At 48.6% G+C, this 69105-nt stretch overlaps 4 protein-coding genes, 1 long non-coding RNA gene and 1 pseudogene across 12 annotated transcripts in view; 2 read left to right on the top strand and 4 right to left on the bottom strand.

The window, feature by feature from the left end:
• Positions 1-240: 240 nt before the first annotated feature.
• On the bottom strand, positions 241-5065 carry LOC308253836. Its single transcript, XR_013961166.1, has 5 exons — positions 4766-5065; positions 4236-4410; positions 2312-2376; positions 961-1068; positions 241-717 (listed from the first exon to the last, which is right to left on the bottom strand). It is a non-coding gene; the product is annotated as an uncharacterized lncRNA (long non-coding RNA).
• A 13617-nt stretch (positions 5066-18682) lies between these two features.
• On the top strand, positions 18683-19732 carry LOC308252680 (actin, cytoplasmic 2-like; annotated as a pseudogene). Its single transcript has 2 exons — positions 18683-19000; positions 19206-19732. The product of its transcript is annotated as an actin, cytoplasmic 2-like (transcript).
• A 5784-nt stretch (positions 19733-25516) lies between these two features.
• SRRM2 (serine/arginine repetitive matrix 2) lies at positions 25517-44007 on the top strand. Of its 5 annotated transcripts, none has more exons than XM_080681831.1 (15): positions 25517-25990; positions 29174-29451; positions 30332-30439; positions 30608-30772; positions 30949-31026; positions 31501-31563; positions 31656-31688; positions 31885-31935; positions 32096-32188; positions 32864-33059; positions 34243-40892; positions 41645-41926; positions 42990-43091; positions 43222-43338; positions 43430-44007. In XM_080681831.1, exons 2-15 carry the CDS (start codon positions 29210-29212, stop codon positions 43437-43439), a joined length of 8190 nt encoding a protein of 2729 aa, XP_080537957.1. In that variant the 5' UTR covers positions 25517-25990; positions 29174-29209; the 3' UTR covers positions 43440-44007. The 5 variants fall into 5 exon arrangements, 3 of the variants coding, with proteins under 3 accessions (XP_080537957.1, XP_080537959.1, XP_080537958.1); XM_080681832.1 differs by having other exon boundaries at positions 25779-25939; XM_080681833.1 differs by lacking the exons at positions 32864-33059; positions 34243-40892; positions 41645-41926; ... (1 more) ...; positions 43222-43338; positions 43430-44007 and adding an exon at positions 32274-32378.
• A 494-nt stretch (positions 44008-44501) lies between these two features.
• Positions 44502-53071, bottom strand: ELOB (elongin B). The gene is made up of 4 exons (XM_080681830.1): positions 53002-53071; positions 52743-52877; positions 51518-51623; positions 44502-44683 (listed from the first exon to the last, which is right to left on the bottom strand). Exons 1-4 carry the CDS (start codon positions 53002-53004, stop codon positions 44571-44573), a joined length of 357 nt encoding a protein of 118 aa, XP_080537956.1. The 5' UTR covers positions 53005-53071; the 3' UTR covers positions 44502-44570.
• A 5502-nt stretch (positions 53072-58573) lies between these two features.
• Positions 58574-60549, bottom strand: PRSS33 (serine protease 33; the record flags this gene model as incomplete). Its single annotated transcript, XM_080677432.1, has 5 exons — positions 58574-58732; positions 58936-59105; positions 59341-59612; positions 59801-59966; positions 60480-60549. 5 exons carry the CDS (start codon positions 60547-60549, stop codon positions 58574-58576), a joined length of 837 nt encoding a protein of 278 aa, XP_080533558.1.
• Positions 60550-62368: 1819 nt separating this feature from the next.
• Positions 62369-69105, bottom strand: part of LOC308253661 (serine protease 41-like) — a 7014-nt gene continuing 277 nt past the window's right edge. Inside the window, exons 2-7 of one of the 3 annotated variants that reach the window (XM_080679310.1) lie at positions 69014-69043; positions 68898-68924; positions 68558-68726; positions 67084-67367; positions 63130-63284; positions 62369-62754 (exon numbers count right to left, since the gene is read on the bottom strand). In XM_080679310.1, the coding sequence (XP_080535436.1) occupies positions 62509-62754; positions 63130-63284; positions 67084-67367; positions 68558-68726; positions 68898-68924; positions 69014-69043 (911 nt within the window). In that variant the 3' untranslated portion in view covers positions 62369-62508. Of the gene's footprint in view, positions 62755-63129; positions 63285-67083; positions 67368-68557; positions 68727-68897; positions 69044-69105 lie in introns of all 3 variants that reach the window. The other 2 variants (XM_080679311.1, XM_080679312.1) reach the window with 2 other exon arrangements.

Genomic DNA, 69105 nt, shown 5'->3' with positions numbered 1-69105 from the left:
ACGCTGGCCGCGGTTTACTGGCAGACGCCGGAAAAATGACCGCCAGGAATTAGCACGGGCTGGGACTTAACCGCTGACGCTGCCGAGCCGGGGAGAGGAGCCTGACGGTCCCAAGCCACAAGGAGAGAACAGGGAGGCACCCCGGACTGTGAATGGTCAAATGGGATGCTCTCACCCTCCCCAGGTCTTTGGCACCAAATGTAAGATTCGAGGCGCAGGAAACCAGAGTCAGAGACCAAGGCATGTTAAAAGAGGAAGTTTATTCCGCACTAATGAGAGAGATAGAAAAAAAACCAGGATTAGAGAAGGAGGAGGAGAAGGGCCGCCGGGCAATTTCGCAGACTGGGGAGACAGCAACACGTGCAGAGGTGAACACGCCTTTTGAGGGGAGGAATAGGAAGGGGTGGGGCCCAGGGCACTCGGCGCATGCTGATTGGTAGTTGAATGTCTCGGGGATGTCCTGGCGCAGACACAGGTTACGTCATACTCCGCCCACCAGTTGGGGGAAGGGAGGATATATCACAGTATACACTCAATAAATGTGTATTTAATTAATTTTTATTTTGCTCAAAAGTTGACTTTGTTCATACTCAAAATATAAACTGTGTATAGCATGTTGCTTCATACATTTCCCACGAAGGTGGAGCTTTCTCCTTCTGGCCAGGAGATTGGAAAGGATTCCTGTCAATGCATTTTCTGGGTCTTGTTTTCGCTGGCCTGCAAAAGAAGGTGGGCATGTCAGACAGGGCCCAGAGCTGACAATGGGAGGAGGGTATGGGCAGTCAGTTTGGAGTGGCTGCCAGACCTCCAGACCAATGGAGGGCCCCATTACCTTCTCAGATCTTAACTGTGCCTCCCTCAAACCATCCCCAGCCCTCCCTCTTACTCATGTGCAGCCCCCACCCCCATCCCCAGCCAGCCCCAGACCTCCCCATATGCTAATCCCAGGCTTGCTCTGACCTTATTTCAGCGTAATAGGCCGATTCTGAATAATAGTATCATGCCCACGGCTATCACAAAGGCAACAGGCCCCTTTGCCAGGAAATTCAGAGTTACAGAACCTGTTTTCTATATGGAGGAAGAAAGGGGCAGGTCATCCACAGAAATCTGCTCTGCACCCCACCATAAGCCAGCTGCTTATATTGGGTAGAAGGGCAAAGATTACATGGGGAAGTAGGCAAAGGTATGCCAAATGGGCAGTTTACAGGTCATACAGGATGGCTGTATGCAAAGGCTGGGGGTCTTCAAAGGGCTGTGATATGCAAAGGGCAGGAGGCTCTGGTTTCTGCAACTAGGTTGTTAATCTTTCCATGATAATAGGCAGCTCCCTGCAGTGAGCAACTGGTGGCCTCAGGGTGGCCCTTGGCCCTCTGGGTCCTGCTACCTCATAGGTCATGGGGGGACGGGCTGCATTTCCAGGTGAACTCCCAGCCAGGCTAGAAGATGCCTTCTTTAATCAGAACAAAACAATCACGGTTAACAGAGCATGATTAATATTTTTTACAGCCCTAGCTCGTTTGGCTCAGTGGATAGATTGTCGGACTGCAGACTGAAGGGTCCCAGGTTCAATTCTGGTCAAGGGCACATGCCTGGGTTGTGGGCTTGATCCTCAGTGTGGGGCATGCAGGAGGCAGCCGATCAATGATTCTCTCTCATCATTGATGTTTCTCTCTCTCTCTCTCTCTCAATTACTCTCTGAAATCAATAAAAATATTTTTAAAAAAAGAAAAGAAAAAGAAATAGGGCTCTAACTTAGCAGAAACTAAGTTTGTTCTGCAAGCCTAAGCTTTGCAAAAACATATTCCCCTTGAGAATATCTTACAGGAACTTCTGAGACTACAACTCTTGCACAGCCCTGATACATGGGTCAACAGAAGCCCCCTGCAGCCCAGCTCAGATACAAGTGTCATCCGAAGCCACCTGCAGCTCTCCCTGAGCACATAAAAAGCCTGCTCCCTCCCCCATTCGCTGCTGACTTCTTTCTCTGCACCCAGATGCCTTGAATAAATATAATTTTGACTACACTGAGCCTTGAGTCAGTTCTGTGTGACCCTGGCCCAACTCGGAACCTTTCAACTCCCAATATTCTATTTTTGCCCCTATCACCTGGGTCCTCTGAAAATTCCTAGCCTGTGGCTTGAGATGCCCCACCCCATGTGTCCTGGGGTCTTAGCCCAGGGGGAAGCAGTGGGCCCTCTTATAGACCCTTAGTTGTCCCTGGGTGCACCCTGTCAATGGGGGAAATGACCAGAGTCCTGTTTTTGTCCCAGTAACTGGTGGATGGGCATGGCCAGGCCTGGCTGAATCTCACCAAATTGAGGACGAGTGTGGAACTTCCTTTTTCCGTCATCTTCTCAAAAAAATCAGAGCTCACACCTGTGGGGAGAACACCCCAAGTCACCTTCCCACACACTCCGATTCCCCTAGGGCCTCTGGGATCTGCTCCTCCAAGGCAGAAGCCAGGTCCCAACCTCACAGGGATCCTGCCTAGAAGGGACCACCTGGACAAGAGACCTGAGGGTTAATTGCCCTGGAGCCAGGCCCATTCTCTGGGGGGTGGAGGGATAGGGGGTTGTCTGTGGAGTCCCAGGGCCTGGCTTTGCCTTGGGCTCAAGAGTCTCCTCTGCAGGCCTGGGGGAAGAGCTCACCTATACCATCCCCCATTGCCTCTAGGCTCCCCAGCCAGGGTGGGGCTTCCCATTGTAGGAGATGCCTCTAGGATACATCTTCATAGAAAAGAAGCAGCATATGGCCAGAGCAAACAGGATGTGGGAGGGGAGGTGGGGAGAGGATATGAGAGCTGTGCTCCTGGCTTGGTAGCACATTTTCCAGGAAGATTCCCTAGACAAAGGGAGGTGGAGACAACTAGAAAAGGCCTCAGCCCTTTAAAAAAAAAAAAAAAAAAAAAACCCAATAGGAGACAATAAGACCTAGGGACCTATGGGATAGAATGTAAACTCCATATACTCAGCCAAATGAAAGATGAGACAGAGGGCTGAAAACCAGGACTACAGGCTTTATCAGAGAAGGACCCCTGCCGGGCTGTCTCGCAAGGGGAGAATAGCAGCACGTACAGAGGTGCACATGCCTTTTGAGGGTAGGAATGGGAAGGGATGGGGCTTAGGGTACTCGGCACGCGCTGATTGGTGGTTTCATATAAGGCACATGATTAGGCACTTAGGTACTTAGGAATCGAGGGCTTAGGGTATTTGGCAGGCGCTGATTGGTGGTTCAATGTATAGTCCATATAAGGTGCCTGGTTAGGTGCTCAGGAATGTCTAGGCCGCAGGTGCAGGTTATGTCATACTCCGTCCATCAGTTGGGGGAAGGGAGAATCTATCACCAAAGACCTGGAGGAGGGACTTTCACACAATAGGATAATATTGCCTGTGCCAGCTAATTCAGGTGTGCATGCACCAACGGACACCCGCTCTCGAGAAAGTTTTAAAGTCTCGTTTTCGCCAGACTTCTGTCTCTGAGTCCGTTATTTGAATTCAGACAGCTGAGCCTTTCTCACACTGTCTCCTTACCCACCTTGGGAAACTGTTTTATGAGGGAGCTCCTGTGGCCACCAGCCCAGGCTCTGCCCACCTCCTGCCCATCCTATTCAGCACCCTTCAGCTGTACCCCCCATACCTTGAAAACCCAGACTTGGCTCCTGGGTCCCTGGGTCCCTGGGCCCCTGGGCCCATCTCCTCTGCTCCATGCGTAGTATGGGGATACTCACCAGCAGCCCCCTCCCCGCTTTCCTGTCCACCAGGTATTTCATTTGGCTGCTCAGAATTCCTGACACCCCTCCTCGCCCAGCTCACTGCTCCCAGCAGGACCCATGGATAAGAACCTGCCATGGGACAAATCTGGGGAGATCCTGAGGGGGATGGTCATCTGACAGGTGGTAGTGGGGTGAGGGGTGGCCCCACTGGGTACAGAGAAAGGAACAGCTGGGGTCCTTGATCCACTGACACTCCCTGCCCAACTCCCCCAACACATTCAAAGACACACATTCCAAGGCCAGCTCTCACCCTTTGTCCTCAGCTGCCCCTTCTAGAAGGAAGATCTGATTCCTGCATGCAAATCATTTTCCTGGTATATCTAGGCCTCCCTTGGCTGAGGACCCCATTCCCTGAGGCTAAGCCTGCCGCCCTGTTCCGGATAACGAACCCCCTGTTGGACTCCCACATCTTGGTGAGGCAGCTCTCCTACCCTGGTGCCCCTGCCCATCACCCTGCTCTTACCTTCAGAAAGAGACCAACCTCTCTGCTCCTGCTCTGGCTGGTCTGACCCAGAAACAGACTTGGGAGTTTGCTTCCTGCTCTTCCCCTCTGTGTATCCAGTGGTTTCACTGAAATCATGTGACATTTTTCCTGAGGTTGTTATGCGTCGTTTTATTTTATTTCACTTTCACTTGCTCTGAAGAAAAAGCAGTTAAAGCATAGCTTTTTGTGAGACAACTAAGGACAACTGAGGGCGAGGGACAGAGGGAGAAAATTAATGCCTTGGCAGGCTTTCAGCATGGCTGCTAGAGGAGAAATAAATTGAAGCCCCAGACAGCAGGGGCAGTGCCAGGTGGTGGTGGAGAGTGAGGCCAAAGATTCCATAACTCTGAGGCATTTGAAGAGGACCTTGAGCTTGTTATGTAATCAGAGCTTCAGGTCCAGTCCCTGCCCAAGTCTGCAGCTCCCTGCACAAGTGTGCAGCCCCCATCTCCTACTCAGAATCCCCAGAGCCAACATTTTTGGCAAAAGCCCTTCCCCTGGAAACTCACAGTATTAGAAATTCTCTCAACGATGTCGCAGGAATGAGGCAAACACTCAAAACTGGATCGGCAAGGCCAATTTACCCCTGCGCAGAAGGGTGCTCTGGCCAGCTGGAAATCAAGGGCAAAGCACACCCAAAGGGCAGACCAATGGAGTTTTATTTCCTGAAGCGATACTGCCCTGCCATCACTCTGAACTCTGACTTGATTGGTCAGGGCTCAGAGCTCCGCTTCCCATTATTGCACGATTGGCTAATTCAGAGGAAGGGGAAGGGGAAGACTAAGCCCAAGATGGTGGCCCCGAGGGGAGCTGCAAGTCATGAGGACCAAAATACTGGTGCCAAGTCACTGGAGCCAAAATGGCGGCTGCCTAAACTGTTCTTTGACAGAAAAGATTACTTGTTTATTCTCATAACAGCCAGAAGCCTTCAGTCCTGGGAGACTTTCTGGAGGAGGTAACACTTGGGCCTGGGAGGGCAACGACCAAGGGGTATCTGGGGAAGGCCAGCAGGAGGGGGCCTGAGGCCTCCTGGGGAAAAGTCCGCAGGGGAGGACCCTCAGGGAGGGCCCCCGACACAGACAAAATAACAATCAAGCTCACCGCCCGCCACCTACCCACCCACCACCCACCGCTCAGCATCCACCATCCCTGTGTCTCTGCATCTGCCTACCTAGGTAACCTTGCTGAGCAAGCAGCCTGCCTGACATGTGTGCCTTGAGAACCACGAGGATACAGAGTTCCTGTTTTGTTTTGTTTTTTGTTTTTTTTAAAAATATATTTTATTGATTTTTTACAGAGAGGAAGGGAGAGGGAGAGAGAGTTAGAAACATCGATGAGAGATAAACATCCATGAGAGAGAAACATCAATCAGCTGCCTCCTGCACACCCCCTACTGGGGATGTGCCCGCAACCAAGGTACATGCCCTTGACCGGGATTGAACCCGGGACCCTTGAGTCTGCAGGCCGACGCTCTATCCACTGAGCCAAACCAGTCAGGGCCAGAGTTCCTGTTTTAATGCCTGATTATTTCAGTTCATTGAACTAATAGCCTATACATGGGCATTTAGTTTTTTTCTACTTTTTTTATATTTTGAAGTTGTGCCAATAGTATATGTACATGAATGTGTTACCATAAAAACATTCAAACCTGTAAAGAATTTTTGTGAGTTTATTTGAGCCAAACTGTTGACAATTGCTGGGAAGCAGAACCTCAAGGGATTGAGATAATGCTCCGGAGAATGGCAGGTTATATCTATATTTATACATTGCAATCAAAGGAAGAGACATAGGTGAGTTACATGAAATCCATTGGTGATAGACTAGAGAGGTGGGAGAAAGCAAAGCAAGGCGGTGGGGGGGGGTGGGTTTAAGGGGGAACCCCTGGGATTTGATAAAAAGTAAAATGATAGACAGGTACTTAGGTGGGTGCAGGAACAATTAACATGGTAACAATGAAGGAGTTTGTGGTGTCTGTCCTGGCACATTAGGTTGTACCCCAAGGGGTCCAGAAAAAGGGAAGTTAACAAGTCACCAGACATTTCAAGGGTATGTTATTATAGACACAAAAAATGGATAGGCTCAGTTAAGGTAAAGGTTGACCTTGTCAGCGAAGATACTGGCCTAGGATGTAACTGCCCACCATAACTGCGTTTAGTTAAAGTTTAATTTCAGACCATCTTTTGTGGTTACTTTAGGTCTCTGAGTTTGCAAGACCGCCATGCAGGCTTTCCCTGAGCTTGTCAGATTAGCATGTGGCCCCTTTCATCCACAAATGTTTCTGTTGGACCTTTGAAACTCGAAAATCAAACTGGGCAGGATGCAGAGGTGGCTTCCTGGGTTCTTGTCCATGTAGATTCGAAGAATGAAGCCACGGACAAAAGGTGGTATAGGAAAAGGTGGAAATTTGTTGAGAAACAAGCACAGACTCCCATGTGGGGCGGGGGAGAGAGTCCCACTAAGTCCCTTTTTCTAAGGTTTATAAAGGCTGCAGTTCTTTGTGTCCTGATATCCCCTCTGATTGGTCACTATAGCGGCTTCAGAGCTCAAACCTCACGTGAGGTTCCCCTCTTCTTCTCCCTTTTGTTTTTCTATTCCCTTTGGCCTTCCTCTTCCTTCTCTGAATGAGTGGCTTCCTTCCCTTTAATCTGTAAATGTACACCTCCTGGCAGCTCCCTTATTCTGTAAATGTATATCTTTGGGCAGCTCCCAGCTTTGCAGCCTTGTGGTTCTCCCCATGGAACCTCTAATTCCTAAAACTTCCTACACCTGCTATTTTACCCCTAAAAACTCCTTTCACCTTTATTTAGCCTGCATGGTGCTCTGTGGCCCCTCCAGTGAGCAGCTCCCACTGTGCCTCAGGGGGCCTCTGCAGTGCAGGGCTGAAGGGTCTGGCTAGTTGAGGGGAATGCCACTTCATATTTTATAATTTTTAAGTGATGGGATTTTGACTGATTGGTCTTTTACTTTTCAGCAGGCCCCCTACCCCTGAGTATTTTACAATAAAAAATATCAAGCCTGGCAGTTATAATTCATCTGAAATAAAACTTCAAGCCCAGCTGGCATGTCTCAGCAGTTGAGCATCAACCTATGAACCAGGAGGTCACAGTTCATAGGTTAGGGTTGGGACACATGACCGGGTTGTGGGCTCAATCTCCAGTGTGGGGCATGCAGGAGGCAGCCTATCAATGATTCTCTCTCATCATTGAATGTTTCTATTTCTCTCTCCCTCCCCTTTCCTCTCTGAAATCAATAAAAAAAATATTTAAAAAACAACTTCAACTACTAACCTCTCTGAAGAGATTAAGTAAATAATTCTAATGTGGTAGGCAGTTAGGCATGAGCAGAGCAAGGACGATGGGCAGGTACAGAAAGCCACCAGGGTGGAAAGCCCCAGGTGCCTAGCAACGGGAAAAACTGGTAAAACAAGAACCTTGTCCCCAGGGTGACCTTTGCTTCCCTAGCATATCATTGGTCATTCGGTTTAGATCCCCTGACCTCTCATATGGCTGGTCATATGGTTTGGACACTCCCCTGACCTCTCCTCCCCTGGCATGTTGCTAGCCATACAGGTTAGACCTCCTTAGAGAGGAATAAGCAAGAGGGCCAGAGAATAGCCCTTAAGCATTAAGCCCCCAGGACAGTGAGGCTCTGACCCACATCAAACACATCTAGGCCTCAGTTGTGTTTCAGCTCCAGGCCCAGACAAGCAGCAAAACCAGACAAGCAACACTATGGCTGACCTCAGGACCAGCTGCGTTGACTAATGACACCCTGCCCTGGCGCCAACCCTGAAAGGACACACTGGGAAAGCTGATAAATATTCCATTGGGATCCTCCCCTGAGACCTCAGCTGGAGTGTGGCTCTCTCCATGGAGCACACCTATCCCTCCCCCACTCCCTTCCCCCAGGCATGTTTTTCTTGCCTCTCTTTCTCCTAAGCTCCAAGGGCCCTTCTTTTGCCTCTGTAACTTGTTTCCTGAGCCCATTTCTTCTACAGCTCACTTCTTCTACCTCTGTAACTTCATAAATAAACTTTCTTTAAAAAAATAAAAATAAAAAAATAAAAAATAAATAAACTTTCTTTTATAGTTTGAGTCTTGAGTCTTAGCTAGAATTCAAGTACCAAGGTTTGCTCTGACTACACTGGTCTAATATCTGGAGCTGTCTTCACTGCCAACACTAAGAAAATAAAAGTTAATGCTTTAAGAGCTCTAGAACCCACCCTGGCTGGTGTGGATCAGTGGTTGGAGTGTCGGCCTGTGCACAGAATGGTAGCAGGTTTGATTTCCAGTCCAAGGCATGTACTTCGGTTGTGGGTTCCCTCCCCACCCACCCAATATGTCTCTTTTGTAACGGAGCGCGTCCCCCGGAGATAGACCACCGAGACCAATTGGATCAAACAGGGAAAAGTTTATTGCAGATTCGAATCTGGGCCCCGCCGTAGCTGACGCAGCAGCAGGCAAGTGCCGTGGCGAGAGCGCCGTTGAAAGGGGCAGTCCCTTCCTTTATACCCCTTCCCTCTATAACCGTTGGCCTGGCATTCCCTGATTGGCCCCTTTGAATGACCCGAGAATGTGGGACCCCTTTGTCCTGGACTTTTCCTAATATGGTTCGCTTGCGCAGTGAAGAAGTTCTACACCGGACCTTTCCCTATATGGGTTGTTTGTTACAGAGACAGCTCTATAATGCCTTTGGCAGGTAGGGGAGTGGTGGTCAGGCAGAAACTATTTCTTTTATTTATGGAACGGGGAGTTCTATAGTGCCTGCGGGGGGTGACCTTTCCAAGTGGTTGTTTTAAATTTTTCTACTCTGACTCTAGACCCCGAGGTCTAGTCCCTTCCTGCCCTCCACATCTTTCACGTTGATGTTTCTCTCTCCCTCTCCCCCCCACCCCTTCCTCCCTTCCACTCTTTCTCTCTCTGAAAAGCAATTGGAAAAATATCCTCAGGTGAGGATTAACAAAAACACACACACAAAAAACCAACCTCTAGAAACCCCCAAATTACAGAGAGCATCCACCCTGAGAAGAAAGGAGTGGGGAGAACAGTGCCAACCTGAGCGAGGGCTGCACAAAGGCCACGGTGTGTGGTGAAGGGGGCCATGCCTGAAAAGGCTCAGACTAGGGACCATCCCTGTTGCCCAGGGGAAGGCCTTCTTTTATAAGGGTCTTTTTTGGCCACAGGAACAGGGGTATCTTTCAGGAGCTGAATCCAAGACTTCTTTGAGGGCAAATGCTCTGCTTGCCAGGTGCCCTGCTTCACCTATGCTGAGGCTGCATGGTCCTGGCCAAGCCATTGTGTTACAGAAAACTGGAGAAGAACCAAGCAATGCTTAGAGAGATGGAGTTACATATATTACCCGTGGGCCCAGAGGGAAATGTCTCTCAAATTCTGGGCCCCAACATGGAGGAACTTTCCCTATTTCTATGTTTTTACCTTCTTTGTCTCCCAAATATGGGGTGTTTTCGGTCCCCTTTGCAAGTTCTTTTTTTTTTTTTTTTTTTTTTAAATATATTTTATTGATTTTTCACAGAGAGGAAGGGAGAGGGATAGAGAGTTAGAAACATCAATCGATCAGCTGCCTCCTGCACACACCCCACTGGGGATGTGCCTGCAACCAAGGTACATGCCCTTGACCGGAATTGAACCCCGGACTGCTCAGTCCCCAGGCTGACGCTCTAGCCACTGAGCCAAACCGGTTAGGGCCCCTTTGCAAGTTCTTAAAGAGCCCTATGTGCTGGGGCTTTGAGACCTCAACGAAAGGCTTGGCCTGGCACCAGCACTGATAACTTCGTCCGGGGAAAGTTTAATGGCCTCTCTGAAGTGAGAGTAGTCTTATTTTTCCTTATTATTTAAGCAAGCAAGCATTTACAGAAGCCAAAATAGCAGGTTAAAATTTCAAATAGTTTTAATATAAGATGGATGCTTCAATTGAAACCACACAGGGCCTGGAAGCTGCCAGGCCTGGCCAGGACCATGGTTGGGAGGGGGCAGGCTGGAGCTGGGACATCAGATAAAAAGGTGACATAGGAACCCTCACAGGCAGCAGAGGGTGCTATAGCACCAACTCTGGGAGCTGCTCTTCCACCTCTATTTGGCCTCCCTCTGGGGAGAGGGAGGAAATAGGATGCTTTCCAGACACAAACCCTGCCTTTACACGCCCCTAGCTGCTCCCAGAACTGGTAATTCGTTATCTGTTTGTTTGTTTGTTTGTTTGTTTGTTTGTTTATGTTCTGTCTTGCCTCAGAGGAATGTCAACTCCAGGATTCCTGGATCCAGGAATCAGACGTGGGAATGGGAGAGGCTGCACTCACCCTTGCCCCAGGAGTCACTGAGGCAGGATAGTAAGAAGCTGGGCAGATTCCTTGACAAGTGGAATAGAGAAGCTGAGACAATACAATGAAACAGGCCAAACAATCTGAGCAATTTACAGCGAGCGAGTGAGTCACAAGGTTTTACCTTCCTTAACCAAGGACACTAAGGAGCAAACGGTTTAAATATTTCAGATCGTCTCAGGACAGAATGGACTTGGTCCCGGTCCTTTTTCAATAACATTCTTAATGACGTTCTTTTAAAAGAAACTAACCAGAAAATAACCCCTCTATACACACATTTGGATGAATGAACACATTGAAGAAGACACCTGAAAAGCTAATGAGCCCTGGAAGGTGTGGCTCAGTTGGTTGAGCATTGTCCCATGTTCCAAAAGATCGCTGGTTCAATTCCCAGTCAGGGCACCAGCCTTAGTTGCAGGCTCAGTCCCCAATAGGGGACGGGTAGGAGGCAGCCGATTGAAATTTCTCCTTCACATTGATGTTTCTCTTTCTCTCTCTTTTTCTCCCTCTCCCTCTCTCTCTCTCTCACTCTCTCTCTCTCTTTCTCCCCTGCCCTCTCTTTCTAAAGTCAATAGAAAATTTTTTTTTACAGAAAAAAAGCTAATTAATATTCTGTTAAGACCCTCCCCTGAGACCTCCCCTAGGATTCTGGCAGGTCAAAGAGAGATAAAAAGCCTCAAGACAAAACAGCCACAGTGCGCCCTCAAAAGAGGATGTCTATGCCTGTGTCTTTGCTGGTTTTCTCCCTAAACTCTAGGGGAGCCCATGAGACTTGTAACCAGGAGAGCAGTGGGCAACCCCCCAGACCTATCTCCATGGTCCCCTTTCCTCTGACTTTTCCTCTCTTGTTGCTTCTCCTACCTTAAGCCCTCCCATTGTTTCACTGTCCCCAGCTGTAATAAACATACTCTCAAAAGCTACCTGGACTCTTGTTGTGAAATCTTTCCTACACAAAGTCAAGAACCCACACACTACTGGTGACAAACAGGCTGTGTTCTAGGAGGCCCAATTAAGGAGTTTTAGATTTTTTAAAAAATATATTTTATTGATGTTTTACAGAGAGAAAGAGAGAGGGATAGAGAGTTAGAAACATTGATGAGAGAGAGACATCGATCAGCTGCCTCCTGCACGCCCCCTACTGGGGATGTGCCCGCAACCCAGGTACATGCCCTTGGCCGGAATCGAACCTGGACCCTTCAGTCCACAGGCCGACGCTCTATCCACTGAGCCAAACCAGTTAGGGAAGGAGTTTTAGATTTTATTCCAAAGGCATTTAGGAGAGATTTGAGCATTTTATAAGTTTGCATTTTAGAAATATTACTCTAACAATATAGATGCTAAAATGTTAAAGGTGATTGTTTCTGGAATTGCTTGTGTACATTTTTTCTTTACTTTTTTTCTTTTCTGTTCATTTATCTGTATTTTATCATGTTTTCCACAATGAACATGGCTTACCTGTATGTATTGGTATTCAGGGACTGCCATCAATAAAGGACCACCAACTGGGTCACTTAAAACAACAGGAATTTATTATCTCCCAGATTGGGAGACCCTGGGAAGTCCAAAATCAAGGTGTCACAGGGCCACGCTCCCTCCCAAGGCTCCAGGAGAGGATCCTTTCTCTTTTTTTCTTTTTCTTTTTCTTTTCTTTCTTTTTTTTTTTTTTTTTTTTTACATGGGAAGGATTCTGTCTCTCTTTTTCTTTTTTTACTTGGGTTCTGGCTAGGAAATAATTCAGAGCCAAAACCCAAATTGTAAGAGAACATTTATTTGGTAAATCATAGAGGTAGAAAAAGTAATTCCTAAAAGAAATGGGCTTAGGAAACAAGTTATAGAGGTAAAGGAAGGGCCCTTGGAGCTTGGGAGTGAGAAACCTAACTGTAATGTGCCTGGGACCACCACGGAGGGGTGGGAGGGGGAGGGCAAGTGGGAAGGGGAAGGGGAAGGGAAAGGCAGGGGCGTGCTTCCAGGAGAGGAGCACCCAGGGAAGGATCTTTACTGACTCTTCGGTTTCTGGTGGCTCCTGGTGCTCCTTGGCTGGTGGCTGCATCACTCCGGTCTCCACCCCCACCTTCACATGGCCTCTCCCCTGTGTGCCTCTGTGTCTCCTCTTCTTATAAGGACACCAGTCACTGGGTTTAGGGCCCCCCTTAAATTCATAATGATCTCATTCAGAGATCCTTAGCTAATTGCATCTGCAAATCCCTTTCTTTGTTCCAAATAAGGTCATATTCTGAGGTTCCGAGTGAACATCAAGTTTTGAAGGGCTACTATTCAACCCACCACACTGTAGGATACAAATAAAGCATCAAAGGAAAATTTAAACATCATTCTGGAGGCCCCATGAAGACTGGAAGCAAAGCCTAGAGGCTAGGAGCCCGGACAGAAGGCTGATGCTAGAGTCCAGGCCCGGGTATGGACAGCAGCAGCTGGGAATACAGAGGGCAGGCTGAGGGAGAGGCTGTGGAGGCCATGTCACAGGGTTAACTGGAGATGGAAATCAAGTAGGGCCAACTGCTGGCTTTCTGGCTTGGATAACAATGCTACTTATCCAGATGGGAATGAGGAGGAGGAGCACGTTCGTGAGAAAGGCATCTGCCAGAGCCCTGACTGGTTTGGCTCAGTGGATAGAGCGTCGGCTTGCGGACTGAAAGGTCCCAGGTTCGATTCTGGTCAAGGGCATGTACCTTGGTTGCGGGCACATCCCCAGTGGGGAGTGTGCAGGAGGCAGCTGATCGATGTTTCTCTCTCATCGATATTTCTGACTCTCTATCCCTCTCCCTTCCTCTCTGTAAAAAATCAATAAAGTATATTTTAAAAAAATAATAAAATAAAAAAAATAAAAAGTTTGAGGACCCCTGGCACTCTAACTGCTCCATTTTACAGGTGGGGAAACTGAAAACTAGAGTATACCATTCAGAATATATGGCTTTATCTGTTTTACCTAGTTTAATCAGACTGTAAACTTCTTTTTTTTTTTAATAAATCTTTATTTTTCAGATTATTACAGGTGTTCCTCTTTTTTTTCCCCCATAGCTCCCCTCCACCTGATTCCCCACCCCACCCCATGCCCTTACCCCCCGCCATTGTCTTCATCCATAGGTGTAAGATTTTTGTCCAATCTCTTCCCGCACCCCTCACACCCCTTTCCCCCTGAGAATTGTCAGTCCACTCCCTTTCTATGTCCCTGATTCTATTATATTCACCAGTCCATTCTGTTCATCAGATTTTTTATTCACTTGATTTTTAGATTCACTTGTTGGTAGGTATGTATTTGATGTCATTTTGTTGTTCATAATTTTTTTTAATATATTTTATTGATTTTTTACAGAGAGGAAGGAAGAGGGGATAGAGAGTTAGAAACATCGATGAGAGAGAAACATCGATCAGCTGCCTCCTGCACGCCCCCTACTGGGGATGTGCCCGCAACCACGGTACATGCCCTTGACCGGAATCGAACCTGGGACCCTTGAGTCCGCAGGCTGACGCTCTATCCACTAAGCCAAACTGGTTTTGGCTGTTGTTCATAATTTTTATCTTTACCTTTTTCTTCTTCTTCCTCTTCTTAAAGAATACCCTTCAGCATTTCATGTAATCCTGGTTTGGTGGTGATGAACTCCTTTAGCTTTTTCTTGTCTGTGAAGCTCTTTATCTGACCTTCAACTCTGAATGATAGCTTTGCTGGGTAGAGTAATCTTGGTTGCAGGTTCTTGCTGTTCATCACTTTGACTATTTCTTGCCACTCCCTTCTGGCCTGCATAGTTTCTGCCGAGAAATCAGCTAACAGTCATATGGGTACTCCCTTGTAGGTAACTAACCGTTTTTCTCTTGCTGCTTTCAAGGTTCTCTGTTTGTCTTTTGCCCTTGGCATTTTAATTATGATGTGTCTTGGTGTGGTCCTCTTTGGATTCCTCTTGTATGGGGTTCTGTGCCCTTCCTGAACTTGTAAGTCTATTTCTTTCACCAGGTAGGGAAAGTTTTCTGTCATTATTTCTTCTAATAGGTTTTCAATATTTTGCTCTCTCTCTTCTTCTGGCACCCCAAAAATTTGGATGTTGGTACACTTAAAGTTGTCCCAGAGGCTCCTTATACCATCTTCATATTTTTGGATTCTTTTTTCTTTCTGTTTTTCTGGTTGGGTGTTTTTTGTTTCCTCATATTTCAGATCTTTGGTTTGATTCTTGGGGTACGTTGATCTACAGTTGAGTTTCTGTATATTCTTTATTTTAGACAGTGTATGCTTAATTTCTGACTGGTCCTTTTCCATTTTTTTGGCATTCTCATTAAGATCCTTAAAGGTCTCACTAAGTTCCTCAGAGGTTTTTAGAAGATTCTTGAGTAACCTTATAAATGTGGTTCTGAACTCTATGTCCAGTAGTTTGCTTTCCTCCATTCTTTCATTCGTGACATGTTTCTTTGTCTCCGCATTTGGGTTGCTTCCCTTGTTGATGGGGTGGCTTTGTGTGGTAGGTGACCTATAGGGGCCAGTAGCTCAGCCTCCCCAATCACCTGAGGTGGACGCTCTTGGTACACCCCTTTGTGGGCTGAGTGCAAAGTCTTGGTGTAGTTAAGCCTTGATTGCTGTTGGTACACTGGGAGGAACTGACCTCCAGGACAATTGGCTGTGAGGACCCACTGTGTCTATAATGGAAGAACTGCTGCCCTGGAGACACGCTTATGGTGCAGGACTTGTTTCAGTGGGGCTTTGGTGCTCACTGAGTCTGCCTCTTGAATGTGTCACTTATGGATGTGAGGAATTGAAATCTGGTGTCTCACACAGACCACTAGGTACACTGGCTTCTGGATCTCCAATGGGGTGCAGGTCAGCTACTGTCTGAGGCCACCCAGCAGGAGCTACAGTGAGAACTAGTTTTCTCCTCTTTGCTTGGGTTTGGAGGTTTTGGAGCTGTCTCACCCAGGCTGCAAGTTTGCTAGGTTAAGCTGCGATAGGGCAGACCATCCATATGCTAAAGCCGCTGCTTGGAGCTTGGGTGGGTTCGTAGATTGTGCGGGGCGGGGTCTCAGTGCGTGACCAGGCTAGGGCGTGGCAAACAGTGATGGCTGCCAGTAAGCCGGCTCTGCATCTCCGACCGTGTCCCGTGTCCCCGCATCCCTGTGCCCCAGAGCAGTGAACAATTATTCCTGCGCACAGCTCTGCAAGCAAGCCACCCTCACTTTCCGACCAGATGGCGGACAGTCCAGCTTCTCCCCGTAGGAGTTTGGGTCCCCCATGTCTCCCCATAAACTGGATTTCAGAGTAATCGGGGGCTTGTCTCCCTTCGGGTTGAAAAAAGCAACGCCTGCTGCCAGCCTGGATTGCACGCCTCCGTACCTCAGCTTTTCAGCGCTTGTGCACGTCTCAATGCTCTTTTCTCTTTCCTTCTAGTTGTAGAACTTTCACTCAGCCAGCTTTCCCGTGGTTCTGGGTGATAGACGTTTTGTCTTTTAGTTGTAGTTTTGAAATTGTTGTGCGAGGCAGCAGTTTAGGTGTTTACCTACGCCGCCATCTTGGATCCTCCCTATCCAGACTGTAAACTTCTATAAGGGAAAAATATATCTCATGTTCAACCTCACTTGTGATTATTGAAATGCAAATTCAAATTACACTGAGATAAACTGGATCTCATTAAAATTAAATACTTTTGTGCATAAAAAGATACTATAAAAAAGTGATAGTTTTGCTCAATGGATAGAGCATCGGCCTGAGGACCAAAGGGTCCCAGGTTCAATTCCAGTCAAAGGCACATACGGTTGCAGGCTCCTCCCTGGCCCGGGCCCTGGTCGGGGCTCCCACAGGAGGCAACCAATCAATGTGTTTCTCTCACATCAATGTTTCTCTCTGTCTCTCCCTCTCTCTTCCACTCTCCCTAAAAATCAATGGAAAAATATCCTTGGGCAAGGATTAACAAACAACAACAAAAATTGAAAAAGAACTCACAGAATGGGAGAGAACAGTCACAAATCTGATAAGGAATTTATCTCCAGAATATATAAAGAACTCTTACAACTCAACAACAAAAACACACACACCCCAGTTAAAAAATGGGCAAAGGACTTAAATAGACATTTCTCCAAAGAAGATATACAAATTAACAATAAACATGAAAAGAGGCTCAAAATCACTAATCATTAGAGAAATACAAATCAAAACCACAATGAGATACCACTTCATACCCACTAGGATGGCTAGAATAAAAAAGACATAATAACAAATGATGCTAGGGATGTGAAGATTGGAACCCTGTGCATTGCTGGTAGAAATATAAAATGATGAAACCCTTGTGGAAAAGAGTCTGGCAGTTTTTCAAAAAAGTTAAACATGAAATTATCATATGAGCCAGCAAATTATCATATGAGCTAGGTATATATACAAGAGAAATGAAAATATACCCACACAAAAACTTGTATACCAATGTTCATATATAGCAGCATTATTCACAATAGCCAAAAAATGAGAACAACTCAAATGTCTGTTAATGAATGAATGGATAAACAAAACACAGTCTGTATAGTCCATGGAATATTAGTCAGCCATAAAAAGAATGAAATTCTGATACATGCTACAACATGGATAAACCTTGAAAATATTATGCTAAGTACAATAAGCCAGAGACAAAAGGACAACTATTATATGATTTCCACTCATATGAGATACCTAGAGTAGTCAAATTCTTAGGTACAGAAAAAAATGGAATAGAGGTTACTGGGGTCTGGGGAGAGGGTGGAATGAGGAGTTATTGTTTAATGGCTATAGTTTCAGTTTGGGGGATAAAAAATGTTCTGGAAATGGATAGTGGTGATTGTTGCACAACATTGTGAGTATACTTAATGCCACTGAATTGTACATTTGCAAATAGTTGAATTGGTAAGTTTTATGTTATAGAAATTATACCACAAAAACCAACACTGAAATACCATTTCTCACCTATCAGGTTAGAAAAATTGAAAAGTATAGCAATCCACCCTGTTGGCAAGGCTGTGGGAAAGCAGGCCCTCTTATATTTTGCTAGTAGGAATGCAATCCTTACTGAGAGGAATCTGTCATTAGTAACAAAATTTCATGTCTTTACCTTTTGCCCCAGAAACCCCACTTCTAGAACTTTACCTTGGAGATATACTCCCAACAATATGAAAAATACATATGTACTTGGTTGCTCATTGAAGCAGGGGAACTATTTAGATGCTCATACATAAAAAAGTGGTTGAATAAAAGTTCTTCCACACACCTCTGTGAATTGAGGGAATGTGATTTCCAGGATATAATGCTAAGTGAAAAAGGCAAAGTGGGAAAGAATATCTATATTGTGCCACTTTTGTATAAGAAACAAGGGGAATTAAGAAAATACACATTTGCCTCCTCACTTGAGTATTAAGAAACCTAGGAAGGAAAAAGCAGAGAGAACTGAGATTGATTACCAGCAGGCACTGGGCAGGAATTGCAAGGACAGGAAGGAGGGGACAGGGGAGAAGATACTTCTCTGAATATACCTTTTTTAAAAAAGGTATATTTTATTGGTTTTTTTACAGAGAGGAAAGGAGAGGGATAGAGTTAGAAACATCAAAGAGAGCGAACAAGAGCGATCAACTGCCTCCTGAACGCCCCCTACTGGGGATGTGCCTGCAACCAAGGTACATGCCCTTGACTGCAATTGAACCTAGGACCCTTCAGTCTGCAGGACGATGCTCTATCCATTGAGCCAAACCGGTCAGGGTTGAATATACCTTTTTGTACAGATCTGCCTTTTGGAACCATGCCATTCTTTTACGTATTTGAAAAATTAAGTAAAATCTCCACGATGGGAGGAAAAAGTCCTAAAATTTAATACAAACAGAACCAAAGCACATTTCAAATGAATAACAAACACACTTGTTCTCACTTGCTGCAGCAGGCCCACAGTCCTCTTGCAGCTGTGCTCTGTGCTATTCCATTCTCCAAGACTGTTGTCTCCTCCTCCAATCGCCATGGAAGAAGAGATATCATCAACAATGGCTATGGCTGTGCTGAGCTGGCTTTGTTGGGGATGATTCCACCCCTCCCCAGCTGTGTTTCCTTCCATTGCCAGATACCCCCAACACCAGCATCACGGTGGGCATGGGGCAGGACAGCTATATGGGCAACAAGGCCCAGAGCAAGCACAGTGTCCTCACCGTTTTGGATGACATGAAAATGGAGAAGATTTGGCACCACACCTTCTACAACAAGCTGCTTGTGGCCCCCGAGGAACATCCTGTGCTGCTGACCGAGGTTCCTCTGAACCCCAAGGCCAACCATGAGAAGATGACTCAGATCATGTTCGAGACCTTTAACACTAAGGCCATGTACATGGCCATCCAGGCTGTGCTGTCCCTGTATGCCTCTGGCCACACTATGCCCAACAATGAGGTCTACTTCCTCCCATACTCTATCCCTGTGGTCGGCAAACTGCAGCTCTTTGGCCCCTTGAGTGTGGCTCTTCCACAAAATACCACGGCCTGGGCAAGTCTACTTTGAAGAAGTGGCGTTAGAAGAAGTTTAAGTTTAAAAAATTTGGCTCTCAAAAAAGAATTTTCAATCGTTGTACTGTTGATATTTGGCTCTGTTGACTAATGAGTTTGCCGACCACTGCTCTATCCTGTGTCTGGACCTAGCTGGCTGGGACTTGGCCAACTATCTCACTGAAGATCCTCATGGGGTGTAGCTACACTTTTACTACCACAGTGAATGGGAAATCATGCGTAACATCAAGGAGAAGCTCTGCTATGTAGCCCCGGACTTCGAGCAGGAGATGGCCACTGCAGTGTCCGCGTGCATACTGGAGAAGAGCTGCAAGCCTGAGGGGCAGGTGATCACCATCAGCAAGGGGTTCCAGTGTCCGGAAGTACTCTTTCAGCCCTCCTTCCTGGGTATGGAGTCCTGTGGCATCCAAGAGACCACATTCAACTCTATCATGAAGTGTAATGTTGACATAAGGAAAGACATGTATGCCAACACAATGTTGTCTGTAGGACCACCATGTAACCCAGCATTGCCGTCAGGATGCAGAAGGAGATTACAGCCCTGGCTGTGATCAAGATCAAGATCATTGCCCTGCCAAAGAACAAGTACTCGATGTGGATCAATGACTTCATTCTGGCCTCACTGTACACCTTCCAGCAGATGTAGATCAGCAAGAGTACGACAAAGCCCGTCCACTGTCCACTGCAAATGCTTATAAACATACTGCAGGCAGATGAGTAGCATTTGCTGCATGAGTTGATCAAGTCTGAGTTTGCCCTAGCAAATGTATACACCTCGTGCTGGCCTCATGGAACTGGAATAAGCCTTTGCAAAGAAATTGTCCTTGAAGCTTGTACCTGATCTTGTATTCAAGTTAACTGTTCCCTTGGTACGTGTTTTAATACCCTGAACATATCTATGATTTTTTAAAAATATTTTTTATTGATTTCAGAGAGGAAGGGAGAGAGAGAGATAGAAACATCACTGAAGCCCTAACCGGTTTGGCTCAGTGAATAGAGAGTCGGCCTGCAGAGTGAAGGGTCCCAGGTTCGATTCCGGTCAAGGGCATGTACCATGGTTGCGGGCACATCCCCAGTGGGGGGTGTGCAGGAGGCAGCTGATGGATGTTTCTCTCTCATCGATGTTTCTAACTCTCTATACCTCTCCCTTATTCTCTGTAAAAAATCAGTTTTATATATATGTATATAAAGAAACATCACTGATGAGAGAGAATCATTGATCGACTGCCTCCTGTACACCACCTACTGGGGATCGAACTCACAACCCAGGCATGTGCCCTTGACTGGAATCGAACCTGGGACCCTTCAGTCCGTAGGCCAACGCTCTATCCACTGAGCCAAACAAGTTAGGGTCATATTTATGATTTAAACTCCTGTACATATGGTTGGTCACTTGGTGGCCGAAACGAAAACATGACTGTGCAAGAGAAATCCAATGGCTTGGTGAAAATTGGGGAGACCATGCATTTCTGATTTGTTCAGGGTACTAACCTGCAGAAGCTGCCTATTCCAGGATTTCTTTAGAGGCTGGCATGAGTCCTGAACCAGCTGTCATTTCTGTCCTGCTAGTCTGATGGTGTTGGGAGAGTTTAAGGCTTGGAAAGTTTCTATCTCTCTATCCCTCTCCTTTACTCTCTCTCTAAAAATCAATAAAAATATAGTTTTTTAAAAAAGGTTTAACTATTAGGGAATCAATTAGACATTGAGAATGACTAATCTTATGATGACCTCAAAAATAGTATTTCACGCTTTATCACAGTGCTACCTCACTAAATAGGAAATTTAGTTTCTAAAAACTTATCTTTTTTTTTTTTATTTTACTGGCTTGAAAAGCAGATTCCTGTTTTGAGAATTACATGTTGTAATACAGTCACATGTAAGTTAATGGTTCAAAAACAAATGATAGTACTTTAAAAAAGGAGCAAGACAAGAAAAAAAAAAAAAAAGGAGCAAGACCCTTTTCATTAGGTTGTGACACCAGGCTAAGAGGGCTTAGGGTTGGAAAGCAAGGAGTGTGGGTAGGGCATGGGCTCAGGTATAAATCTGCTTATGCTCAAGAAGCAGGGCAGGAGATGGATCTAGAGAACCTATACCTTTCTTAGCTGATGTTTTCCTGCCAGAATACCTGGGATGCTTGTTTCTTGCCTTAAGTTGGAAAATAATTTGCATTTTCACCTCTAAATTTATTCATCCTCTTTTTTTTTTTAAACCTGATGCTTTTAAAAAAATAGATTTTTATTTATTTCAGAGAGGAGAGAGATAGAAACATCTTTGAGAGAGATACATCCATAGGCTGCCTCCCACACACCCCCTACCATGGATTGAGCCCACAACTTGGGCATGTGTCCTGATTGGGAACCAAATCCAGGACCTCTTGGTTCACGGGAAGACGTTCAATCCACTGAACTACATCAGCTGGGCAATTCATCCTTTTCATTTATGTAAAATTTTTGTACACAATTTTCAGTTCTTTAAGAGATAACAAGTTTTGGTTTTCTACTGTCATGTGAGAACATTAGGCTCCAATAACAAGTCATTGTGAGAAAAAATAAAGTGCTTCAGTAAAAAAAGAGACACATACTTAAGGGTGAGAAAAAATAAAATCAATGAACTTAAGTAACTTTTGAATATAGTATTTAGAGCACATGCCTTCAGGTTAAAGACAAAAAGAACTCTAAACAAATATTAAACTCTACTAGGTAGGCATTTTCCCCCATAGGCATGAATGGACAATTTTTTAAAAAATATATATATTTTATTGATTTTCTTACAGAGAGGAAGGGAGAAGGATAGAGAGTTAGAAACATCGATGAGAGAGAAACATCCATCAGCTGCCTCCTGCACACCCCCCACTGGGGATGTGTCCACAACCAATGTACATGCCCTTGCTTGGAATCGAATCTGGGACCCTTCAGTCCGCAGGCCGATGCTCTATCCACTGAGCCAAACCAGTCAGGGCTAAACACTTTTTTTTAATGTTAATAGTGATCCTCTTTGGATGGTGTTTATTTTTTATTATTATTGATTTCAGAGAGGAACAGAGAGGGAAACATAGAAACATTAATGATGAGGGAGAATCATTGATTGGCTGCCTCCTGCATGCCCTTTACTGGGGATTGAGCCTGCAACCCAGGCATGTGTCCTTGACTGGAATCGAGCCTGGGACCCTTCAGTCTGCAGGCTGACACTCTATCCACTGAGCCAAACTGGCTATGCTCCACTAAACACGTAAAAAAAAAAAAAAAAAAAAAAACAACTACAAAGGGTCAACTAGAAATTTTATAGCAGAGAAAACCTGGTTGATCAATCAAAGTCAGCCTTGGCAGTAATGAAACTATTGGGCAGTATATACCTCTTCATATTATATACCAAGAACTCAGCATCACTTCCGTAGTCTTCCTGCCAAAAGTGTATAGCCTAAATCTAAGTATGATTAAACTGAAATTGAGGGACATTCTACAAATAAATGGCCTGTACTCTTCAAAATGACAATGTGAAAAAACAAAAACAAAAAACAAAATGACAATATCATGAATTATAATAGCTAGGAACTATTTCAGATTAAAGGAGTTTAAAAACTAAATGCAAAGCTTGTATGATTTTGAATTTTCTTTTGCTATAAAGAATATTATCAGAACAATTGATAACACCTTAATAAAGTCTGTAGATAATAGTATCATTTCAATGTTACTTTCCAGATTTTGAACACTCTTCTGTGGATATATAAGGGAATTCATTCTTGTTCCCATAGGAAAAGGAGAATAATACCTACCCCATGGAGTTGTCAGGAACATTAAATGCACTAATTCACATACCAAATTTAGCACAAAATATTTAGTAAATATAGAGAAGAATACCACTGGGAATTTGGTTACAAGAAAGGGTCTCATTGGAGGTGGTACAGTCCAAAAAACCACCATCCTATACCCTCAACTTCAGAAATACCAGCTTAGGTGGAGAAGGACAAAGGCTCTGCCATTATGGATATATTAAAAAAACAATATATCTGCCAGGAAGGACTCATAGTTAACTGGGCACAATCTGATAACTAAAGTCTAGTGCCATTGTTGACAGAGGCCTGTCATGCACACTGCATTTTAGGGAAAAGCTATAAACTGAACCTTTAGATTCCTGTACTGTGCTCCTAACACCAACCCTTATAGGAGTTTCTGGTATTGTCTTTTAACCAATGAGCTAAGAGCTGCACTGCTGTATCTTCATTTGCATCTTTATGGACCAGTCAGAGCAGCTCCATAAAGACCAATCAGAACATGTGATTCTAACCAATGAGGAGAGTGCTATTTGGACCAGACTATGTAAATTTGAATTCCTCATTTGCATAAAATGGGCCAATCAGGGAACAGGGCAGGAACTTTCTCTATAAAAAGTGGACTATGGCCCTAACTGGTTTGACACATGGGCCTACGGACTGAAGGGTCCCAGGTTCAATTCCGGTCAAGGGCTTGTGCCTTGGTTTCAGGCACATCCCCAGTAGGGGGAGTGCAGGAGGCAGCTGATCGATGTTTCTAACTCTCTATCCCTCTCCCTCCTTCTCTGTAAAAAATCAATTATATATATATAAAAAGTTGGTTAGAGCATGACCCAACATGCCAAGGTGTGGGTTTGATCTCTGGTCAGGGCACATATAAGTATCAATCAATGAATGCATAAATAAGTGGAACAACAATGGATGTTTTTCTCTCCCCCCCTTCCTCTACACTAATAAAAGAGTAAGATGCAAATTGACCATACCTTCGTGACACCCATCAGCCAATCAGGACTGTGTATGCTAATTAACCCAACAAAGATGGTGGGTTAATTTGCATATGCGGGCGCCGAGCGGTCGGGGGCAGGGTGGGACACTTGCATCATCGCCATTGATGCAGGCATTCTGTACCACCCCAACCGCTCTGGGCCTCTGGGCAGTGTGGGAAGGCGGCAAGGCGGCTCCAGGCCGGAGCGAAAAGGTGGCTCTGGCTGGAGTGAAGGCGGTGCCGGCAGCCAGGGGAAGGAAGGCCCATTCTTGCACGAATCTTTGCGCATCGGGCCTCTAGTCAATAAATAAAATGTATAAAAAGTAGCCTCTTCATGCAGGGGGTGGGCTCAATTGGTTGAGCACCATCGCAGGTTCCATTCCAGGTCAGGCCACAGGCTGGGTTACAGGCTCGATCGCCAGTAGGGGGCATGCCAGATTCATGTTTCTTTCTCATTGATGTTTTCATCTCTCTCTCCTCCCTTTTTCTCTCTGTAATCAATTAAAAATATTATATATATATATATATATATATATATATATATATATATATACACACACACACATACACACACACACACACACACACACACACACACCCCTTTGTCTCTGGGGGTGTACTTCAGGTTTCCACCTGAGGCTTCATTTCCTGAGTTTGCAAACTATTCTCTTGAATAGTTTTTCCTCTTTCCATACTCCCAATTTGGGGCTTTTGTCATTATTATGTTGGTGGTAGTGAACTTCTGTTGACACCACTTTGCCGTAAGTTATTCCATTGGTGGGTCCAGCTCATGGAAGCAGTATGCAAAGGCGCCCAAATTCAAGGAGGCAGGCTTAGACCAACTCTTGGGCACTGTAAGCTCGTGCAGAAAATGGTGGGTCCCCCAGTTCTAGTATCTGAGGTGAGTTTATCCTTACAAGGGCAGGTTAACAAGAAGACTTAGTAATATCAAATATAATTCCTCAATTTCAAAACAACTATCATTAAATAACTATCATGTACTGGGTATTGTTGAAGGTGTGAAACAGCCTCTCACCCCAATGATCAAGATCAATGAGTGTGAGTCCAAGGTTAAGGGGCAAGTGAGGGGCATCTGGTTCAAAATTTTGGCTTGGCTGAGAAGTTCAGCTTCTTTCAACTCTGCTCTGAGACGGCTGGTTCTCAGGCTCAAAAAGAAAATGTACTTAAATTAACAGGAGACATTCTGTAAAGGTGTGAAAAATTTAGGGGTGTTTGTAACGTTTTTGCCCGGCTTTATATATAAATCACATTGGTGCCTGGCCGCTTTACCTGGAGCTAAAAGAAAATTATTCCCCGGGATAGAGGACCCGATTCTGCTCTTCTGCAACCGTGAAAGCTGCGAACGCAAAGGATAGCTGGATAGGCTTTTGCCTCAGGCCCTGGGCCTGAAGCTGGGCTCTGCGGTCCCGTGGGAGCCCGCTGGCTGAGGTCTGAGGGGATTTTCCCCAGGTGCGGTCGCAAGGCCGAATTCCGCAGCGCCAGCGCCAGCGACCCAGGAAGCCCGCAGTCACATAGAAGCAGCAGGGTCTCTAGACTCGGGGCCATCGCCTTCCAACTTGGGGAGACAAAATGGCGGCCATGCCCAGGGCCGAAACTACAAACGGGTTCCGGGCTACGCTAGAACCACAACTCCCAGAATGCTCTGGGCAGAACTCGGAGTCTGTGGAACGTTCCAGCGTCGCTTGGTGTGGGCACTAGGCCCTGTGTTCTTCTCCCCTTCGTAATACGTTGCCCCTCCCTAGCCCGTTATCGCACTGGCCAACGGGACTCGTAGTTTTTCGGCTACGTAATTGAACCGCCCTCGGGCCTAAGAAACTACACTTCCCGGTGGGTTTCGGCGCCTGCGCACAAGGCCGCGGTGCGTACTACGGCGCCCGGTGGGGACTGGGACGCCCGCGGCTGCGTGCTGACGCACTTAGTCGTGCTGACGTGCAGCGTGGCCCAGGCGGGGTGCGAGTGGCGCAGTCGGAGCCCGCTGCGGCCCTTGAGGAAGCGAGGAGGCGTCAGTGTCGACTGAGGCGGGTGAACCGGCGAGGCGGCGGCTTCAAGCCCCTAGAGACTCGGGAGCTCGAGCAGCGGTAGCACCTCTTCCTCTAGGAAACAGCGGGCGGCGGCGGCGGCGGCGGCGGGTGAGAGGTTGAGGGAGCGCGCGAGCCGGGTGGGGGAGGGGCGGCGGCCCCGGCTCGAGGCCAAAGCGCGCGGAGAACGGTCTAGGCCGCCGCGCGCACGCGCGCTCGCTTCCCCTAGCTCGCGCGGACGCCCTCGCTCGCCTGCCTCCCCTCCCCCTTCCCGCGGTTTCTGTCGCGCGCGGGTTTTTACCCTATTTCCCCTCCCCCCATGGCAACGGCGCGCGCCGCCGATTGCACTCAAGCGCGCGCGCGCTCTCGGCTAGAAGGGGGGAGCGCGCGGCTCGGCTTATCGTCTCCCCCACGCGTGCGGCCGAGGAGGTTCCTTGTGTAGCTCCCCTTTCTTGGCGGGGAGGAGGCGGCGGCGCGGCGACCAGGGCCGCCCCAGGATCATTTCCCCGGCTCCACTCCGGCTTCCCCATCCTTTCTGGGCCTGTGGTCGGCTAGGAGCCTCCCAGACTTTGGGGCGCCACGCAGCCCCTTTCCCCCTCCCCCATCTCTCAAGTCCGAAAATAAGCCTTGGCTTCTCAGTGCAGAGAAGCCCCAGAGGTTTAGGTCGTTCGGACTTCTTACTGTTAGCCCTGAAAGTATTAGGAAGAGAAAAGCCCCCAAACCTTTAAAAAAAATAACCTGGGTATGTAAAGGCAGACCATGTGCTTTTTTAAAATTGAAGTTTTTTTTCATCGTCTCCCCAAAAGTTGTGTTAAAGTTAGGGAGGAGGCTGGCTGTTGGAGCCTTGCTTTGGGAAGAAAACGCTGGACTCTTTCAGGCATTATTTGGCACATAACGTTTCTGAACCTTGGTTTCCAGTCACGCTTAAGATATCTTTTGGATCAAAAGTTCGAAGAGAGTCTGTTTCGCCTTCCATCTTAGGTGTGTAGGCTTAGGTCTCTGAGCTAATATTTTAAGCTTTCTGGGTTTCATAGTGTCAACTCAGCTGTACAGTGCTCTAGTGCTGTGCTTGCTTTGCTTATATATGTCCATTTTCCGTAACATTCCCCCTTCCATCCTGTTTGGTGCCTTTCGTTTCTTGGATACCTTAATATTGGAATTCAGGACTGCCTTCTATCTCCTTATTAGTTCAGCATCGTGATAATTTCACAAAAGAAAAAATTCTCTTTTGTATTCCTTTGCAGCTTTTATTTTCTGCCTTTAGCTTGGGTAACTTTTGCATTTACAGTCCCTCAAAAGTCCATGGACCCCAGTTTAAGAATCCCTATTTTATAAAGTCATCCGGTTTTGATGATGTGTGTGTTGTTAATGTGCCCGTGGTCGGTCCTTCCTTTTAATGTTTTGAACACTGCCTTGGATGCTGTGGTTTGGTTTTTTATTTTCCTTTTTTGGCTCATTCTCTACAAGTTCTCCAGTTCCTTGTGACTTAATACCCTTTGCTTAGCAGCTACTGGTTTAACCTCCCTAGGGAGTGGGAGGATTATTGTGTGAGGTGGTATGGAAGTGTGGGTGAATGGTTAAACTGAAGAATTAATTGCAGGTCAGAAGCATTCTGCAAGGGAAAAATTAGGTGGGGTATAGAGAGGCAAAGAAGGACCTAGGTTTAGAGTGGGGAGGATTGGTATTTGAAAAAGTGAAAGTGAGGTTTGGAAGGTAGAGAAACCGATTTCTTGTGCTATAGTTTTTCATTTCTTTGTCATTACCACTTGCCTTTCCTAGACTTAGCCTCATCTGTCATTCCCTTTACCTGTTATGGTTACTTTTTTTGCTTTCAATTTCTTCTTGAGTCTGCTACTGGGATGGACAGGGACCTAGAATTAGAATTGGGGGTCCCAAGCTGTTCTAGAGTTTGGGCTATCTCCCTTCCATTCAACATCTCGCCATACCTTTTTTTTTTTTAATTGCTTTAGTACATTTTCCCAGGCATTCGTATGATGCTTCTTTATTCTAGGATTTTAAAAAACATAGACTTCCCTTTTATCCAATTCAGTCTCTTTTCCCTCTACTTTCACTAACCTATCCAGTTTGTTCCTTGGGTAGTTTTCCTAACACATTTATGTTTTGTGAAATTATCTTGGCCAGGATAAGTTGGAGAAAGAGAGTATATATAATATGAGAAAGGAGTAGACTATGTGTAGCCAAGAATCTAACAAGAAAAACTGGGGCTTGAGGGCTTGTTAGAGTCATGCTGAGATTGGGACAAGTTGAGAAGATAGGACCTGGTGGGAGGCATGGAGATAACAACGTGAGAGGGATAAGGCGGGGCTGGAAGAGAAAAACTAGGAAGTGAGATACAGGAGACTGGTAGGGAAAGCTGACAGTTTGACATAGTGATAGTGAACTATAAAGAGGGGTTGTTTTTCATTATAAGACAATGAATAGAGAAGGTATGGGAACAGTTGAAATAGAGGAGGCTGGTTTAATGTATTTAGAGCATTGAATTGAAAACAGGTAATATTTAACAGGTGTTAGGGAGACTTGGATGAGCTGCAAATCGTGAGCAATCCTGTAGGAAGCAAATTGAAGGAATAAGGTATCAGGGTAGTTGACAAGAGGTATAAATATTTGGAATCAAGGAAATGGCCCCTGGGAAGTAAAGTATGAAGATTGTTTCCAAGGTTTATGAGTTCCTGACATGCATGTTGGCCTTTAGTCTGGGTGTGAGGCTGCACAGGACACTTTTGATTTCTCTTAATCAGTTGGTCTACCTGTTTAGATATCTAGGCGCTGTTTAGTCCATTTTGTATTCATAACAGGGTAGTCTGTAATCCTTAGGTCAGTTATGGAAGTCTTTGGACTTGAGCTGTAGGCCCTTGAGTGTATGTTATGCCCGTTTGGAGGCCTCCTTCAGTAACCAGAGGTTAGGAGTTAAGAGTAGTTGGTGGAGACACCACTTGTGTGTGTTGGGGCCAAAAGAGAATAAAGGGACAGTATGGAGAATTTGAAAGGATCTTTGTTTGCTTAGGGTAGAAAAAAGAAGAAAATCTAGGTGCAAGTAGGAATGGCTTTTGCACATTGAAGGAAAATGCTATAAGAGCTGGGCTATGAGTTGGTGAAAAAAAGCATTGTGGGAAGGAAGGTTTTGTTAGGAGACTAGGAAGATTATGCAGCTAAAGGTTGTTTAGTGTGTATGTACATGTTGTAATAGGGATGAAGGAGAGCAGGGATTTGGGTGGTGGTAAGTGGTTAGCTTGGGGCCAGGGGCCTGACCCGTGTTTCCCCGCTCCCCCTCAGGAGCGGTGGTGCCCCCCTCCCCCCGGGCACGGGGCCATGTACAACGGGATCGGGCTGCCGACGCCCCGGGGCAGCGGCACCAACGGCTACGTCCAGCGCAACCTGTCCCTGGTTCGGGGCCGCCGGGGTGAGCGGCCTGACTACAAGGGAGAGGAGGAACTGCGGCGCCTGGAGGCTGCCCTGGTGAAGCGGCCTAATCCTGACATCCTGGACCACGAGCGCAAGCGGCGAGTGGAGCTGCGATGCCTCGAGCTGGAGGAGATGATGGAAGAGCAGGGGTGAGGGGAGGGCTCGGGGGAGAGCCAAGCACTGAATGAGTACAGAGCTGGGGGAGTTAGGTGGGGTAGGAAGCTTAGGACTTGTTGAAAGAGGCCTGGAGAGGAGGAGTAGGAGGGGTGGAGGTAAAGAAACTAGCACATTGAAAGGAGTTAAGGGACAGTTCAGAGTGGGAGATGAGGAAACTGTGTCTGGGACATCTGAGGGAGCTTGAATTATTTAGACAGAGGCACATGGGGAAAGGGGGCCCTTGAGGAAAAAAAATGTGCTTTAAGGGAGAGGTGGGAAAGCAGAAACCAGGCAAGAGAAGATTTAGGTAAGCTGACAAGTGTTGTTAATTGATAGAGAAGAGGAAGGTAAATGTATTGAAGGATTGAGGCCTTGGAAAGTAGCAAAGGCAGGAAAACAGGAACTGGAATACCTGGCTGGATAAGAGAGGATCATGGGTTGGATAGGAAGTGAAATTTTGGGAAAGGAGCACATTCAGGGAGAAAACCTTTTAGAGCAGTGGTTTTCAAACTTAATCAGTGGCGCCCCTTTTATACAATGCACCTTATTTTATAATCCTAGGAAATGAAAGACCTGTTTTTGTTGAAGTTGAGGAGGAGCACCTGAAACTCTGCCTGTTTAACTTTATTCTCTTGGCCCAAGTGTAGCATGTTTAAAATCCACTGTTCTAGAGGGTGTAGTAAGTAGAAGGAAGATGACAGGGAAAAGATCAGGGAGGACTTAAGAAAAGGGTGCTTTGGGTGACAGTGAGTGAAAAGTTCTATGTGTGCATGGAGAGGGAAGGGACCCTGCTGGGAATGAGGAAACTGTAAACCTGGGACTGGGGGAAGTGTCTATAATCAAGCTTTAACCCTGAAGGGATTTGTTCTCCAGGTACGAGGAACAGCAAATTCAGGAAAAAGTGGCGACCTTTCGACTCATGTTGCTGGAGAAGGATGTGAACTCTGGGGGCAAGGAGGAGACCCCAGGGCAGAGACCAGCGTGAGTGTTTCATTCTCCTTTGATTTCCTCTGGACTATATACTGCTCCTTCTGTTTTCTTACATTGTACTTCCTATTTTGTCTTCCTTTTCCTAATCCTGTTTGGCTCCTGCCTATAATTGTAAAAATGATTGTGTCCTTCACAGCTTTGCTACTTTTTTTCCTCTAGGGTAACTGAGACTCACCAGTTGGCAGAATTGAATGAGAAAAAGAATGAGCGACTCCGTGCTGCCTTTGGCATCAGTGATTCCTATGTGGATGGGAGCTCTTTTGATCCTCAGCGTCGTGCTCGAGAAGCCAAACAACCAGCTCCCGAGCCTCCCAAACCTTACAGGTACATAAGTCTAAGAAACCAGTGTCAGCTTCTCTTCCTAATTCTAAGTACTCTGATCTATTTTATTTATTTATTTTGGTGGACTGTTTCTTCCCAAACTTTTTGTTCTTCTGAAGTTGAAATATCTATGAGAAAATTTGTCTTAACACCCATCCTTCCTTTTCATTTTTTCCCAGCCTTGTCCGGGAGTCCAGTAGCTCTCGCTCACCAACCCCAAAGCAAAAGAAGAAGAAAAAGAAGAAAGATAGAGGACGGTAAGTTAGTTGGAAAGTTACTGTAGTAAGCCAGAGGATTAGTCCTGTCATACTTGCATTTTTTTCTCCCCAATCAACCTGTATATGTGTATCTCTGTCTCTATAGAGAATTCTTGCTTCTAGAAAGCAGGAGAGAGTTATCTCAGGGAAGAGGGAGTTACCATTCAGATTTCAGCTGGGAGAAGGAATGTATATGCTTCTTTAGTGGAAAGGGTTGATTCTGTAGCTTTATCAATTAAGAACTGGCCAACAGTATTTTGGATTTCTGAGATTTTCTTTTTCACTTTGATGTTTGTTGATATAAAGAAGAGGTATCTATACTTTTTATTTTAATAAGTCCTGGGCTCAGGTCTGGTACATTAAGGCTGTTGGAGTTGTTCGGAGCTTTAGAAGCCTTTAGTGGTGGGGTGTTACAAGTGGGAGGGCTAGGGAAGGAGCCAAGCAGAATGACCTTGTTTCTGAACTCATCTTTAGGAGGTCAGAGAGCAGCTCTCCTCGACGAGAGAGGAAGAAGAGTTCTAAGAAGAAGAAGCACAGGTATGAGGTGGGAGTACATGGAGTGATTTGAGAGGCTTAATGAGTCCAGGTGTAGTTACTGGTTTATGTTTTATCTTTTTTCCCCCCAACAGGTCAGAGTCTGAATCCAAGAAACGGAAGCATAGGTAAGAGCTCTTTGGGGCATAGGGGAGGGACATAGTGGCATACAGAGCAGTGAGCCATTGCTTGATGGCCTTGCTTGCTTTCTGTGGGGCTTTTTTCTTGAAATAAAGCTCAATTCCTTGATTTTTCAGTAACTCCCTAATTCTTTTCATTTTTTAATGTGATTATTACTTTTAATAATTTTAATTTAATTCCTAGGTCTCCCACTCCAAAGAGCAAACGTAAATCTAAGGACAAGAAGCGGAAGCGGTGAGTGAATTGGAGAAGAATTAGCAAGTAGATGAATGCCACCTAAGGGGTTAGGTTAGAATGTATCATGTACCTGACTGATAAAGGGTTGAGGGATGGACGAGGGGAAACCAGTACAGGTGTGACAGTACCTGAGTTATGGATGATGGTCTTCCTTCAGGTCTCGAAGTACAACACCAGCCCCCAAGAGCCGCCGGGCCCACCATTCAACTTCTGCTGACTCTGCCTCCTCTTCTGATACTTCCCGCAGTCGGTAAGGGGTGGTCCAGGAGGAAGGGAGGGAGAGGGACTTGTGGGTTAATTAATTTAATATTTATTGAGCGCCCACGGTGTGCTAGGCGCTGCACAGACCATTCGGAAGACACGGTCCCTGCCCTCTAGGAGCTGACAGGCTAAAGCAACAGGATGGACAGACATATACATTTCCCCTTCTCTTTTTTTTTTTTTTTTTTTTTTTTTTTGGTTTATTTTTGTTTTGTTTATTTTGTTACTTTTTGTTTTGTTCTGATGTATATGGACTGCCAGAATAGGGGGGGTGGTGGTTTGTTCGTGGTGTCTGGGGGAGGAAGGAATCCTTGCCCTGGCTTCCTTAATCGGGGAAGGCTTCCTGAAGGAGGTGGGCTCAGAGGTGAGTTGTGAATGAAGTGGGTAGGGAATGGTTGGGTGGAGGGTTTTGGGAGGTTTGTGGGAGGTGAACAAAGGGGTAGAGGGAGAACATTTTTTGGCATCGTGTTGGGAAGAGAAGGACCAACCAAAGTGAATTGGACTTGAATGTCAGTGAGTGATTTGAATCTTATGAATAAGAGAAGGTTTCTTAGAAGAGGGTTGTGTACAGTCAGGAAAGGTGGATGGGTGCTGGGGAGGGGGTTTTCTGTACTCCCCTGAACTGATTTCCATTCTCTCCCCCATCCTCAATTACCTCCCTCAGGTCTCGAAGTGCTGCAACAAAAACCCATACAACTGCCTTGACAGGGCAAAGTCTTTCCCCTGCTTCAGGGCATAGAGGGGAGGGAGATGCACCTTCCAGAGAACCAGGTACCAACAACACAGGGCATCCGAGCAGCCCAGAACCCTCTACAAAACAGCCTAGTAGCCCTTACGAAGACAAAGACAAGAAGGAGGAGGTATGTTAATGAGTTAATGGATGTTTGTGGGCTTATAGGGATATGGACTTAGCATAGGTGTTTGCATGAAGAAAAGTAAGAGCTTATTGAGATAAATGAATTCGGGGTTGTTGTTTTTAATATGTTTTTGATTTTAGAGAAAGGAAGGGAGAGAGAGAAAGAAAGGTAATGAGAGAGAAACATTGATTGGCTGCCTTTCCTGCATGCCCCCTGTTAGGGATTGAGCCTGTAACCCGGGCATGTGCCCTGACCAGGACCTCTTGGTTCATAGGTATAAGCTCAACCACTAAACCACACTGGCTGGGTGAATTCAGTTTTGTTTTTTGTTGTTTTTCCCCCCTGTATTTCTGTCTTATTTGTCAGGTTTTCTGTTAATTTGCAAATCCTTTAGAATTGTGGTTTTCAAACTTCACTTGATGTAGGTTTTGCATCATCATCCTGTTTATGTATATAGAACTCGAAAGTTTCTTTATACTTGGTCTTACTACTTAGATTCCTCTAATATTTTATCTCATTAAATGCTGGTTGTGGTTAACTAAAATGTTTGAACCCACTGGGTTGCTACCTGCAATCTGAAAACACTATTCTGGAATGGTTTTTTTCAGCACCTGTTCTTTTATACTTGCTATTCTAATGCAAACACTAATGTTTTCTTGCTTCAACTATTATATTTTAATTGCTGTTTTGCTAAATTCTTAGCACTCGTATCCATTTTCTATGTTCTCTGTCTTTTCCTGTGCTCCATTCCAGTGTTATTTATATATAAGTCCTCAAGTCTGTGCCCTTTTACTTAATACAGTTAAATTTTTCAAGGATAAAGTCAGAGTCCACCACTTTAGTGAACTGCTTTATCTTTCCACTTAAAAATACTTCTTTTCTGTGTTTACAACATTTTATAACGGCTCTTCTGTAAAATGTACTGTGTTGTTTGCATCCTTTCTCTATATTATATGACTCTTGAGGTCACAGACTGTCCATATCTATGTTTTCCCCCAATGTTTTTTATGTTAAATGGCCTCTTGTTATTGAATAAATGTGATGGTTTATAATGGGAAAAAGGACCAGTTGGTATAATGGGACATGCAGAAAAATTCCTTTGGAAAGGGTGTTGGAATCTTACGGGTGATAAAAAGTTTTAGTGCTTACATATCCCTATTCCTGCTTTTTTTCCCCCCACCCTTAGAAATCTGCAGTTCGACCTAGCCCCTCTCCGGAAAGGAGCAGCACAGGCCCAGAACCATCTGCTCCCACTCTGCTCCTCGCTGAGCAACATGGCAGCTCCCCACAACCCCTTGCAAAAACCCCCATAAGTCAGGAGCCAATGAACCCCCCATCTGAGGCTTCCCCAACCCGGGGCCGTTTACCACCTAAGTCTCCTGAGAAACCTCCCCAATCATCTTCAGAGAGCTCCCCACCATCCCCTCAACCAACCAAAGTTTCTCGGCATGCCAGCTCTTCCCCTGAAAGTCCTAAACCCACACCAGCTCCAGGGTCCCACCGAGAGATTTCTTCTTCTCCCGCATCGAAGAGTCGCTCACATGGCAGAGCAAAGCGGGATAAGTCACATTCTCCTACTCCTCGTAGGATGGGGAGGTCCCCTAGCCCTACCACCGCGAAGAGGGGGCGATCGCGGTCTCGAACCCCTACTAAACGAGGTCATTCTCGGTCCCGGTCCCCTCAGTGGCATAGGTCCCGGTCTGTACAGAGGTGGGGGCGATCTAGAAGTCCCCAGCGACGTGGCCGGTCTAGGTCTCCTCAGCGACCAGGCTGGTCCAGGAGCAGAAATACCCAGAGAAGAGGCAGATCTAGATCAGCAAGGCGAGGAAGGTCACACTCCAGATCCCCAGCTGCTAGGGGCAGATCTCGTTCTAGAACACCAGCCAGACGGGGCAGATCTCGCTCTAGAACACCCACGAGGCGTAGATCACGATCCAGAACACCGAACAGGCGTAGATCTCGGTCTAGAACACCAGCTAGGAGAGGCAGATCTCGGTCTAGAACACCGGCTAGGCGCAGATCTAGGACCCGCTCAGTACGACGGAGGTCTCGTAGCAGATCACCAGCCAGGAGAAGCGGCAGGTCTCGCTCTAGAACCCCAGCCAGGCGTGGCAGGTCTTCCTCTAGGACCCCAGCCAGGCGTGGCAGGTCTCACTCTAGAACCTCAGCCAGGCGAGGAAAATCTCGGTCTAGGACACCAGCAAGACGAGGGAGATCTAGGTCTAGGACGCCTGCAAGACGAAGATCCCGTAGTAGAAGTCTAGTTAGACGGGGAAGATCTCATTCTAGAACACCACAAAGGAGAGGCAGGTCTGGCTCATCATCGGAGCGGAAGAATAAGTCCAGAACATCACAGAGAAGGAGCAGGTCCAACTCAAGCCCAGAAATGAAAAAATTCCGTGTTTCTTCAAGGCGGAGCAGGTCTCTCTCCTCTCCACGATCCAAAGCAAAATCTCGCTTGTCTTTGAGACGAAGCCTTTCTGGGTCCTCTCCTTGTCCTAAACAAAAGTCTCAGACACCACCTAGGCGCAGCCGCTCTGGATCATCCCAATCTAAAGCTAAATCTCAAACACCACCACTAAGGCGAAGTCGCTCTGGTTCTTCACCTAACCAGAAATCTAAAACACCATCAAAACAAAGTCATTCTGGTTCATCTCAACCTAAAGGGAAATCTGGAACACCACCAAGACAAGGATCTGTAACAAGTCCTCAGGCAAATGAACAATGTGCAACACCACAAAGGCAGAGTTCTGAAACATCACCTGACCCTGAGGTAAAGTCTAGAACCCCTTTGAGACAGAGCTGCTCTCTGTCCTTGCCTCCTGCAATGAAATCAAGCACATCTCCAAGACGGAGCCGGTCTGGGTCGTCATCTCCACAACCCAAAGTAAAGGCAGTAAAATCACCAACCCAGAGCCGTTCTGGTTCATCTTCTCCAAGTCCTGGTAGGGTGACATCTAATACACCACCAAGGCAAAACAGATCAGAGTCTCCTTGCTCCAAGGCAGAATCTATATTGTTACAAAGACACAGCCATTCTAGGTCCTCCTCACCAGATATCAAAGTGAAACCTGGAACATCACCAAGACAAAGTCACTCAGGGTCTACTTCACCAAGCCCCAAAGTACAGCCTCAAACTTCACCAGGCCACAATCTTTCTGGATCAAAGTCACCAGGTTCCCAAGAGATGTCTAAAGATTCATCAGCACAAAGTTCTGGATCTTTCTCACTCTGTTCAGGACTAAAGTCTAACACACCACCAGGAGAGAGCTATTTTGGCACCTCATCTCTGCAACAGGAAGGACAATCTCTTACTTTACTAGATTCTAGATCTGACACTTCGAGTCCAGAAAGGAGGCAGAGTCACTATGACACTCTATCTCTGCAGAGCAAATCTCAAACATCACCTAAGGGTGTTCAGTCCAGGTCCTCTTCTCCTGTCACTGAGTCTGCACCCAGATCTCCAACAACACAAGATAGAAGCAAATTGTCAATGAGTCCTAGGCTGAAATCTGGAATGTCTCCTGAACAGAACAGATCCCAGTCTGACTCTTCCCCATATCCTGCAATGGACTGTAAATCTCTTCTGGGGCAGAGTAGATTGGAGCCTTCTCCTGAATCAAAAAAGCAAACAGACTTACTCCTTCAGGAGGATATTACTGCATCATCTATGCTAAGTGACAAATTGAGTCCTCCAGTACAGAATAGACCTGAGTCCTCACCAGTACTCAAAGATACACCTAGAACCTCTTCAAAGGAAAGAGGGGGTGGTGGGTCATCTCCAGATATAAAAGACCAAAGTAGTCCATTAGCTAAACCAAGCCAAGATGAGGAATTAATGGAGGTAGCTGACAAATCTGAAGTGTCCTCAAACCAGGTCTTGTCCCATGTTTCTCCAGAACTTAAAGAAATGGCTGGAAGTAACTTTGAATCATCTTCTGAAAAAGAAGAAAAGACTGCTGTGTCTTTGACTCTTGACCAAAGCCAGTCGTTGCAGGCTTCTTTGGAAGCAGAACTTCCTGCAGTGGCGTCAACTTGGAGTGGGCCACATTATTCTCCAGAACATAAGAAACTGTCCAATACCCCTCCCAGGGAGAATAGCTATGAGTTACCTTTAGAATTTAGAAACTCAGGCCCTGTTGCAGAAATAAATACTGGATTTTCTGCTGAGGTTAAAGGTTTGAATGAACCTTTTCCTAGTCAGTTGGAGACAGACCCATCTCTAGACATGAAAGAACAATTGAGATCCTCCAGACGCAGCAGTTCTGAGTTATCCCCAGATGGAGTGGAAAAAGCAGGAATGTCATCAAATCGGACTCTGTCTTCACCAGTACTTGATGTTATACCTAGAACACCCTCAAGGGAAAGAAGTAGTTCTGCATCTTCTCCTGAACTGAAAGATGATTTACCCAGAACCCCCTCAAGGAGAAGCAGGTCTGGGTCTTCCCCAGGACTTAGAGATGGGTCTGGGACTCCCTCAAGGCACAGCTTATCTGGATCCTCTCCTGGAATGAAAGACATACCCAGAACACCATCCAGGGGGAGAAGTGAATGTGATTCTTCTCCAGAACCAAAAGCTTTGCCTCAGACTCCTAGGCCAAGGAGTCGTTCTCCATCATCCCCAGAACTCAAGTGTATTACCCCCCAGAGAGAAAGAAGTGGGTCAGAATCATCAGTTGAACAGAAGACTTTGGGTAGGTCTCCTCTTGGGCAGAGAAGTCGATCTGGATCTTCTCAAGAACTTGATGAGAAACCCAGTGCATCCACTCAGGAAAGAAGTGAATCAGACTCTTCTCCAGATGCTAAAGTTAAAACACGAATGTCACTTAGACAAAGGAGTCGTTCTGGATCATCTCCAGAGGTCGATAGCAAATCCCGACCTTCTCCTCAGCTCAGTAGGTCTGGCTCATCCCCTGAAGTTAAAGATAAGCCAAGAGCAGCATCTAGGGCACAGAGTGGTTCTGATTCCTCTCCTGAACCCAAGGCTCCTGCCCCTCGGGCCCTTCCCAGACGAAGCAGATCAGGTTCATCAAGCAAAGGTAGAGGTCCTTCTCCTGAAGGAAGCAGCAGTTCTGAGTCTTCTCCAGAACACCCTCCCAAATCCAGAATGGCTAGAAGAAGCTCTAGGTCATCACCACAGCCCAAGACTAAGTCTCGCACTCCACCTCGTCGTCACAGCTCTCGATCATCTGAGAGGGCTAGGAAGACCAGACTCTCCCGTAGAAGTCGTTCTGCATCTTCCTCACCAGAGACACGTTCTAGAACTCCCCCACGACGCAGACGAAGTCCGTCAGTGTCTTCCCCAGAGCCAGCTGAAAAGTCAAGATCCTCACGCCGGCGGCGTTCAGCTTCATCCCCCCGCACTAAGACAACTTCAAGGAGAGGTCGTTCTCCTTCACCAAAGCCTCGTGGGCTCCAGAGGTCCCGTTCCCGGTCAAGGAGGGAGAAGACCAGAACAACCCGACGTCGAGATAGGTCTGGATCTTCTCAGTCAACCTCTCGAAGAAGACAGCGGAGCCGGTCAAGGTCTCGAGTTACTCGTAGGCGCAGAGGAGGCTCTGGTTACCACTCAAGGTCTCCTGCCCGGCAAGAGAGTTCACGAACCTCTCGACGTCGAAGAGGTCGCTCTCGGACACCCCCAACCAGTCGGAAGCGTTCCCACTCACGCACATCACCAGCCCCATGGAAGCGTTCCAGGTCTCGGGCCTCTCCAGCCACTCATCGACGATCCAGGTCCAGAACACCCCTGGTCAGCCGACGTAGGTCCAGGTCACGTACTTCACCAGTCAGTCGAAGAAGATCAAGATCTAGGACATCAGTGACTAGAAGAAGATCTCGCTCAAGAGCATCCCCAGTGAGTCGAAGGCGATCCAGGTCCAGAACACCACCAGTAACTCGCCGGCGTTCAAGATCCAGAACACCAACTCGCCGGCGTTCCCGTTCCAGAACACCACCAGTGACTCGCAGAAGGTCTAGATCTAGGACTCCACCAGTTATGAGGAGGCGATCTCGAAGCAGAACTTCGCCTATCACTCGCAGAAGATCCAGATCCAGAACATCCCCAGTCACCCGCAGGAGATCTCGATCTCGCACCAGTCCAATAACTCGAAGGAGATCCCGCTCTCGAACCTCTCCAGTGACACGCCGCAGATCTAGGTCTCGAACGCCTCCAGCTATTCGGCGTCGCTCTAGGTCTCGAACCCCACTTTTGCCACGCAAACGCTCTCGAAGTCGTTCATCGCTTGTCCGCCGCCGTTCTAGATCTCGTACTCCACGAATGACTCGGGGCAAACGGTCCTTAACAAGATCTCCTCCAGCCATCCGTAGACGATCCGTATCTGGAAGTAGTTCCGATCGTTCACGTTCTGCTACTCCTCCTGCAACAAGGAATCATTCTGGTTCTCGGACACCTCCAGTGGCACTCAATAGCTCCAGAATGAGTTGCTTCAGTCGTCCTAGCATGTCACCAACTCCTCTAGACCGCTGTAGATCACCTGGAATGCTTGAACCCCTTGGCAGCTCTAGAACACCCATGTCTGTCCTGCAGCAAGCTGGTGGCTCCATGATGGATGGTCCAGGTCCCCGAATTCCTGATCACCCTAGAACATCTGTGCCAGAAAATCATGCTCAGTCTAGAATTGCACTTGCCCTGACAGCCATCAGTCTTGGCACTGCTCGGCCTCCTCCATCCATGTCTGCTGCAGGCCTTGCTGCAAGAATGTCCCAGGTTCCTGCTCCAGTGCCTCTCATGAGTCTCAGAACAGCCCCAGCTGCCAGCCTTGCCAGTAGGATTCCTGCAGCCTCTGCAGCAGCCATGAACCTGGCCAGCGCCAGGACACCTGCCATACCAACAGCAGTGAACCTGGCTGACTCGAGAACACCAGCTGCAGCAGCAGCCATGAACTTGACCAGCCCCAGAACAGCAGTCACACCATCTGCTGTGAACCTCGCTGATCCGCGCACCCCTACAGCCCCAGCTGTGAACCTACCAGGAGCCAGAACCCCAGCGGCATTGGCAGCTTTGAGTCTCACAGGCTCTGGCACACCCCCAAACGCTGCAAACTATCCATCCAGCTCCAGAACACCCCAGGCACCAACCCCTGCAAACTTGGTGGGTCCTAGATCTACACATGCCACAGCTTCTGTGAATATTGCTAGCTCAAGAACCCCGCCATCCTTGGCCCCTGCAAGCCTCACCAGTTCTAGAATGGCTCCAGCTCTGTCTGGTGCAAACCTCACCAGCCCTAGGGTGCCCCTCTCTGCCTATGAGCGCATTAGTGGCAGAACCTCACCACCGCTCCTTGACCGAGCCAGGTCTAGAACCCCACCGGGAGGCCCAGGCTCCAGAACCCCACCAGCTGCCCCAAGCCAGTCTAGAATGACCTCTGAGCGGGTTCCCTCTCCTGTTTCTAGAATGGTTCAGGCTCCTCCCTCACAGTCTGTTCTCCCTCCAGCTCAGGATCGGCCTAGGTCCCCTGGGCCATCTGCTCTTTCTGACCAATCCCGATCCTTGCTTGCCCCGACCACCCCTGTAGCAGGATCTCAGTCCCTCTCCTCTGGGTTGGCAAAGACCACATCCTCTGCTGGTGACCACAATGGCATGCTCTCTGTCCCTGTCCCTGGGGGTTCCCACCCTGAGGGGGGGGAACCACCTGCCTCTACGGGGGCCCTGCAGCCAGCAAAGGAGCGGCGGAGTTCTTCATCCTCCTCCTCATCTAGTTCCTCCTCGTCATCATCGTCGTCATCCTCCTCCTCCTCCTCCTCCTCTTCTGGCTCCAGTTCTAGTGACTCGGAGGGCTCTAGCCTTCCCCTTCAACCCGAGGTAGCACTGAAGAGGTAAGGGGACTTGGCTTTTAGAACTTTTCCAAGGGGAAGGTTTTATAAAGGTTGGGTCGGGATGGGGAAGGGAATGCCCTATCCAGAGGGTTCTTGGCTTGTTGAGGTGGTATGGGCACCTGACCATTAAGCTGGGAATAGAGAGAATGTGGGGTGGGTATGTTGGAGGGTGGAATGGGACAGAAAAATCTCCAAAGGTTAATTCTCTAGAGGATAATGATAAGTTTTCCATCTCTACAGAGGACAGAACTAGAGGAAATGGACTTAATTTTACAGCAGGAGGGATGGCAGTTAGACCTCAAGAGGAACTCCCTGGGCTGGAAGGATCTTCAGAGGTCATCCCATCCCTCTTCCTGCCTCCAGGCAGGACGGCTCCTCCCCCAGCCAGCGCACACACACTCAGGAGCCTACCCAAGCTGGCTCTCCAAGGAAGGAGACCACCCAGCTTTGCACCCACACCTGAGCCCAGGGGCCGTTTTCCTTCATCAGGGACATTCTTGAGGTTTAACCTTGATCCCTTGTGCTGCGGACCCCCAGCCTATTGCTTATGTTAGCAGAGGTTGGGTCAGCTTGGGGCCACTGCTCTCAAGAGAATATGCTCACTGGGTCACTGGCTCTCTGGCTTTAGCTGGGAGAGTTCCCAGGACCTTTCTCAAGCACCCCTCCCCCACTGCCCTTCCTCCCGGTCTTGGAAGGTAGGGTTGGGGTTGGGGCAGCTTGTCTCTCCTTGTGACATTGTACTCTTCCTACAGGGTCCCTAGTCCTCCCCCAGCCCCAAAAGAGACTGATCGAGAGGGACGACCTCAGGAACCAACCCCAGCCAAAAGGAAGAGGCGTGATAGCAGCTCCAGTTCCAGCTCTTCCTCCTCCTCTTCCTCCTCTTCCTCCTCCTCCTCTTCCTCCTCTTCTTCCTCCTCCTCGTCCTCCTCCTCTTCTTCTTCCTCTTCTGCATCCTCTCCTTCCCCTGCTAAGCCTGACCCTCAGGCCTTGCTCAAACCTGCAAGTCCCAAGAAGCCACCCCCTGGCGAGCGGAGGTGAGTGCTACCTTGCTTGAGATGGTAGGGGTGGGATGTGACCCTGGAAGTGTGAGATGCCTGCTGGGTGTCTCCTATGGACTCTGTGGTGTCTGGTTGTATGGGAGGAGTCAGAATCTCTTCTTCCCACATAACTTGTGCATTGTTCTGACAAGGGCTGCGCCATCCAAGTGGGTGCCCCAGCCAAAATTGGGGAGTCCTAGGTTCCTTCTCTCTGCCCCTGATATGCAGCCTGGTCCCAGGGATTCTAGCTTTTAAGTCTCCCCATTGCTATTGCCAGGGCTCTGGTCTGGCCACCGTCATCTTCTCCTGACTCTGTCCACAGCCTCTTCCCTGTTTCCCTGCCTCCACGCCATTCTCTTCACATGTAGCCAGAGGGATCTTTGTAAAACGCACATCTGGTTACTTCCCTCCACTCCACAAATCCTTCTGGGACGCCCTGTGGCCTGCAGGATAAAGCCCCATCTCTGCGGGAATGGCGTGTGAGGCTCTCCACCAACTGGCCTTGCCTGCCCTGTGTTCTCCTCTCCTGCCCGCCCCCACACATGCCCTCTGCTCCAGCCACTCCCAGCGCCTTGCAGTCTAAGGAGAACCCCATGCCTTTGGACATGCTGTTCCTTCCGCCTGGAATTCCCTTGTCCGCCTGGTGAACTCCTCGTTCTGCAAGACTCCGCTCAAACAGCACCTTCGAGAAGACTACCCTGCCCCCTTCCCTTCACCTCCCTCCCAAGTCCCCAGATCTACCTATATCAGTCCCTGCGGGGCTGCTTCCCACACATGAGGCTGAGCGCGCCTCTTGGCCTTCATCACCAGACTGAGTCCCTCCAAGGGCAGGGACTGTCTTTACCTTTGTGTCCCCCACCGTCCCATCCCCCATGCCCTGCCCACTGGGGCACTCGGTGGATGGTATGCGGGCGGATGGGTGAGTGAGCAGACAAAGGTGGGTCTGAGGCTGGCCCTGTGTGGTATGAGGTTTGGTGGTCAAGACCTGGGGGGTGGTCCTGAGTGCTGGCTGGTGGGTTTGGAAGAGTGTGGCACTATGGGGACCTTCTCTGCTCTCTAGGTCCCGCAGTCCCCGGAAGCCAATAGACTCCCTCCGGGACTCCCGGTCCCTTAGCTATTCACCTGCCGAGCGCCAACACCCCTCACCACAGGACCAACAGAGGTAGGGCCTCTAATGTGTTCTTGCCAATAGCCAGCCCAGTTTGGCCAACTTCTGCAAAAGTTTTCAGGCTTAAAGATGCAAGAGATTGGGGTGTGTGTGTATGTGATCTGATGTCTGTTGTGTGTTGCAGGAGCAGCAGCAGTGAGCATGGTTCCCGAAGAGGTCAGCGTGGGGACAGCCGCTCCCCAGGCCACAAGCGCAGGAGGGAGACACCTAGCCCCCGCCCAGTGCGGCACCGCTCCTCCAGGTGTGTCTCATTGTGCTCCAGGACTGAGCCTTTTTTTTTGGAGAGCTCTGGCTGCCTGAGATGGCATTGATGGCATTCTTCTCTGTTGCAGGTCTCCATGAATGTTTTTTGGGGGGAATCCCACCGCACCCCAAGTTCTAGAGCCACAGGGAGTGCCCCCTTGCTCCCCAACAGCTGTGTGTGTGGGGGGTGCTTGTCCCCTCCGAACCCTGGCAGCATTTTGAGGGGGTTCCCTTCTTTCTCTATCCCCCCTTTTTTTCTTTGTTCCTGTGAAATGTTTAATCTCTGTGAGTTTTTCTGGTTCACGTTTTGGGGGGTTAGGGGTGGGTGGGAGTAAGAATGGGAGTTGCTGGAGGAGGAAATAGAGATAGAGTTCAGGACTCCTCCAGTCTTGTCAGAAAGGGCCTGGATGGCACTGTCTCTTCCCCCCCCCCCCCCCATTTACCCCCAAGTGCAGGGGAGAGGGGGAGGTGATAATTTGGTACTTGGGAACTGATATGTTATGGAGAGGGGCAGGAGTTAAAATTAGCTGGCCCTTACTGCCTCCCAGTGAGATTGTGGCCCCTTCCCCCCAACTTTTCTTCACATTTCTTAAGGACATTTTGGTTTTTTAAAATCTGTACAGCAAGAGCAACTTTTTCTGTCAAATAAAAATGAGAAATGCAGGAATTGGGTCTACAGACTGTTTATTAGAGGGTGGAGAAGGGCAGGGAGAAGAGCTGTCCCTTCTAGGGACTGACTACAGGGTTCTACATAGACTGCTCTGAAGCCACATACTGGTTCTGGCTTACACTTTTGCTTCTGGTCTCTGAGCAGGAAAGAGGCACCTGCCTGGAAGCCAGTGTGTGGCGGTGGAGGGGGGAGCAGCAAAGGGGACTATTGATTGGGAATGAACAAAGCTTCAAACCTTTTGCCCCCTAAGCAGGAGCAGGCTGAAAAGACTAGCCTAGGGCTCTGGGTTTCTCCTAGTTCTCTCCCCATGGCCTTTGAGAGACAGGCTGGGCTGGGGCTGGATTGATGAGCACAGAGAGCCTGTGGTCCAGCAGGCCAGCCTGGCAAACAAGAGGGGCTGGGAAGGAGTCTTGCAAGGAGTGATCCCCACCCTGGTGAGGATGATGCCTGGAGTCAGGAGAGGGTGCGCATAAAGAGGCAGCAACCAGGCAGACACCCAAATCTCTTTTATTTGGGGAGGTGGGGTTGGAGCACTGGGGAGGAGCGAGCCCCAGGCCCTCTCACTGCACGGCTTGTTCATTGGCACTGCTTCCTGAGTCCTGTGGCTTCATCACGTCAGGCAGCTCTGGAGGGCTGGAGAAGGGCTCAATGCGCAGAGCTTCAAATGCATCATCTGGAGAGGAAAATAGGGGGAGCTGGAGAAGATACCCACCTCTAACTTCTGGGGACCTCCAAGCAAACCCTCCCCTCCCCCTTCCCCCCCAAGTGAGTCTCCTCCACAACCCTGACCTACCTACATCCAGCTGCCTAGATTCAGTGGCCCTATTGGAATGTCTCCCACCTCTACAGGGCTAACTGACCCTGTTCTCCCTGAGCCTGGCCATCCTGGGGCCCATTTCCTTACCCTCTGCACCTGTCTCCTTGTTTCCTTCACATCCCTTCTCTACCAAGCAGTGATTTTAAAAATCAAAACAGCCCTAACTGGTTTGGCTCAGTGGATAGAGCGTCAACCCGCGGACTGAAGGGTCCCAGGCTCATATCTGTTCAAGGGCATATACCTTGGTTGCAGGCTCAGTTCCCAGCCTTACAGCATGTGCGGGAGGCAACCAATTGATGTCTCTCCCTCTCCCATTGTCTCTAAAAATCAATGAAAAAATAACCTCTGGACAGGATTAAAAAAAAAACAACAGACTCTTTCATCCCTCCTTAAAATCTTCCAATATCTTGTAAGATACTCTGAAGAAAATGTCAAGTTCTTGCCATCATGTTTCTCCAGTCACTCCTGTGTTATTCCAAGTTCCCATATCAAGCTCTTTCTGCCTCAGAGCCTTTGCACTTAGTGGCCCAAGCCTGCCATTCCATGACATTCAAACCAAACCACCTCAGAGAAGCCTTCCCCAGCCATCCCACATGAACTACCACTCTGCATCCCAATGCCCTGTGCATTGCCTTGGAGCACTTAACTGGCCAAAAAATGGCTCTGTTCTTTAGAAACAGTGGCTTCCCTTGTCAGCACAGGGCAAATGAACCCCATTTCACTTTTTCTTATTTATTGTTAATCCTCACTCAAGGATACTTTTCCATTGATTTTTAGGGAGTGTGCAAGAGAGAGGGAAACATCGATGTGAGCGAAACACATCGGTTGGTTGCCTCTTGCACAAGCCCTGAGCAGGGCCTGGGCCAGGGAGGAGCCTGTAACTGAGGTATGTGCCCTTGACCAGAATCGACCCCGGGACCCTTTGGTCTGCAGGCTGACGCTTTTATCCGTTGAGCAAAATGGGCTCGGGCCCCATTTCACTTTTCTTCTGCACTTCTTCCACCCAGGAGACTGTTCCCTTTATCTGGCTCAGGGTTCTCAATCTATTAGGTCCCCCGGGGAAAATTGGCCATATCCGGCAAAACTTTGAATTATCCTAACTTGGCAGGTGGAAGTCTGCAGATGGCATCTCTGGAAGTGGTCAGAGATGCTAAGCATCCTGCAATGCACAAGACAACCCTACACAAGATTATCCAGCCCCAAATGTCAATAGTACTGAAGTTAAAGACAGCTGACCAGCTTTATAACCAATTAATCTTAAATCCAGTGACAATTCTTGCCTTCAGCAACCTTTCCTATTCCTTGGATAAAGTCTGGATGATGCCATTTAACACTTGAGTTGAACACTGTCAACTCCCTAACTGAAGCCAGTTTGTGGGTGAGGAGACAGACCAATGTCTTGTCCTTCTGCAAGCTGCACAAGGAAACACTACCCACCTTAGCAAATGATCTGAACTCCCCATACAGTTAACTTATCCTTAATATGGTACAAGTTTCTGGCCTGCACAGAGATGCTAGGAGATTAAGTGATGCACTGTTAAGAGCGTGCTTGCCAAGCTCAGGCAAGGTCCTGGCAGCTTGCATCTGAACCATGACTCCCCTGCATAACTGCTGGCAAGTCTGTGTCCACATCTCCAAAATATGGATGGCAATGCTTACCTCTCAGGGCTACCAAGAGGATGAGATAGGCCCTGGCCAGTGTTTTCAGTGGTTAGAGCACCAGCCCAAGCACCAAAGAGTCTCTATCTCCCCGTTCCTCCCTTCCACTCTAAAAATCAATGGGGGGACGGGAATATCCTTGGGTGAGGATTAACAAAACAAAGAGGAGACGGTACAATGAAAATAAAACACAGAGCACAGGGCCCAGGTACTCAGTAGGTCCTCTCAGGTCCAAGATGGTGGCAGCATAGGAGAAGGTTAAACTCGCCCCCTCCCATGAGCAAACTCAAGTATACAAATAATAGAGCAACTCTTCATGCAAGACAACTGAGGGTTGAATGAACAATTTCTGAACAACAAATAAGAGAATAGAGAAGGTTGGGAAGTCACAAAGCCATCTAGCAGCTGTGGGAACTCTGGCCAGAGAAGCCAGTGAGCACCACTGTTCACATTCCCCTACACTTGATAGGGCTGGGGAGCTCTATTCAGGTGCTTTGGCCTACCTGCAAGATCACCACTGGGTGTTCCTGGCTACATTGCACAGTCTTTTGCCTCCCAACAGAGGGAACAAGCCAGGAATAAGGCATCACCACAAATACCTGGCCTTCCTGCTGGGAGCCACTCTAGCCCACATAGGCTAGTGCTCCAGCTAAGACTACATAGAGATTAACTTCTTCACAAGACCACTTTCTGTACAATAAACAAAAAAGAGCATGTACAGAGAAAGGTGGGGAGCCCCGGGACTGCAGGGAATTCTACAAGGTTGGCATTGTTTCCCCAAACTTGTTTATGTCCCCCTCCGCCTCCACAGGGTGGTCATGGGCTCTATCCAGGTGCTCTGGCCTACCTGCAAGGTCCCTGTAGCATGTTCCCAGAAACATTGCCTGAGCCCATTTCAGCCCTGAACAAAGGGAGCAAGGAAAATCAACAGGTCATTACTACACGCACCTGGCTGCCTAAACCCACCTGGAGCCATTCTGGCTCAGTGGACCAGTGCCCTGATGCTTCTTACCAGCCTGCCAAAACCACCCAGCACACACAGCCTACATAGGCCACTTCTACCTCAGGCTATTTTTTCATGACTGGGAGAGATAGCTATTTTGTGTAATTCATAAAAACAAACAGAAAGTCAAACAAAATGAAAAGACAAAAGAGTATCTCTTAAATGAATGAACATGAAAAATCCCCAGAAAAATACCTGAAGGAAACAAGTAATTTTCCTGACAAAGAATTCAAATAATCATAAGGATGCTCCCCAAACTTGGGAGTAGAAAAGAGGAACTTAGAACTTCAACAAAGTTAGCAAGTATAATAATCACAAACATACCTTTAGAATACATAACTGAAATGAAAAATACATTAGATGGAGGCCCAGGCTACCCAGCCAGCGGCTTCCCTCTGCAGAGCCCTGCAATCGATCGCCCCGCAGAGGGAGGCCAAGGCCAGCCAAGCAATCGCACCCCACACCTGTCACCCGCAGAGGGAGGCAACTTCACATGTAAATTCTACCAAGTATTCGAAGAAGAATTACACCTATCCTTCTTAAACTATTTCAAAAGAGGAAGAAACACTTCCAAACTCATTCAGCATTACCCTGATACCAAAACCAGATGAAGACATTACAGAAAAACCCAAGAAATTATAGGTCAATACCTTTGATGGACATAGATGTAAAATTCTCAACAAAGTATTAGCAAACCAGGATTAAACACCATGACCAAGTGGGTCATCCCAGAGATGCAAGGATGGTTGGACAACCATAAATCAATCAATGTGATACATCATATTAACAAAATAAAACATAACCATGCAGGAAAAGTATGACAAATTGAACATCCTTTAATGACAAAAACTCTTCAACAAAGTGAGTATTCACTCACTTTGAGCCCAAAGCAACATTGTGTCCTAAAGAAATGTTTGAAATTATAACGAAGTTATTTTAACTATTGGGCTGAAAATCACAAACACTGTTTACAATTAACATTGCTATGTTATTTGCATCAATAGAATTTCCTTCGCCCTAGCCGGTTTGGCTCAGTGGATAGAGCGTCGGCCTGCGGACTGAAGGGTCCCAGGTTCGATTCCAGTCAAGGGCATGTACCTTGGTTGCGGGCACATCCCCAGTAGGAGGTGTGCAGGAGGCAGCTGTTTCTAACTCTCTATCCCTCTCCCTTCCTCTCTGTAAAAAAAAAAATAAAATACACTTAAAAAAAAAAAGCTACTTGAATGAAAAAAAAATTTCCTTCCATTGATGCAATTGTTCCCCTTCCCTTTCTCATCAATTATCCACTATCTTTGTCTCCTAATCAATTTTTGCTTCTGCCACGAATCAGTGTTTCCCAAATAAAAAAATATTTTTATTTCAGAGAGGAAGGGAGAGGGAGAGAGAGACAGAAACATCAATAACGAGAGAGAATCATTGATTGGCTGCCTCCTGCACACCCCACACTGGGGACGGAGCCTGCAACCAGGCATATGTCCTGACTGTGAATTGAACCTTGACCTCCTGGTTCATAGGCTGACCTCTGAGCCACGTTGGCTGGACCCAAATAGGCACTTTTTTAAAAGATTTCAAATAAATGTTTGTTGCCTCTCACTCTCAAAGGCCTTCTTATTTTTAGGTTAAGAAGCTGAAGATCAGGAACAAGACAGGGATGCCTACTATCACCACTTCTATTCAACATAGTATTGGAAGTCCTTGCCACAGTTATGACACAAGAAAAATAAATAAAAAGCATCAAAAGCAGAGAGAAGTAAAACTCTCATTATTTGCAGATAACATGATACTGTATGTAGAAAACCCTAGACTACACACACACACACAAAAATACTAGAATACATAAATTCAGTAAAGTTGCAGAATATAAAATCGATATACAGAAATCTGTTACATTTTTATATATACCAATAACGAATGATCAGAAGAAGAAATTAAGAAAACAATCGTATTTACAATTACATCAAAAACAAAATACCTGGGCCCTAGCTGGTTTGGCTTAGTGGATAGAGCATCGGCCTGCGAACTGAAAGGTCCCAGGTTCAATTCCGGTCAAGGGCACATGCCCAGGTTGTGGGCTCGATCCCCGGTGGGGGACTTTCGAGAGGCAGCCAATCCATGATTCTCTCTCATCATGGATGTTTCTATCTCTCCCTCTTCCTTCCTCTCTGAAATCAATTATATATATGTATGTGTGTGTGTATACCATATTAAAAAAAAATACCTGGAATAAACTCAAGAGGTGAAAGACCTATATCTGAGAACTCTAAGACACTGAAGAAATTGAAAAAGATACAAATAAATGGAAGGGTACAGCTTTACAGCTTGCTCATGGACTGGAAGGATAAATGTTAAATGTCCTTACTACCTAAAGCAATATAGAGATTCAAGGCAATCCTATTAAAATACCAATGGCATTCTTCTCAGAATTAGAACTAATTCTCAAAGACCGGCATGGCTCAGTGGTTAAGCACTGACTTATGAACCAGGAGATCACCATTGAATTCCTGATTGTGGGCTCGATCCCCAGTTGGGCGGGAGGGCGGAATGCAGGAGGCAGCCAATGAATGATTCTCTTCATTCATCTTTCTTTTCTCTTTTCTTCCCCACCCCCTCTTCCTTCCTCTCTGAAATACATAAAAATATATTTTTAAAAAGCTACACCCAGCCAGCGTGCCTCAGTGGTTGAGCGTCGACCTCTGAACCAGAAGGTCACAGTTTGATTCCAGGTCAGGGCACATGCCTGGGTTTCAGGCTTGATCCCCAGTTAGGGTGGCATGCAGGAGGCAGCCAATCAGTGACTCTCTCTCAATCATTGATGTTTCTATCTCTCCCTCTCCCTTCCTCTCTGAAATCAATAAATATATATATTAAGAAAAAAGAAAAAGAAAAACTTAATAGAACTAGGTCACTAAATAATTTTTGCATTGCAAAAGATATGATCAGCAAAATGAAAAGACAACGTACTGAATGAGAGAAGATATTTGCCAATGACACATCTGTAAGGAGTTAATATCCAAAGTATATAAGGAACTCATACAACTTAACACCAAAAAAACAACAATCCAATTACATAAAATGGTCAGAGGACCTGAACAGACATTTCTCCCAAGAGGACATACCGATGGCCAACAAACATGACACTCAACATCACTAATGATGCAAATTAAATCACAATGAATTATCACCTCACAACTGTCAGAATGCTATTATCAATAAATCAACAAGTAACAAGTGCTGGTGAGTCAGTAGAGAAAAAAGAACCCTCATACACTGTTGGTGGGACTGTAAACTTAGTGTAGCCACTATGGAAAATAGTATGGAGATTCCTCAAAAAATTAAAAATAGAGCTACCATATGACCAAGCAATTCCACTTCTGGATATTTATTCAAAGAAAACAAAAACACTAATTTGAAAAAAATATACGCACCCCTTTGTTCACTGCAGCATTACTAGTAATAGCCAAGATATGGACGTAACCTAGATGTCCATCAATAGATGAATACAGAAGATGTGGACATATATACACACACACACACACACACACAATGGAATATTATTCAGCAATAAAAAAGAATGAAATTTGGCCATTTGCCATAACATGGATGGACCTAGAGGGTATAATACTAAATGGAGCAAGTCAGACAGAGAAAAACAAATACCTTATAATTTCACTCATATGTGGGATCTAAAAAAAAACAAAACAAATGAATAAATGCAATAAAACAGGCCCATAGATAAGCTGATGGTTGCCAAAGGGGGAGAAGAGTAGGGGGATGGGAATAAAAAAAAAAGGGAAAAAAAGTCCCCTGTAAATATAAACTGGTATCATGAATAAGGGACCTTTGAATCCTTCATGAAATAGGTTCCAATTTCTACAAGCATCTTGTTTGTGGGGTAACAAATACAGTCACAGGATATTGCCTGATGTTTGTGGACTGGGAAAACATTGTCCTGGAAGATTAACTGCAGGCTCCCTGATGACCCCTTAACTTTGGCTGTCGACCCTGGCTGGCTTGGCTGCCCCTCTCACCTGCCCGGAAGGCCAGCCCCACAGTGGCTGGGGCCTGTGGCCTAGCTGTTTGACTGGTGAAGCCACACTCGCCCAGTGTCTTGCTGTCATCCAGAAGTTGGTCATCCTGAGGAGAGAGGCAGGCAGGGTTTCAGGAGAGGCCCCAGGAGGGTCAAGTCCCAAAGACTTCTCTGGTCAACAACTACAGTGGGCATCAGAAAGGGTAGAGAGACAGCCCATAGTAGGGCCCAGGACCACCACAGAGTTTATCAAAGTTTCCAAGGCTACAGTCAAGTGTTTCCAAATTGGAACCTCCCAAGGTAGGGCTCTGGAATGTTTTTTCCCAAACTCCAGATGAATCTAATTTTAAGAGCCAGTTGCCCACAGGAAGATATGGTTTGAATCCCAGCTCTGCCACGCTGGACAAAGTAAACTTTTTGATGTGATGTTTCCTTATCTGTAAAATGGGAATTACTGGAATTCCCAACAGGAGATTTCGGAGTGATGGAGTACATTTGGCAGGGAAGCCCCAGTAGGTATCAGCCACTTAGGTGAAGGACCTCATGCTTCCAGAGACTTTAATCAGGGGCTGACATACAGATTCCCCAATGAAAACCGCAAACCACAAGCCATCCTTGCTAAATAACTAGTTGGTTGTAAGAAGGAAGGGGTGGGGGTGCAGAAGCTTTTATAACAACAGCAAGGTTGGGGAGTAAGAACAGTTTTGTGAAGAGTTGGTGGGACCGGACTCATCCAAACACCATTTCTTTGTATGGAGTGTCTGGGGGTCAGTGTGATTCTGATGGGCCTGCCGGGGATTAAGGGTATCCAGAATCAAATCCTGGCTGGGCCAATGACCTTGGGCTCTTAAGTGGCCACTTGCTGAGCCTGTTTCCTTAACAACAGAGCAGGGATGTCAAGAGCCGGCACGTCGCGGGTGGGACCGTTTGAAGGGATCAGATGCGATGCTGGCCCTCGGCGCTCAGCATAGAGCCTGGCGCGCGACTTTAATACCATCCTTAATCGAGACCTCACGTGTGGCGAACGCTATCGGTGCTTCATCTCCCCGAGTTCGAACACTGCCCCACGTGGGGGAGGTTCAGCCCGCGGCGTCCACTACTGTTTACATCAACGACGACGCCTCCGTGCGCCTACGACCAGGCTCAGGGAGGCGGTTCCGGGTAGCGTTCGCCCCGGTCCCAGCCTTCGCCAGGCCCCCGCCCTCCCGGAACCGGTGGGGCCGCACCTTGTACAGCCGCTGCTCGTCGGGCGGCCGCTTGAGAATGCCCTCGACGATGCGTTTCAGCTCGAACACAGTGCTCGACTCCTTGGCGTCCGTGAAGATGGTGGTCTTGTGGCGCCGGATCATAAGGAACACGTCCTGGGGGCAGCGGATTGGCATGAACAGGGAACCAGGCCCCCCTGCCCCCCCACTCGCAGCCCGCGGCCCGCGGCCCCCGCCGCCCCCGGCCCCAGCCCAGCGCCCCTCCCCCACGCCCGCTCACCATCGCAGCAGCTGCCTCTCCCACTCGACGCGCCGGCGCGGCCGCGCTCCGCCCCGTTCCCGGCGTCCCGCGCGCTGGCCCCCAGCGTGCCCTGCGCCTGGCGGCCCCGCCCCGAGGCCGCCATTTTAAGTGATCAGAAAGCGGATTATTCAGACTGTATGGCCGGCCGCCATCTTGGCGCCGTGGCCCGGGATATCTCCGGTCGGGGTGTCGGAGGTGGTGGGAGTCCGGCAGCGATCGTATGCGGGAGGGACGTTGTTGAAAATGGCTCCATCTTGGGAGTGGCGAGGTCCCTATCTTTTTTTTTTATTATTGATATTTTACAGAGAGGAAGGGAGAGGGATTGAGAGTTAGAAACATGGATGAGAGAGAAACATCGATCAGCTGCCTCCTGCACGCCCCCTACTGGGGATGGAGCCTGCAACCAAGGTACATGCCCTCCAGTTCACAGCCGGTCGCTCTATCCACTGAGCCAAACCGGTCAGGGCGCCAGGTCCCTATCTTGATCAGTGAGAGGGAGGCCAGACGCAGGTCCAGCCTTCTTTTGTTGATATGGGGGCCTAGCTTTAGAGCCTACGGTACTCCCACATCCAGGAAGAGTGAATGAATGATATGCTTCTTGGTCGTTGGGAGGCAAACATTAGCATCTCAGTGAGACCTGGGCTGCCATATTGAGGGGCCTGACTCATGGTTCCAAGGGCTCTCTGGCGGCCATTTTGAGGAGGTTTTAAATTCTGGACCTCCAGCCACCATATAGGAGGACTGCCCACATTTCCCTGCCCCAGCCTTAGGTGTAAGTCTGTTTCATCCCGTTCAGAGAAGCTTTATGGCCTGTAATGACCCTAGGAAGCTGCTGTTGGTGTGAGGGAGTGGGCCGGGCAAACTAACTGGAGAGAAGCCGCAGGCCTGGAGGAGAGAAGGGGAGGTCCCTGGCCCAGGGCCTTGGGCACCCGCCAGCCTCCCTGCCCAGGTCCACTCGGGCTTCGGTAGGGCCTATAGACTTATTCCCTGGCTCTGCCTTTCTACGGGGTATCCTTACCCACAGTCTTCCTTCAGTGTTGGACACTGTCTTGGGTCACTCCCAATTGCAGTCACGAGCAAGGGATAGAGGCTTTTCTTTTACTTAACCACTCCCAGGGTCATGACTGGCGTGTGTCAGAGAATGCATGCGGTGGCACCCAGAGAGGAGCCAGAGAGTGGTGCTGGCTGTCAAGAGCTCTGCAGTTGTTGGGGCTGCAATTTGAGAGTTCTTGAGAGGGGGTGGAAGCTGCTGCCCTGGCCCTGAATCAAACTGGTGGCTGGCTGCACAGGCTGTGGGCTCAAATCAACTGATATTCCAGTCCTGGTTCCAGCGCTGACTCTGCAGCTTTGGGCGGCTAACCTCATGCATCAAGGCCCACTTTCCTTTTCTTCAAGATGGGAAAATAACCATTTGTAAAGTTTGTAGAGCCTCTCCAAGAGTTAGCACGAAATAGGTGTTTCCTAAACTAACTGGAGTTATTTTTTTTTAAATATATTTTATTGATATTTTACAGAGAGGAAGGGAGAGGGATAGAGTTAGAAACATCGATGAGAGAGAAACATCGATCAGCTGCCTCCTGCACACCTCCCACTGGGGATGTGCCCGCAACCAAGGTACATGCACTTGACCGGAATCGAACCCGGGAACCTTCAGTCCACAGGCCAGCGCTCTATCCACTGAGCCAAACCGGTCAGGGCAGGAGTTATTTTTTACTTGTACTCCCCGGCTCCTCAGGAACCCTCTGAAGTCCCTTCTCTTGTGACTCTTCCCTCCCTGGGCCCCAAGGCAGCAGCGGCTCCCTGCTAGCATGCTAGGTCCAGGCTGACGTCCATTTGGGCTTCATCCCCTGAGTCAGGAAGTGGTGAGACAAGTCCTTGGCCAGCCTGAAAGTTTCCTTAATATCAGCATCTTTGTGAACAGAGAGTTGGGGGCTTTTAAGTTCCTGTGCTGCTGAGGAGGGGAGGGCTAAGAAGGCAACCAGTAGACCTCCCAGAATGAAGCAGGTACAGGTGGAGTCCTGGGGTTCAGGGACAGGAGAGGTCCCCTCTCCACCCATGATGTTCAGGCCCACCTGCAGCCTGAGCACATCTTTCTGGAGCTTGGCTGTATTGCAGACCATCCTGTAGACAGCTGACTTGTCTGCCCAGCTTGTGTCCAGCTGATGTTCACCAGGAGTCACCCTGGAGGTCTGGGGGTGGGGCAGCCCTCTTAGCCCCCACCCCATCCCCCTGAGAATCATGCCTGTCCCCAGCCTCCTCCAGCAAACCGAGTTCAAGCCCCAGCCTATTAACTGTGATCTTGGGCAAGGCCACCTGTTTTCCATCCTTGAAGAGAGAATATATAATTGGACCCCTTGGGATATTTGGGAGTATTAATGAACTAATGCACAGAGAGCACAATGCCAGGGTTCAGGTAATGATGTGTCTGATTGAAACTGTCTCAGGTCACCTGGCCTGGGAGAGGCAGCGAGTCCTTCCCTTCAGGGGGGGGTCTCTGTCCACTTGGTCGGTTGGTTGCAGGAGGTGACTGCAGGCATCCTGTCATTCAGTACAATGATACTTCATACACATAGGAATGGGGTGGGGGTGCAATTTGAGGGGAGAACAGGGGCTGACCACAGAACAGGGGCTCTGTGGTCTCGCTAGGTGTATGTATGTCCTCCCTGGTAGAGGCCATGACAGAATGGAAATCTTAAGGTGAGTTGGCTAGCCAGCTGCTCTTGCTTCTCTGCCCAGAAAGGCCTGGACCTTTCTGCTCCCTTGCCTCAACTACCCAACGCTCATGACAGATACCCTCCAAAGAAAGCCTGCAGAGTCTTGGCCTTGGTGGGCCTTCCCCTCCTGTCTATTTTTTTTTTTTAACATTGATTAATAAATAGTATTAGTGTGCCTCTCATTTGTAGTATTTTACAATTAACTAATCTCCATGAGGGAAGTGAAATGGAATTTGAGTCAGTTGCCCAAATTCAATTCTGGCTCTGTCTCTTACCTGCTGTGAGCCTTAGGGCATGTCACTGAACCTCTCAAGACCTGTTTTTCACCCATGGAATGGGAAATGAAAACACCCAGGAGAGCCCACCCATGCCTGGTACAGCACACATGCTCAGTGGGCAAAACCATGGTTGCTGTAGCTGTCAACTTGATTCTCCCAACAGCCTTGATAAGGCAGTTGTTACCAGTTCAGATTAGGGTGGGGAAATGAGGTTGAGTCAGTATTGGGAGAGACAAGGCCATCTGATTGTAGCACCACAGACGAGTAGGTGGGCAACTAGAAAATGCCTACCTTGGACAAGAGACTAGCATCCCCTGTGCAGCCATGGTGGGCCCAGGAGCAGGATGCACGGCCAGGCCCTCCTCCCCCTCCCCACACACACTGACCTTGCTGACAGGATGCTGCAGTACAGGGTGCTGTGCCAGTGAGCCTGCCAGGCTGAAAAGTGCTGCAACTTGCCCAGCCCCACAAGGCTGCCACACCAGGAATAGGCCAACAAGAATGGGGCTGGGAGGCCACAATATCACCATAGGAAGAAGCGAAGACAGCAAAGGGAGTAATCCCCCCTCTACCATTCCCAGCTCCCCCTGGAATCAGACCACCTGGGTTCAAATTCCATCATCTGCCAGCTGCATGACTTCAGGCCTCACTTTTCTCATCTGACAAATGAGAAAACAAACCTACCTCACAGAGCCTCAGTGAAAAACCCACTGAGATAGTCCAGTGAAACCCTCTGCACAGTGGCCCAGACTCCTGGTAAGAGCCTGACCAGGAGTAGCATTTCTCATTCACTGGCCCTTCCCTTCTCTGCCCAGTTCCTGCCCCTACCCCGCTCCCAGGCTGCGCTTCAGAAACACTGGGCTCTGGATGGGGACCCATCGCTAAAAGCACAGCAGGTCCAAGGCTGAGGAACCCTGGCTCCAGCCCCAGGCTTGTTCCCGTCTCAGTGCTTTGGGAGGCATCCCTTAGCTGGCTTCAGACTGAGAAAGAATTGGGAGAATGGCCAACATCACCCCACAGGGGTCCTTTGAGTCCCACCACAGATGTGACCACAGCCTTTTGCAGACTGGTCTGCCACAGCCATACCCTGTTCTGGGCACCCTCGTCCCCGATGACCCCCAAGAAACAGCCAAGTTCTACCCCAGATGGATGGCCCTCACACTGGGGGAAAGAGCATCCTGGAGTTCCCTGCTGCCCCGGTCCGGTCCGTAGATTCACACTGCCTGGCCTGGCCTACAGCAACCGGCAGTGACCACCTGGCGCAGCCACTTCCTCTCCTGGGAGAAAAGAAGGGAGGAAGACAAGACTTAGGCCTCTGTGGAGGCAGCTGCTTGGGCCTGCCCCACCAGGCTGCACCTTTGATGATGGCCTTCCTGTTAACTCTTTACCAACTGCTGCTGTCAACTCCAAAGATTAGGCTTTGGATTTTCCAGGTTTTGTTCAGTTTCTTGTTCTTCCTGCAGCTCTAGAAACTGAGCTCTATCTACAGAATGGGTGTCCTTGGCCTGGGAATGAGGAGATGGCAGGTCCCAGGCACAGGAAGGTGGGCAGGGAGCTGTAAAGGGTCTAAGCCTTTCTCCAGATTCAGGTGTCGGGGGTCCTGGGCGTGGGGGTTCTGTTCAAGGCTAGGACCCAGCCCCAGACTCCCCCAGGGCATGGGTGGGGTAATGACAGAAACAACAGCAGAAACACCAGCCAGGCCTGCCTGGGGGCTCCTGGCTCCTTTTGGGCAGAGGGCATGATGCCAGGTGGTCCAGACTCCTGAGCCTGGTGGAGGCCTACCCTCCCCCAGGTATCTTCATTGTGGTGGGGCAAAATCTAGATTCATTTCCTATTGTTGTGTAACCAGTGACTACAAACACAGCAGCTTTAAACAACACACATTTACTAAATCACAGCTCTGTGGGCCAGAAGTCTGGTTGGGCTCAGCTGGGTTCTCTGCCCAGGGTCTCACCAGGCCAAAATCAAGGGCTTGGCCTAGTGGACTCTCATTGGAGGCTGGGGGAAGAATTCACCTCCATGCTTGGTCAAGGTGTCCAGATTCAGTTCCTTTTGGTCAGAGTGCTGAGATGTCCCTTTCCCTGAAGCCTGTCAGCCAAGGCTGCCCTCAGCTCCTGGAGGCTGCTTGAAGTTTCTTGCCATGTGACCCCCTATCCATCTTCAAAGCTAGTGATGGAGAACCATCTTCTTGGTGCTGAATCCCTCTACACTTTGAATCTCCCCGACTTCCTCCAGAGAGAGGGGCACACAGGCCAAACCTGGAATGCCACTTACCGTCTCTGGGTGCCCAGGCCCAGTCCTGGCTGGAGCTGAGGAGGATAAATGAGCAGGAAGGGAAGGCAGGAGTGTGAGACCCCACAGATGGGAGGCTCCTGGAGCGAGGCTAGCAGCTCATGTTTGGTGAGCCCCAAGGAAGGCAGGGGATGGACAGATGGATGGAGAAATGGCTCCTTAGCTTTATCAGGCCTCTGAGCCTCAAGTCAGAAGTGGTAGGGTTGGGGGATGTGCAGGTCCCCAGAGGGACCAAGTAGCTGAGGAACCCAAGTCAGAGTCACCACATCAGTGGTTGAGGCGAGCCTGAATCCAACGGCTGTACATGGCGACATTGGTATAGACACCTGGACGGTAGGGCAGAGCACAGCCCTTGCCCCAGCTCACCACGCCCACCAGGACCCAGCGCCCCGACTTCAAGCAGGTCAGGGGTCCCCCAGAATCACCCTGTAGGAGAAAGGCAAGCTTAGGTCCCAGTCCTCTGAAGACTATGATGGTAGTCCTAGGGCTCCAGTCCCCCAGGTGGTACATCTGGGTTGGGGGCCAGGATGCTGACCCTGGAGGTGGTACCTCCTTGGTCCTGGGTTCAAGGGAGGTAGGGTGCTGGGCACAGGAGCATGGACTCAGAGGTACGAGGCAGCTTCACACACCTGGCAGGCATCCTTGTGGCCCTGGATGTAGCCAGCGCACAGGTTCCCTGGTAACACTATGTGCTCAGCACGGGGCACGTTGGTGCCTACATGGTAGAGGTGGTCACAAGTGCCCGCATCCAACAATGGCACTCTTACTCCCTGAAGAGGTCGCCACTCTGGAAGTGACACTGGGGGACGAAGGGGGACTTGTGAGAGATGAGAGAGGGTGTGGCAGTAAGCAGGGTGGTGGGAGAAGCCTCACCTGAGAATCTAACTTGCCAGGACTGGGAGGGTTTTGGGTGCCCGCAGGTCGCACTGATTCCCAGATTGAAGCCGTGGTGGGAGGGATTCCCGGTCAGAGGGAGGAGGAGGGGGAATGCCTGGCCCACCCCCAGTGCCCCCGAGCCCCGCCCTCTGCCTCACCTCCTGGGAAGAGGCTGCCCCAGCCAGTGACCCAGCATGGAGTACCGCGTGGCGGGTAGGCCTCGGGTTCCGGCAGGCACACAGGCTGGACTCGGGAGCTCAGGAGCACTGGGCGGCGCAGCTGGAGCAATGCCAAGTCACCACGGGCCCCGTTCTCAGAGTAGTCAGGGTGCAGCAGCACCCTCTGCACGGGCACTGAGAGAGTGCGGGGCGAGGCCTGACCCAGACGAAGCGCCCCGAGGCGCACGCGGTACTCAGACACTGGCGCCTGCCTGCGTGACAGGAGCAGGCTACTTACAGCAGCCCCCCACTAGGGCCCCAGTCCCCGCGGCTCACTGGAGCTGGCACCGTCCCTGCGCCTCCGCTAGGTGGTGCCGCGTTTTTCTGGGCCTAGCTTCCCGCTCCCCTCTCCCCCCATCCCTGTATCCCCTGAGTCTGAGCCTGGTGTCTGGCCGCTGACCTCTGGAAGCAGTGCGCCGCGGTCAGGACCCACTGGGGGGCGATCAGCGAGCCCCCACACACGTGCACCCCGCGGTGCTGGATGCTCGCCTGCCACGGCCACTCTCCGGCCCGGGCGTCCTGTCCCCCTATAATCCGACTGGACACACGAGGCTGCCCGCAGCAGGCTGCGAGAGGACAAAGGGGACGGCGAGGGTGGGCGGAGGACTGGAGGCTTGGGAAGGGGTGGGGGGAGACTTAGAGCCAAGGTTAGGTAGGGGTTGGCTCCCGGGGTGGGGAGGGGGACCTGAGGCTTCCTAACCTGCAGACTCCAGTGTCCCAGCAACTCCTGGAAGAGGAAATAGGGAAGGCACTGGATTATGGATTTGGTATCAGATAACGGACTGAGGGGAAGGGTGGTTACAGATAAGGAAGGAAGGTGGAACATATTTGTTGCATTAACCTGGTGCCAGGATTTTGTCCAACTGGTTACCAATTTAACTTTCCCCAAAGCACTGTGTGGTGGGGACTTATACCCATTGTGAAGACAGCACCTCCAGGTTTGGAGAGCCCAAGGTCAGTGACAGAGAGAACTTGAACCCTTGAAGCCAAGATTAGATTGCCCTGGTGTGCTCTGTGGGAGCCAGGCCAGAGAGGAGTGAGATGGGACATCTGGTAGCCAAGGTCCCTGTGGTCAGCACCCGTAGCCGCTGTCCCACACTCACCTAGCAGCAGTAGGAGCAGCACCTGGAGGCAGGAAGGCCCCCTCATTCTGTCTTTAGGACTGTGCTGGGTAAAGGTGGCCCTGCCCAGGGCTTAGACTCTCGTAGGAGCCTGCAGAGAGAGGAAGGAGGGTCCTAGCCCAGAGCACCTGTGTCTCAGAGGCTGTTCTGTCTTCCCTCAGCCCCCAGTTAGTCTCAGGCTTATGCTCATGGCCCAGCTCTGTCTGCTCCCAGGCCCCAGGGAACACCCCTGCCCCCAGCCCCTTTGAGACTTGGCCTCCAGGCAAGTCCCTTCCCCACCCTCTATTTCCATTGCCCAACTGCTGCCCCCACCCACCCTGCCAGCCCCTGGACCCTGTTCTCACCCTTACAGCCGGGTGCCCTCCCAGCTGACTGGGCTGGCAGTGTATGTGGGGGCTTAAAAGCCAGGAGGGGGCGGGCCCTGGCCAGGGGTAATTAAGGAGACCAGGGAGGGGCTGCGGCTTCACCTGTCCAGCCTCAAACAAAGATGCTTTGAGCAGCACTTTCAAGGTGGCAGGAAAGGGACACCTGTAATTCTCAAAAGAAGTCTGTTTTGGGCCAAGGTGCTGGAAACTGGGGGCAGGAGCCCAGCCAAGCAAGGGCAGTGAGGTGGGGGGAGAAGGGCACTGCGGTCAGGCCAGGAAGCTCCAGAGGATCCTTGGCAGCTCTCCTCCAAACCTGACTCAGGCCCCAGGCTCCTTACAGGGCTGGTTGCTAAGGCACCAAGTTCCGGCTTGGCGGGCCCAACATGGAGCCCAGACCCCAGGCCTGGCCAAGTGCTCTCTGGACCCAGGCCCTTGTGAGCTGGGTGACTCCAGCAGTCCTGTCCCCTCACTGAGCATCAGTTTTCTCATTGTGGCCAGGGGGAAGGGGAGTTCCAGCCTCACAGGGCTGCCCCAGGGAATGAAGCCCAAGTGTGATGCACTGCTGGCAGGTGTGGGGCAGAAACCAGGAAGGTCTGCTCTCTAAAGACCTCCACACCTGCCTCTCCACAGCAGGGAACTGTAGGGTGGGGAACTGAGGGAAGAAATGTAGACCAACCATAGCTCCTCACACATCTTGAGCTCATAGCACTTGGGAATCTTGTGAAAACGCAGATCGGCCTGAGCAGTTCCAGGTGCCCCTGAATGGGCCCTACTGGCCTGATCCCTTGTCATGCTGAGGCTGAGTTCTGGGGCATCAGTGAGGAGCCAGACAAACTTGGTGCTGCCTGCCTCTACCAGGCCACCTTATGGTGCTGCAGCAGCTCCTTAGGCACTAGCGTCCTCACCGGGACTGTTTAACTTGGAGCACCCATGCTTCCAGGACAACCCTTAACCCGTGGGGTCAGGAGAGAAGTGCCCCACACAGCATCCTTGTCCTCCGGGTGCCTGCGGTTTCTCTGGGCCCCCCAGCAGGACTCTGCCTCAGTAACCTCCTCATTCAGGCAAACGGCATGGGGTTCTTCCTTCCCTGCCTCAGTTTCCCCACTCCTCACTGGTGCTTCTTGGTATTGCCTCCCAAATAACCCACACCCAGTCCTAGTCCCAGGTCAGCCTTTGGGGGGCCACATTAAGACCAGGAGCACCTGACATCTGTGTGATGAGCACTGGAGTGTTAGGGGGCATGTCCTCCACAATACCCCACTCCAGTCTTCCTGGCCCCCTAGTGCTACTAATGTCCTTCCATAAATTCTTTCTGATTGAACTAACCTGTGAGGGTTCTCCTGTATGAAACCAAAATATGTGTAGTGCAGACAAGCAGAGAAAGAACTAGGAATTAGGGAGTGGTCTTGGAGAAGATGGGACATAAGTGACTATGAGAGTGTCCAGGAAGCCACCCAAGAACACAAAATACTCTGCAAGGAATCAATGAAAATGCACACATTTATTAGCAAAGGAGACAGAAGGGGACCAGAGCCTGATCCGGCAGACAGTCCAGGCGTGTCCACAGCCCTGGGTAAATGTGCCTGGGCCCTGGTCAGGGCCCTCCCCAGCCTGGGCCCTGGTCAGGGCGCACAGGCCAGCTGCATGAGTGGGGCAGCCCAGAGCAAAGGGAGAAGCAGCAGTAGTGGGGAGGGGTCTGGCCTGGGTGTGCTGTGCGCCGTGAGCTTCTGGATCCAGCTGAAGTATCTACTGATGTTGGTGTAGACACCGGGTCGGTTGGGCCTACCACAGCCTACTCCCCAGCTCACAATTCCAATCTGAATCCACAGTCCATTCTTTTCACAGGTCAAGGGTCCACCTGAGTCACCCTGGGGAGCAGCACAGGTGAGCCTGGCCTGGGGCAGGAGGGGCCAGTGGGGAGACCCCAGAACAGGAGGGGCTATGAAGCTGGGCAAACTAGGTGCAAATCCTACTCCTCCCCCTGGAAGTAACCAAGCCTCAGTTTTCACATCTGCAAAGGGGGGCAAAAGTCGCTACCCACCAGGAGTCACATGAGGATCCAAAGAGACACTATCAATGCAAAATGAGCTTTGATAGGCAGGGTAAGTAAGGGCGAAATCACTTTCTCATTAATCAACTCTGAGGGTAGGTTGGTCATGGGGGGGGGGGTGTTGTTCTCAGGCCCAAGGTTGAGAGGGGTGGTGCCTGTTTCCAGCAAGGCTGACTGGGGCAGGGGCACTCACTCTACAGGCGTCGTGTTTGCCATCCTCAGAGCCAGCACAGATCACGTCATCTGCCATTCTATAGAAGAAATTGGGCTGTTGGAACAGGAAATTACACCTGGAGTTGTTTATGATGGAGACCTGTACTTCCTGGAGGATGTAGGGAGCCGGCAGCTCTGCATAGGAGTTGAGGAAACAGAGAAAGATAGCATCCTGAGCCTCTCCTCTGCCATCAGGTTGGGAGGAATGATATGGGCTATGGGAATGGAGACCCCTGGGGCACCCACAATGCCTGGGCCATTGTTCTTTAAAAACAAAAAGGTTTTTATTGATTTTTTAGGGAGAGGGAAAGAGAGAAACATTGATGTGAGAAACATCCATCGACTGCCTCTTGCACGCCCCCTATTGGGGACTGAGCCTGCAATCCTGGTATGTGCCCTAATCAGGAATTGAACTGGCGATAGGTGCATGGGATGATGCTCAACCAACTGAGTGACATTGGCCAGGGCTGGGCCATTGTTCTTTTCTTTAAAAAAAAAAAAAAAAAGATATATATATATATATATATATATATATATATATATATATATATATTATATCTCTCTTTCTCATCAGGGAAAGAGAGGTATCAACATCAATGATGAGAGGGAATCATTAATTGACTGCCTCCTGCACGTCCCCTTCTGGGTATCAAGCCTACAACCTGGGCATGTGCCCTTAACCCGAATCAAACCTGGGACCCTTTAGTCCACAGGCCAACACCCTGTCCACTGAGCCAGACCGGCGAGGGCTAGGATGACATATTTAAAGTGCGGAAAGAATAAAAGTTAATAAAGAATTCTATATCAGGCAAAACTATCCCTCAGAGAATGAAGAAGTTAAGACACTTCCAGATAAACAAATGCTGAGAGGATTCACGGTTAGATCTACCCAATGAGAAATGGGAAAGGGAGCCCTTCAGGCTGAAATGAAAGGACACTAATCAGTAACTTAAACTCATAGGAAGAAATAAAGAACACTGGTACAGCCCTGGCCAGTGTTGCTCAGTGGTTAGAGTGCTGGCCCACACACCAAAGGGTCTCAGGTTTGATTCCCAGTCAAGGGCATATGCCTGGGTTGCAGCCTCAATCCCTGGCCTCTGTTAAGGCATGTGTGGGAGGCAACCAATCTCTCTCACACTGTTTCTCTTTCTCTCTCAAAATCAATGAACATGTTCTTGGGTGAGGATTAAAGAAAAAAGATCCTGCCCAACTAAAAAGAAAAGAAAAAAGAAAAAGAAAAAGTGAAACAAGTTGGAGGACTCACACTGCCCAATTTCAAAACATACTATAAAGCTAAAGGAATCAACAATGAAATCCTGGCACAAGGATAAACATACAGACCAGTGGACTAAAATTGTGAGTCTAGAAATAAATCTATACATCTATGGTAAATCCACTTTTGACAAAGGTGCCAAGACAATTCAATAGAGGAGAGAACAATCTCTTCAACAAACAGTGCTTGCATAACTGAATATGCACATACAAAAGAATGAAGTTGGGCCCTGGTCAGTGTTTCCCAGTGGTTAGAATGTCATCCTGCCCACCAAAGGGTCATGGGTTTGATTCTGAGTCAAGGCATGTACCTGGGTTGCAGGTTCGAGCCCTGCTCTTGTTGGAGCACATGTGGGAGGCAACCAATCGACGTGTCTCTCTCACATTGATGTTTCTCCTCCCCCTCCTCCCTCCCTTCCACTCTCTCTAAAAAAAAAAACCAAAAAACAACAACAAACAATGGAAAAGATATCCTCGGGTGAGAATTAACAATAAAAAAGAATGAAGTTGCCCTGACCGGTTTGGCTCAGTGGATAGAGCGTCGGCCTGTGGACTGAAAGGTCCCAGGTTCGATTCCGGTCAAGGGCATGTACCTTGGTTGCGGGCACATCCCCAGTAGGAGGTGTGCAGGAGGCAGCTGATCAATGTTTCTCTCTCATCGATGTTTCTGGCTCTCTATCCCTCTCCCTTCCTCTCTGTAAAAAATCAATAAAATATATTAAAAAAAAAAAAAGAATGAAGTTGGACTCCTACCTCATACCATATGCAAAAATAAACTCAAAATGGATCAAAGACATAAATATAAGCACTAAAACAATAAAACTTTTAAAGAAAACAGAGGTAAATCTTCATGACCTTGTATTTTCCAATGGTTTCTTAGATGTGACTTCAAAAGCACAAACAACAAAAGAAAAACATATAATTTGGACTTCATCAAAAATTTTTAAATTGCGCATCAAAAGACACTAACAAGAAAGTGAAAAGAAACATCCAGAATTAGAGAAAATGTTTGCAAATTATATACCTGATAAGGGTCTAGTATGCAGAATATATAAAAAATGATTACAATTAAACAAAGACAACTCAATTTTAAAATAGGTAAAGGACTTGAATATTGCTCTAAGAAAGATACACAAGTAGCCATCACACACATGTAATGATGCTCAACATAACTAGTTATTAAAGAAATGCAAATCAAAACCACAATGAGATTCCACTTCACACCCACTAGGATGGCAAAAATTATAAAACTTTGGAAAATAACAAGTTGAGGAAAATGAAGAGAAATTATTACCCCCATTTATTGTTGACAGGAATGGAAAATGGTGCAGCTGCTGTGGAACATGGTTGGTTCTTCAAAAGTTAAACATGGCCCTAACTGGTTTGGCTCAGTGGATAGAGCATTGGCCTGCGGACTCAAGGGTCCCAGGTTCAATGCCAGTCAAGGGCATGTACCTTGGTTGTGGGCACATCCCCAGTGGGGGTGTGCAGGAGGCGGCTGATTGATGTTTCTCTCTCATCGATGTTTCTAACTCTCTCTCCCTCTCCCTTCCTCTCTGTAAAAAAATCAATAAAATACATTAAAAAAAAACTTAAACATGGAATTACCATGTGATCCAGAATATATATGCAGAATTGGAAAAGGACGTTCAAACAATAATTTGTATACTAATGTTCATAGCAGCTCTATTTGCAATACCCAAAAGGAAGAAACAACACAAATGTCCACCAATAGATAAAGAAATAAATATGATTTATCCATACAATGGAATATTATTCAGCCATAAAAGGAATGAAGTTCTGATTTCATGCTACATGAACCTTAAAAACATTATGCTCATTGAAAGAAACCAGACACAAAATGTCATATATTGTATGATTCAATTTCTATGAAATATCCATAACGCATAGAGGTAAAAAGCTGGTTCGTGGCTCAGCTGGTGTGACTGTCATTGAATGATGACCCATAAGCCAGGAGGTCACCGATTAGATTCCTGGTCAGGCCACATACCTGGGTTTTGGGCTCAATCCCCAGTAGGGGATGTGCAGAAGGCAGCTGATTGATGTTTCTATCTCTCTATCCCTTACCCTTCCTCTCTCTCAAATCAATAAAAACATAGATATTTTTAAAAGTCTGGTTAGTGGCTGCTAAGGGCTGGAGGGAGTGGGTAATGGGGAGTGACTGCTTAGTGGTTATGGGGTTTCATTTTGAGATGATGAAAACATTCTACAATTAGGTGGTGATGATGGTGCAAACTGTGAGTATACTAAACCCCACTGAATTGTATATACTTTAAAATGGTGAATTTCATGGTTTGTGAATTAAATTTCAATTATAAAAAAAAAAGCCAATACCCAAGGCCTCTCTGAAAAATCCAGCCCCAAAACTCCAGATCCCTGCAAGTTGAGGAATTTGGCCTGGGGAAGCTGGTCCTCTCTATTGCTGGCTCTGGCTCACTGTCTCTGGGGAGGACAAGGAACTGAGTGGGCACAGAAAGTCCTGCCCTTTCAGGAGGAGGAGGAGTGGACAGCAGATGGGGAGAGAATGCTGATTAGGCCCACAGAGGGGCCTAGCTGTACACAGGCCAAGGTCGGGGCTGGTGTGGCTGGAAAAGAGGATAATGCCCCCCCCTCTTTCCCACCCATCTGTCCCCAGTCTCACTTTTATTCTCACGGATGTCCCCCCAGCCAGTCACCCAGCAGTTACTCTGGTTCTGGAATTCGAAGGTGGAGGCCATAATACAGATGGGCTGGATGTACTTATTGTAGGTGACAGAGGAGGTCAGCCTCAGCAAGGCAATGTCGTTGAGTGAAGACTCCTTGACATGAGGGTACGCGATAATGTCCTGCACTCTGAAACGGTGGTAGATGGCCCCCAAGTTCCAAAGAGATGGGCTTGAAGACAGCTCACCAAATTGGGCCATCCAGTTCGATGGATCCCTGTTTCTGACAGGGGAGGAGAGAGCAGTTAGAGGTCTTTTTGAAAATATATTTTTATTGATTTCAGAGAGGAAAGGACGGGGAGAGAGAGATAGAAACATCAATGATGAGAGAGAATCATTGATCGGCTGCCTCCTGCAAGCTCTACACTGGGGATGGAGCCCGCAACCCAAGCATGTACCCTGACTGGGAATCGAACCATGAGCTCCTGGTTCATAGGTCAACGTTCAACCACCAAGCCACGCAGGCTGGGTTTGGTTAGGGGTCTTTAGCGAAGTGTGGGCCACCTGAGCACACCTGGGGCCCACTCAAAGGGGAGACTGCCCAGGGTGCTACTAGGGCTCCTCTTGGGCACCAGGAGCAGTTCTCCTTACAGGACAGAGTGTCCAGTGAAGAAATGGCGAGAGCCCAGAGAGCCTGCAACCAAAGCCCTGGAACCCGGAGAGTGGGGGCTGAGAGTAGGGCGGAAGGGTGCCTCTCCCTGTGGTCTGACTGGCCAATCACTCAACCAGCCTGTCAGCCCTCAGAGCCATCCTAAAAAAATGAATGAGCCCTAACCGGTTTGGCTCAGTGGATGGAGCGTCCGCCTGTGGACTGAGGGGTCCCAGGTTCGATTCCGGTCAAGGGCATGTACCTTGGTTGTGGGCACGTCCCCAATGGGAGGTGTGCAGGAGGCAGCTGATCGATGTTTCTCTCTCATCGATGTTTCTAACTCTCTATCCCTCTCCCTTCCTCTCTGTAAAAAAATCAATAAAATATATTTCAAAAAAAACGAGTGAGCAGATGCACAGATGCCAAAGTGGGATGCTCAGCAGAGTGGAGTCAAAGCAGCCTCAAGGGCCACTGTTGCCACAGGCCAGGTTCTGTGCTCACCCACCTCGCTCATTCCTCCCACCTGTGGCACACCTCCCCTGGGAGGTGGGGGGAGGAAGGTGAAGGCTAGTAATGCCATTTGGGGAGAAGAGAACAAGAAAGAGAAAAGAACAAGACACACAAATGTGCACGGGAATATTCTGGACACCCTTCTGGGGGAAAACTGAAGAGTTCCCTGCAGGGGCACCATTGGAACTCACATGGGTGTGAGCGGCTGCGGCGAGGCCTGGGGCTCAGGAGAACAGGAGGGTCACATTTGTGTAAGGCGTGCGCGGTGCAGACCCAAAGAGCCGCGCCACGGGCCGGCCCGCCCGCAGACTTACTTTCTGAAGCAGTGCGCCGCCGAGAGCACCCAGCGCCGGCTGAGCAGGCTGCCTCCGCAGCTGTGGCCTTTGTGACGGAGCCGCAGGCTCACCTGCCACGGCCAGCGCCCACGACCGGAGTCCGTTCCGCCCACGATGAGCGAGTGGATGTTCCGGCGGCCACAAGGCTCTAGGGTGGACAGACGGACATGCGGCTCAGCTGCAGGAGACAGCCCCACCTGCCCGCCCTCGGCCCCAGGGAAACCGTGCTAGGGTCCTGCAGCCTGGGGAGAAGGGGACGCAGGGACCCTTCCCACGGGTCTGCAGGCCCCGCCCCTTCCCCCGGGGACCCGTCAGTTACGCGTAAGCCGCGACGAATTCTTGAAACCTGGGGCGGGAGAGATGAAAAGAGATGGCGCCCTGTGCGTCCTGGCCGTGGTGCCCTGGGCTGGGAAACGCGCATCTTGGGTGCCTTACCTGAAAACAGCTGGTTCTGATCCTGCAACCCTGGGGTGAGGCGAGAAGGTGAGCTCCCCTCGGTCTCCATGCTCCCCATCCTACCCTGTCAC

The sequence above is a fragment of the Plecotus auritus genome (assembly GCF_963455305.1).
Source record: "Plecotus auritus genome assembly, chromosome: 7".
In the NCBI taxonomy this organism is placed as follows: domain Eukaryota; kingdom Metazoa; phylum Chordata; class Mammalia; order Chiroptera; family Vespertilionidae; genus Plecotus; species Plecotus auritus.
The sequence above is the reverse complement of the archived record's forward strand: the minus strand, read 5'-3'. Positions and strand labels throughout refer to the sequence as shown.

Coding starts and splice junctions, on each gene's coding strand:
- SRRM2 (XM_080681831.1), top strand. CDS start 29,210: ATGTACAACGGGATCGGGCTGCCGACGCCCCGGGGCAGCGGCACCAAC. Junction 30,440..30,607: donor ACCCCAGGGCAGAGACCAGC/GTGAGTGTTTCA, acceptor TTTTTCCTCTAG/GGTAACTGAGACTCACCAGT. Junction 43,092..43,221: donor TCACCACAGGACCAACAGAG/GTAGGGCCTCTA, acceptor TGTGTGTTGCAG/GAGCAGCAGCAGTGAGCATG.
- ELOB (XM_080681830.1), bottom strand. Junction 51,624..52,742: donor ACGAGCAGCGGCTGTACAAG/GTGCGGCCCCAC, acceptor CTCTCTCCTCAG/GATGACCAACTTCTGGATGA. Junction 44,684..51,517: donor GGGGCTGGCCTTCCGGGCAG/GTGAGAGGGGCA, acceptor TTTCCTCTCCAG/ATGATGCATTTGAAGCTCTG.